The following is a 70,990-nucleotide window of genomic DNA, read 5'->3' as shown; positions in this document are numbered from 1 at the left end:
TTTTGAGACAGAGCATGAGTAGGGGAGGGCAGAGAGAGAGGGAGACACAGAATTGGAAGCAGGCTCCAGGCTCTGAGCTGTCAGCACAGAGCCCGATGTGGGGCTCGAACTCACAAACCATGAGATCATGACCTGAGCCGAAGTTGGAAGCTGAACCGACTGGGCACCCCCGGAAAGGATGAAATCTTACAGATGTCAAAACGGTGCCACGAACAACTTCATGGCAATAAACTTGATTCAATATACACGTTTCTTGAGAAACAACTTTATGAAACCAGTGCAAGAAGAAACAGATATGAACAGTCCCGGGGTGCCTGGGTGGGCGCCATCAAGGTGGCTCTTAATTTGGGCTCAGGTTACGGATCTCGTTGGGATTGAGCCTTATCTAGAGCTCTGTGCTGACAGTGTGGAGCCTGCTTGGGGGTGTCTCTCCCTTTCCCTCTCCCTCCCTCTCTCCCCCTCCCTCCCCCCCTTCATGCGCTTTTTCTCAAATAAACATTTAAAATAAAATCTTAACAGTCCTACATCTACTAAGGAAATTGACTTCAGTCAAAAACCTTCCCACCCAGAAAACCCCCGGCCCTGCGGATTCATTAGTGAATCTAACAGAGTCTTTAGGACGCGGCCCTGGAACCCACTTCCTGACTCAGGAGGACCAGTGAGACCCTGTGCTGAAATCTGACAAAAATTACAGATCAGTTCCCTTCGTGAACATGGATGCAAACTTCCTGAACAAAATATTAGCGACCCGGATCCAGCAGCATTCTAAACCTACCACATTCTAAACCTAATGCTACCACAGCGTAACCGAGTGGGCCTGTTCCAGGGATGCAGGGTTAAGCCAAGGTTTGAAAATCGTCTATAATTTCCTATTAGCAGAACGAAGGAGAAAATTCACAACAGTCCTCTCAACAGATGCTGGAAAAAACAGACACAGTAAGATCATCGTTCATGATAAATATCCTGGCGAACTGACAAGGGAACTTCCTCGGGCTGAGAGCACCTCAGAAACCCAGCGCAGACGTCACAGCTGATGGTGGCCAGCTGGCCGCTCCCCTCCCCTCTAAGAGGGGGAACAGGGCAAGGACACGCACTCTCGAACCCCCGTTCAACCCGGCACTGCATGTCCCGGCCAACTGCGTGAAGGCAGAAATCAATAATTAGAAGATTGGACCAGAAGGACAAAACTGCCAGGGCCCCCAGGGGGTGAGCGGCTGCTTCTGTTTCCTGCTCAGGTCATGATCTCACAGTCACGGGGTGGAGCCCTGAGTTGGGCTTTGAGATGGGCCTGGAGCCTGCTTGGAATTCTTTCTCTTAACGGGCACCTTCCTGCACTGTTGGTGGGAATGCAAACTGGTACAGCCACTCTGGAAAATAGTGTGGAGGTTCCTCAAAAAAATTTAGAGAGGGAAAAAAAAAAGAGCTCCCCTACGACCCAGCAATAGCACTGCTAGGAATTTATCCAAAGGACAAAGGAGTGCTGATGCAGAGGGGCACATGCACCCCAATGTTCACAGCAGCACTATCAACAATAGCCAGAGTATGGAAAGAGCCCACATGCCCATTGACAGATGAATGGATAAAGAAGATGTGGTTTATATATTTAATGGAATAGTACTTGGCAATGAGAAAGAATGAAATCCTGCCATTTGCAGCAACGTGGATGGAACTGGAACACTGAGTGAAATAAGTCAGGCAGAGAAGGACAGATATCATATGTTTTCACTCACATGTGGAACTTGAGTGAAACTTAACAGAACACCATGGGGGAGGGGAAGGGGAAAAATCCTTAGAAACAGAGAGGGAGGGAGGCAAACCACAGGGGACTCTTTAAATACAGAGAACAAACTGAGGGTTGATGGGGGTGGGGGGGGAGGAGGAAATGGGTGATGTGCATTGAGGGCACTTGTTGGGATGAGCACTGGCTGGTTTATGGAAGTGATGAGTCATGGGAATCTACCCCAAAAACTAAGAGCACATGTTACACACTGTATGTTAGCCGATTTGACGATAAATTATATTTAAAAAAAAAAAGAATTCTCTCCCTCTGCCCCCTCCCCCACATGCATGCACACTGTGTCTCTGAGAGAATTTTTTTAAAAAGGGCAAAACTTCATTCATAGCCAGCATCAGTGGCACATTAATCGTAAAGAATCTATTTTTTAAGAAAGTACTAGAGCAAGCAAATTTAGCCAGATCATGGATACAAGTTCAATATAATCATTGCATTTCTGTATTTTAAGAGAAATGCAAAAAATTGGAAAGTGCAAAAAATATGACTTACAATACATTAAAAACACATCAAATTGGAATAAGTTTAATGAATAAGATGTGCTAGACCCGTACACCAAGAGCTCAAAAAACACTGCTGAGAGAAAAAATAGACTATATTTATGGATGAGATTAAATACTGTAAAGATGTTAGTTCTCTCCAAGAAAACCAGTAGATCCCATTTAATTCCAGTCCAGATCCCAACACAATTTTAAAAATTACATATTGACAACTTGGCATGCATACATACACACACAGACCCGCACATGCATGTACATGCACACACGGAAATGCAAAGTTGAATAGTCAAGATGACCTTGAAAAAATTCAAAGCTAAAGAAGTCACATATGTGATTTAAAGCTTCCCCAAAAAGGGGAGCCTGGGTGGCTTAGTCGGTTAAGCATCCGACTTTGACTCAGGTCATGATCTCACAGTTCACAAGTTCAAGCCCCGCATCGGGCTCTGTGCTGACAGCTCAGAGCCTGGAGCTGCTTCAGATTCTGGGTCTCCCTCCCTCTCTGCCCCTCCCCCCACTCGCTCTCTGTCTCTGTCTCAAAATAAAGAGATTTAAAAAACTAAAAAATAAATAAACTCACAGGAACTTTATTTAAAAAAATTAAAAAAGGAAAAAAGAAAAACCTGACTGAAATTATTTACAATGCTATATCTGACAAAGACTTAGATCCATAACATATAAAGAGCTTTTACAAATCAATAAAAAGCCAAAGTGCTCAATTTAAAAACGGGCAAAGGACCCTTTACCAACGAGGATATGTGGATGGCCAGTCTGAAAAGATGCTTAAAATCATGAGTCATTAGGGACAGATGTATTAATCCACAGTGAAATACCACCTGACATCCATTAGAATGGCTAATATTAAAGAGCCACAGTCATGACTATGGGTTAGGATGAAGCAAATGAATTTACTGTGTATGACAGCACTCACCCACTGTGGACAGAAATCACATAACCGCTCTGGGAGGACTGCCTGCCAGTTTCTTAGGGGCACATACACCCCCACACACACATACAGTTCACCTTCCCCGCTACCAAGAGGGATGAAAACCTGGGTCTACAAGGACACACTCAGGACTGCGTTCCCGGCACCTTCAGCCGTTCTAGCCCTAACCTGGAAACCCCGCACCCGCTGGACGGCAGTGAAGGGGCAGCGCGTGCACCTCCCGGGGCTGCGCTGAGTCGGAGCGGCCGGAAGAGAGGCCACCGACTGCGCGTTTCCACCCGTCCGAAGTCCAGGACTGAGGCGCAGTGACTGGATCCAGGGCAGCGGTGGCCTGACGCCCGATCTCCTCAGTCTGGATGCCAGGTGGGCTGAACTCGAAGGCATCGGGAGAACTTTCTGGAGTGGAAGGGATGCTCTCTGCAGACTTCGTGTTAATTCCTCGGGGGTGTGCATATGTGAAAACGCGCACACTCACACGCCTCTGTGCCCGGCGCTGTGTGCAAGTTCACCTCAGTTAAAAACCACCACCACCACAACAAACCGGATCCTACAGCTATTCGAAAAGATAAGAAGGGGATATTTCAAATCGGATGCGAGTAACTTCGACAGCTGAGCTGGAACGGCGCAAACCACCAGAGCTCATTCCGGAGGAAACAGAACCTGAGGAGCCGTTTGTGTAGCCAGGAGACTTAACCCATATTTACACCTTCACACGAAGAAAACTTCACAGAGAACTCACTGACGGACTCTTCCAAACATACAGGAAGTAAATATAAATTCTACGCTAATCTTTTTCATACAAAGGAGAGTGAGCCCCCGGCCGGCTCACCGGAGACCAGTACGACCGCTACAAACGGAACGACCGGAGCCGCCTCCTGTCATGAACGTTAAACCTCTAAGAGCATCTAGAAAATTCACACCCGGCAACACAGAACGAGGACCCCTAGGTCCCCGCGGGTGGCGTCCCGGGAACGCAGGCCTGGGTGACACCTGGGCGCGCCTGGTGGAATTCACCGTATTAACAAACTCGGAAAGAGAAACCACAGGTTCCTCTCAACAGACTCAGGAAGCGCGTGACAGGACGCCGCGTCCACGCGGACAGGGGCGGCTATGACAGCCCCACGGCCGGCGACCCCACCTCTCCCTCAGGGACACGGTGCCCTTCTTCCCCTCGGAGACGCGGAGAATATACTCACAAAAGATGTCAGGACAGTCCGGCGGGACGCCCCCTCCGGAAGAGGCGTGAACGGGAGGGGAGGGGGCGTCGCAGGCAAGGGCGCGCTCACTTCACTGCAGCCGGAGCCCCTGGGAAGGGGCGGCGCGTCCCCCTCAGAGCCCGCCCTGCGCGTCCCCCTCAGAGCGCGCCCTGCGCGTCCCCCTCAGAGCGCGCCCTGCGCGGCCCCGCCTCAGAGCGCGCCCTGCGCGGCCCCGCCTCAGAGCGCGCCCTGCGCGTCCCCCTCAGAGCCCGCCCTGCGCGGCCCCGCCTCAGAGCCCGCCCTGCGCGTCCCCCTCAGAGCACGCCCTGCGCGTCCCCCTCAGAGCGCGCCCTGCGCGGCCCCGCCTCAGAGCGCGCCCTGCGCGTCCCCCTCAGAGCCCGCCCTGCGCGGCCCCGCCTCAGAGCGCGCCCTGCGCGGCCCCGCCTCAGAGCCCGCCCTGCGCGTCCCCCTCAGAGCCCGCCCTGCGCGGCCCCGCCTCAGAGCCCGCCCTGCGCGGCCCCCTCAGAGCCCGCCCTGCGCGGCCCCCTCAGAGCCCGCCCTGCGCGGCCCCGCCTCAGAGCCCGCCCGCAGGAAGAGCAGCCCAGGAAGGAGGGCACGCGCACAAGCGCGCAGCTGCGCAAGGCGATCGGTCGTCGTCACTAGAACGTAGCACTGGCGTCGTGAGCGGCCGCGCGGAGAAGCACGTGCTCGTTCACGGGCCCCGTCACGGTAACGACGCCCGAAACGCCGTGGCCTCGAAGCTCCTCCCCCGGACGACAGAAACTGCGCAGGAGCCCTGCCCGCTGGGTGACCCGCGTCCACGGACCCGAGGCCGCACGGAGGCGGCGCAGCGCAGACCCGAGGTTGTGACGCACGAGGCACGCCCACGAAAGGGCAGGGGCCGCCGCCGCGAACGTGCGTGTGGAGGGTTTTGTGTGAACCCGAGTTTGCGCTCCCTCTGGGGCGCACCCCGCGGCGTGTGCGGAGCTAGCGGCTGCGCGTGCGTGCAAGGTTCCGCGTCACCAGCGAGCAGGGGACGTACCCAGTTGTGTGTTTAAAACGGGTCAGTGCTGGGCTCCTGGGCGGCTCAGTGGCTTGAGCGCCCGACTCCTGACCTCGGCTCAGGTCACGACCCACAGTTTGTGAGTCGGAGCCCCACACGGGACCACACGCTGACCACGCAGAGCCTGCTTGGGACAGTCTCTCCCTCTCTTCCTGTCCTCTCCCGCTTGTGCGTGTGCACTCTCTGCGCGTGTGCACTTTCTAGACTTAAAAAAAATTTTTTTTAATTCTTAAAAAGATGTTTAAAAAATTAACTTGGCCAATCTTATCCCATGTAAATTATACCTCAACAAAGCTCATTTCTTAAAGCAAACCAAAGGAAAAAAAAAAGGAAATCAAGCAAAGAAATAAATCATGACGGATTTTGAATGATACGTTACTGATGATGCATATCTCTACTCACTTTGTGCAGTGTAGACCCACAGGTCGAGAGTCTCCTGTGCCTGGAAGCCACCGTCTTCCTCCGGGGAGATGGGCGTGGGGTCTGTCGCTCGCCTGCCAGACCCTTCTTCCCGGCCGTCCCTGTGGGCGCTTCGGGCGGCGTTTCCTCCGACCTGCCAGGCCCTGCCCTTGTCCGAGTGTGCGTGGATACGCTCCCTTCGTCCCTCAGAGCCTGGGACCCGACGCTGGGTCCGTCTTCTGGAACCTCCCAGAGTGGTCTCTTGATCTAAACATCGTAATAGAGTCCCCTCCCCTCCTCCTGTTGGGAGAACCACGTAACACAGTGGTGTAAGAGAGCCGTGTAAATGGAAGCCAGTAAAAGGCTGATGGTTACAGCTGACGTGCTCCCCGGACTGAGTTCACAGCCGGCCGGGAGATGTCATGAATAACTTAGCTGTCTTCAAAGATCCGCTGTACCTGTCTACATGCACCCTACTTGAGGTGCCCCTCTCCGCCCAGGAAAATCCTCAACTGCACCACCCAGAAAAACTACGTTACTGCTGTGTCTTTAGGAAGATAGATGTGGGGGCGCCTGGGGGGCTCAGTCGGTTAAGCGTCCGACTTCGGCTCAGGTCATGATCTCACGGCTCGTGGTTTCGAGCCCCGCGTCAGGCTCTGTGCTGACATCCAGCTCAGAGCCTGGAGCCTGTTTCGGATTCTGTGACTCCCTCTCTCTCTGACCCTCCCCTGCTCACGCTGTCTCTCTCACTCTCAGAAAAAAAAAATTTTTTTTTAAAAGATGTGATATACACAGGTAAGCAGGTTAGGGAAAACTTCACTTTCTAACAAAGACTCCCCCCTCCCTACAAGCAAAGCCCCTCTGTTTATCCTGTTAGAAGGATGCAGTGGGGCCCGGGCTCCTGAGTGGCTCAGTCGGTCAAGCATCTGACTCCTGATTTTGGCTCAGGCCACGATCCCAGCTTTGTGCGACAGAGCCCCGCGTCACCACGCTGAGCGTCGAGCCTGCTTGGGATTCTCTCCCCGGCTGCCCCTCCCCTGCTCGCTGTCTCTCTAAAACGAAAGTAAAAATAAAGTAGTAGACCTACACGTGCTAACAAGATGATTAAACATCCTGCCAAACAGCACACACACACTGCGAGCCCTGCAGTGTGGCTGCGTTTTTGTACGAACAGCCGACACTGCGGTAGCGCGTCCGGAGAGCCACGGCCTGCGGGCGGCAGGGGGCGCTGTGGCTGCGGGCGTGCAGGAGCCCCGCGGGCAGCCGGCACCTTGCTGCCTCTGCTGCCGCCTTGCGGACACAGGCTGTTCTGGCTTCACCGCCACCTCCCCATCCCCGCCCACCTTTCCCCAGCCCCCCCAGTCCCGCCCCTCTGCCCCCAGCCCCTCTCCCAAACCCCGCCCTCCTCCCGCCAGTCCCGCCCCTCTCCCCCCAGCCCTGCCCGGAGCCTCCTCCCCCGCGCCCCACCCCTGCCGTGGAGCCTTTGAACAAACCAACTTGTGGTCCAGGGCTCAGAGACCTTGGGCCTTGGGCAAACCCCAACCCCCTCCATTTCCTCTGGGGCAGCGCAGGGCTGTCAGCAGCTTCTGCAAACCAGGGCCCCACCCAGCCTGGGGTGCAGGCACCCCAGCCTAGCGGCCTGGCTGCTTACCTGTGCGGCTGGAGGTGCCTGCCAGACCTGTGGCCACACTGGCCTGGGGCCCCAGCCCTGGGTGGCCCCTGACAGGGCGAGTGACGGGTCACAAGCACATCCAGCATGCTGGGTGGATGTCCTCCCCGGCCGCCTCGGCCATAGCCCTCACCGGGGCCGGGAGGCAGGCAGAGCCCAGACCTCCTCACCTCTGGCAGAGGGAGTGGGACTGGACTTGCTGGGGCTGAGCGAGGCCCCTGCAGGGGAGGGGGTGGGGTCCAACATGCGCCCCCGGGTTTGCAAACGGGGCGGGGTCTCTGGAGACTTCATGGGCCCGTACTTAGTGCACACTCACCAGCACGCTCGGAGCTCTCTGCCCGCCCCCCCCATCAGACCACCCAGGCTGGGGGGTGAGCAGGGGCAGCCCTGGGTCCCCAGCACAGACACAGGAAGGCACAGGGAGGGGCCCTGGGGAAGTGACACAGACACACCCACACAGTCACCTGATTGGGAAAGGTTTATTAAGATTTAACCACAGAGTGACAGCAAAACAGACATGGGGGCCAGGAGGAGGCGAGGAACCGTGTGCACGACAGAAGTGAAGCGACCGTGCAGGCCGAGTAAATACCTGAGAACAAGCCCGGAGCCAGAGGCTGCGCACTGACACACGGCCACCGGGCCAGTGGGACCGCCTGACGGGAAGTTACGGTGTGACACTCTTCTTTATAATCCCCTTTCCTCATAAAACATGTGTTTAACACACACTTCTATCGCCAACTCAGTAAGTTGATAAAGAAAAGGTGTCCTGTGGCCAGTTCACAATGGAACTAAATAGTTTGGCTCCGAGACGCCTGGGGAGTCCCTCGGGTAACAAGTGGCATTTCCGACAAGCAGATACTTCTGCCACCAAGAGACAGTCTCGGTCCGCAGCACGTGGAGGGCAAGGGGACTCGGCAGGTGGGGGGTCCTCTGGGAGGTCCCTGTCGCCAGGCTGGGGTGGGGGTGGGGGGCCGGGAAGGTGGCAGCTGGCTTCCTGTGAGGCGGTAATGTGACGTGTATCCAGGGCTGTGCTCAGTCGACACCACTCCCTGTGGGTGCTGGGCCGAGTCCCCTGCGGGCTGGAGTGCCCAGGGAGGGGGCTGTCAGGGCAGCTCCCCGACCCCCCCCCAGGCCCGGAAGCAGGCAGGACGGTGGATGGCCTGTCTCTACAGCAGCACCTGCAGAAACGCCACGGGCCTGACGGCAGCGACGCCGCCCCGAGAGGGCTGGCTGCACGGCGCCTGCTCCCGGAAGGTGGACAGGAGCTGGGGAGGCGCCCTGCGGCCCGGGGGAAGGAGCGTCCCAAGGTTGGTGTCTAGTGGGAACAGCTGTGGTCTGTGACAGGTGTCACCGTCCTGGCTGCGGCATGAACCGTTAGACACAGAAGGAGCAGTCGGTACCCTGTGAAGTATTTTCCAAACGTGCCACCTAAACATCACAGGCTACCAGGCGGGACCGTGTGGCCCGGGGAGGCTGGAGAGAGAGTGCCCTCCCTACGGCATGAACTTCCACTTTGGGGATTTGGGGGCCAGAGAGCTGCGTCCCCCACATGCTGGACCTTTCAGAGAGGGACCTGAGCGCTGTGGAGCCTGAGCCTCTAACGAGGGTCTGGCCGTCCTGACCGCCCGCCTCCAGGGGACATGGTTTCCCCACTTCCTGGCGTGGCCCTCGGAGGCTCCAGGACCTTCAAGGGCAGGTGTCTGAGAGGAGCGGACAGCGGCTGGCATGCTGGGCCCTTCAGCCACCCAGAAGGTCACAAAAGCCCTGTGCCAACAGAGCAGGGATGGAGGGTGCAGGGGCGGTTCACACCCCAGCTGCGGGTGCTGGGGTCACTTCCCGGCGAGACCCTTTGCTGAGCTGACTTCCACAGGCAACACGCCCGTCTGCACCACACAGCAGGCACTGAACCGGACCCCTTTGACTGTACCCCGAGCCCAGTGTCCTGTGCCCGCCACGAGGCCGGCACCGGTCCCCGGCATCCACACCCGCGGCCCACCCAGCGGGCGCTCGCCAGCCTGTCCGACCACCAGACACAGAACCCGCCACATCACCAGGCAGATGCACTGCCCGGGGGCAGCCCTCCTGGGTCCCCACTGTGTCCGGCTGAGGGACATCCGGCATTACAAGACACAGGCCCCGGGCGGCAAGCCAGCCACACGGTACACACGGCCACATGGTGCCACACGGCCACACGGCCCGCCCGTCTTCTCAGCTTGTGTGGAGGCACAGGTGAAGATACTCAGGACTCCGAGTCCCTGTGATCCTGAAATCAGCTCTCAAGGGAGGGCGGGAGCACACCCCTGCTCACACCCAGAGCGAGGGCCCAGCAAGGGCTGCTGATCCAAATCACAAGGCACGCCCCTCTGTGCCCTGACCAGACCCAGGGAGTAAGACACGCTGGTGACAAATACCCGCAGGGCTTCAAAACCTTTAAAACTCTGCCGAAGCACAACCACTTCCTTCCGCATGCAGGGGCGCCCCGTGCTTTCGCCGTGAAGGGTGCTCTGCTGCGCTTCCAACAGGGACTTCAACTAAGTGTTCCTTCGGGTCTTCTCTCTCGGATCGTGCGGAAGCGCGAGGCCGACCTCTCCAGGGTTAACCCGCTTTCTCGACCGCGGTCCCACCCTCAGGCCCCCGTGCCTAAAAACCAAGTCCCCGCCAGGCCCGTCGCGTCCAGCTGTCGGTGAGCACCGGCCACGGGCGAAGGCGGGCTGCTCGGGGGGGCGCGGCATGTGTTTGGCTCACCCCAGATCTCGGTTCGGGGTCACCCCCCCCCCGTATCCTCCACTCCCCCGCCGCCCACTTTTCTGGCTGTCAGCAGACCCCTGAGGAGAAAGGAGGCTGAGTCCTGGAGGACACGGCCACGGACCCCGAGTCCAAAGCTGGAGGACCCACAGTCACAGAGCCGTCAGGGGACGGGTGGGGCTGCGAACAGGGCCCTGCCAAGGGTGCCCGGCCGGGCTCACGCGAGTGGCGGGTGCTTGGCGTCGACGCCAGCACCTTCCAGCAGCAGGACGGACTTTCCCCGTCTGAGCTCAACGCTCACAAGGCCAAAGAGTCTGAACACAGAGAAAACGCTCGCATCGTGGTGTCGGTTCTCTGAGGTCCCGGGCTCCTGTGTGGAAGGGGACCCACGCGGACAGGCACCACGGCTCCACAGACACAAAACGCGGCCCGCACGCGCCACCAGCGGCCGGGAGACTCAGTGCGACCAAGGGCCTGCCAAGTACACTAAACAGCCGCTCCTCTGAATACACAGAAAATTCAAGTAATTTATTTAAAAACTGCTTAGTCTCATCTTGAAATATATATATAGATATATATTTGCTTTAGAATGATCATATTGCAGCATGATTTTTCATGCATCTTAAAGTTCTTTATTTAAAAAAACAACTTGAGGCAGAGAAGTATTACCGTTGTCTGAGTCCAGGTGACATCAGGAAGCGGAGACGGACCATTCCAAGTAAGAGGAGCAGAGACTGCTCAGGTATGAAGAGACTGTGGTTTGAAAAGCATTTCCGAGTAGCTGCAGCATTTGATGACCGAACTTCCCCCAAAGTCCACGTCGGGCTCACACGCGGAAAGCAGGGACGGCGCAGCGTCCTTCCGGGGGGCCAGGGCCGGGGGGGCCTTCCTTCCATCCCGGACACCTGGCAACCCTTCGGATCCCAGCGTGAAGGGGGGTGAGCAGGCGAAGAGGTCAGAGGAGGTCAGAGGAGGCCCAGCAGGACCCGCCCGCACCGGGGCCACTGTCCCACACACCCGAGGTAGGCCTGGCGGCAGGTCCCAGGCGGCGAGGCCACGCCTGGAGCTCTGCCCTCATGATTTCCCCAACAAATGGTTTAAACACGAGTCAAAGTGCAATGAAGAGAGTCCCTGGGGGGCTTCGGACAAAGACGACGGGGTCGGGGAGCCGGGGGGGGGGGGGCAAGGGCCGGGCACAGACACGTGTGCGCACCTGCCTGGGACCCGCCCCCCCAGGTCACCCCTTCCTCCCCAGCGCGGGTGGGGGGCAGCCGCCGTCCCCCGCTGCCCAGAGGCAGGGCTGCTCCCCGCGCCGTCTGTCAGAATCTCTGAGGAAAACAGGAAATGCTGTCTCTCCTAAGAAAACCAGTTTTGAAAGAAAAACGTTTCTTCTAAAAGAATCATAAAGAAAAATACTCTCCAATAGCTGCAGCACCGACAAAACGGGAGACCTGACGGAGAACCCGACAGAAAGCCCAAGTACCCGCGGCGCCGGAGAGGACGCGGGCGACGCTCAGGCACGGACCCCAGCACTGTCGTCTGACGTACGCAAGACAACAAGCAGCAGAGGACAGCAGAGATTTCCGTTTTCCGTTATAACCTCAGAAATGAAAAGTCTTATTTTTCTCCAAATTGTTTGTCTCTATCGTAAATCTGGTTTGTAATTTAAAAACATGCAGAATAATATACCTGCAGAATAAAAGAGTTGAAATTACAAGATCTTTTTCAATTTTAAAAAAAAAAGATTTCAAATGATTTTTTTTAATTGCGGACAAAGTAATTGGTGTGTTGTTTCTGCGGCGCGGCTCACCCCTCCCCCTACAACTACCGCGTCTCCGCCCGCGGCCACAGAGGCAACAGCGACCGACCCGCCGGCCGCCCCCCTGGAATGTGTGCACGCAGGGGTGAGGCTCAGACCATCGACTCTGTCTCTAGCTTCCTCGGCTGGCCCTCCTTCCGGGTCAGCCTCAGGACGGTGGGCTTCTCGCCGCCGCCCCCGCTTTCGCCCGAAGGCTGGGAAGACAGGCCCTTCTGCTCTTCCTTGGCCTCTTCCGACACATCTGGGTAGATCACCAGGAACGTGGCTGTCAGGAAGCCCAAGAAAGAGCCCACGGAGGCCACCATGGGGATGACGCGCACGGTGCCGACAGCGTCGACCACACCCCCGAGGGCAGACGCCACCAGGATCTGGGAGATGTACACCTGGCAGGAGAGGATGGCACAGTCGATCCCGAAGCCGCGCCTGGAGCTCCCGGGACTGTGGCGGACATACTGCAAGAGAGGAGAGCGAGAGTGAGGGCCGCGGGGCGCCAGAGCGAGTGGGGGCCGCGGGTGCCAGAGCGGCGGCCGACATTCCCGTGGATTGAATAGTAGCTCAGAAGTCTGGAAACACAACTTGCCTTTCTCTCAGCAACCACTCAGCCTGTCTCCCGACCCCGTCCCACTTCTATTCAACTTTGCATTGGAGGTTCTGGCCATTGCAGTAAGGCAAGGAAAATAAATAAAACGTATTAAGGACTGGAACGAAAAAAATAAATCTCATTATACACGGATGACGTGACTGGGTACGAAGACCAAAAGGATCTATCGATTTGCCCTAAGAATTACCAGAAGAATATACCATATCTGTGGACAGAAAGGCTCAACACTGCCATGTTTTCAACTCTCCCCAAATTATCTATACAATCAATGTGGTTCCAATTACAAAGCCCAGAAGCTGATTCTACCATTTACATGGAAAGTGCAGGGTCCAGAGTGCCCAGAACCTTCAGGAAGAACGAAGCCGGAGGACCCACTGGCCTGGGTCCTTCCACAGAACTACTTACAAGAGCATAAGCCTCGTGTGAGGACAGACCGACTGATGGAAGATGGGAGAGAAACGGGGACCAGAAACGCCATCCCCGCAGATGGGGACCCAACTAAGCACAAGGATGGCACCAGCGCGGGCGGGGACCACGTGACCCTCAACGTGAAGCGGCCCCGTGTCCCACAGCTACCCGTCCGCAGGAGAACAAAGTCACACTCCTCCCTCAAACCACACGCGCGTGCACTGTCCCCCAGGCGGACCGCGGGCGCACACAGGACAGGCGCCACCCCGTGCCACCGCCGGCACAATGGAGCAATGGCCCACGGCCACACGGTGCCGCCCTCTGCGAGCACAGGAGGGAAGCACAGGCGTGAAGCAACAGCAGACGGACAGACGTTCCACGCACAATAAGTGCAAACACCGGCGAGGGGGCTGCCTGGTGCTGGCGGCCAGAACGAGGGCCAGCTTTCCATGGCTTCCGCGTCAGCACTGCTTTCTCAGACTTGTTTTCCAACCCTCCACTGAGCCGTTCGCTTAGTGTGTACTCTTCTGCAGTCATGGTACACTCGGACTAAAAAGCTTATTTAACAAAGAACGCTGTGATTTAGATTTTCATTAGTTTGGTATTTGGCAGGCACCTAACCGCAGTGGATTAATTTTGTTTTTACAATTGTCCAAGGAAGATTAAACACAGTTTAGGTTTACAGAGAAACCGGAACTGTTTGGTGTTTCTTCCTTCACTTTCAGAGGCAGGGTCTACACCTGCACGAGGCCTCTGCACATTCGGGCCGGGCTGGAGCAAGAGGTGCCGTGCGCACCCGGCAACAATGCTGTTTGCAGGGACCGCCTGAGGCACACACGCGGTGCTACCTACCCACGTTCCTCTCAAAGTGCAGGCAACCCAGGCGGCTCGCGCTCTATTGGCCGGATGTGCTGGCCCAGCTCCCTTCCACAGGGTCCGTGAGGGATATCGGGGGCAGGCAGCCAGGCCACTGAAGGAGCAGATCCTTCCTTTGTAGCCACGAAGCCTGTGCCTTGGACCGACCCGTACCGGCGGCGGCTCTGCTGGTCCCTTCAGAACCAAAGACCTAGGGGGGATCATCTGCACCCCAAATGTCTCCCAAGGGGAAAGTGCGAGCTCTGCCTGGAGAGGAGTCGAGAGCGAACGTGGGCTTTGGAGCCGAACGGGTCTGATGATCTGACCAGACGTGCACTTCAGGCTGGTGACCTGGTGCCCCAGCGCCTCCTCCGCCACACCCCACCCCCGCCGCCACGACGCACCTCCTTGATGTCGTGGTACTGCCCGAGCAGGGCGTAGGGGCAGTAGGAGATGCTCATGGAGACGATGCCCATGGTGCTGATCATGACCATGGAGACGTAAACATTGGCGAACATGGCCATCACGGCTGTGCCGATGGAGAAGCCCAGCGTCCCCAGCACGTAGATGACCCTGACACTCAGCTCGTAGTTGTCCAGGCACTTCTGCAACAGGGCTGTGGGGACAGTGGGGCCGCAGGACAGTGAGCAGCGAGGCCTGCAGCGGGGTGCCCCCCCGACTCCCCCCACCTCCCGGGCCATCCTCCACGCCAAGGCCCCTCCCACCACACTCAGCCCACCTGGCCCCCAACATGCTCGTGGCTCACCCAGAGCGCCGTCCTCAATTCTCGGGGCTCTGGCACATCAGCACAAAGTCCACCCCCCTGGTCCCAGAGCCCGTAGCCGCTTCCTGCCCCGGACCCCTCCCACCACCCCAGACCCACGGGCTGGCCTTCGCCAGCCTCACGCCTAGCCTTGATTAGGAGTCTCAAGTTGTGGCTGGCCTCTCGCGGGAAAGGTCTGGGTCCAGAGGGACAGGCTTCTGCTCACTCCTCCTGACCCAGCGGCTTAACGGCACCTCCCCCAGGAAGCACCTCTTGTTCCTTCCCGAGAACTCCTGTCTGAGCTCGGACGGTGCTGCGTGTTGGTCAGGCTGGCTTCTGGCTGCCTCATGGCCTTGACCTTGGAAATCCTCAAGTCTAGGCCAGGCTGAGAGGAAGCTGGGGGCCTCCTCCACGGTTTGTGCAGAGAATGGGCGGGACCCAGACCAGACATGGTTAAGGAGACCCCCGACCCTGACTGTGCCCATTTCCAGGAGTGCCTGGGCACGCTGCTCCCGGGAGTGAAGCCTGTCACCTCCCTCCCCCAGGATAGAACTGCACCTCCAGGGAAAGGCCTCTGCTTCACAGCAGACTGCTCCCACGGCCACAGGCCCCAAACACACCTCACTCCCCCTCCCCCGGGCTCATGGGCACGGCTCCTGCAGCCCCGCCATCGCCCGGAGCCTGGCCCTGGCGGCAGCCCCGCTCTGAGGATCCCCTGGGCAGGACCCAGCACACGGAGGACACCCACGTGGGGTGTCAGGACACCCAATGCGAGACACACAGGTTTCCACGCTTCCATCCCCACTGTGACCTCGGCCGCACAACGACACCGCTGCCCCCGCCCAGGGATCGCTTACCTGAGCAGATGGCACCGGTGGCCGCTTAAATAACCAGGCCCCAGCATCCCATCTTCACGCCGGCGTTGTAGGCCTGCCAGGCCGTCGAGTTGGAGGGGGCCTATTCCAGAAAAGAGACTGGGCTTCAGGGCGGCCAGGAACCGCGGGCCACACTCTTTACAGAAAGGACGTTACTTTCTAGCTCAACCACAGGCAAGCCGTTGATTTTAAAAATCAGTGATAAACACGATAGCAAGGGGCCGTACGCAGGGCAGGACCCGCAGGCCCTCCCGGCTGCATGCCTGCCCTGCACGGGAGCCAGAGGGTGAGGGACCACGTAGAGGGGAGGCTGAGCCTGCGCTGAGCCCATCCGGCCCGATTCCAGGCGAGGCAGGTGGGAGCCATGCCGCAGGGAACAGAACGGGTCCTGGCCACGCACGAAACGGCGGGTCCCTATTCCGAGCCACCACGCTCCGGGCAGGTCTGTGCACAGCACTGGGCGTTGAAGCGGAGCCTCGCTTCAGGCTTCACGAGTGGCTCCGACCCTGAAGCCGTCGTGGGCCCCAAGCCCGGTCCCAGGAGCACCCGCTGGCCAGCTGCCCACCCTGCCCCCCCCCCGCCCCAAGTGGGCAGCACACGCAAGCTCAGCAGAAGCCTCCCCGCGCGGTGCACCAGGCTGTCGGCACTGCCAGGTGCCCACGTCACCGTCCCGCCCGGCCCCAAAGCGGGCACCCCCGGGCACTCACCTTGGGGTCCCCCTCGAAGATGACCTGGCCCATGAAGTCGGTGTAGAAGACGGCCTCGGCGATGACGGAGAACCAGGTGAGCAGGTGGCAGAGGCAGAGCCGCGTCAGCTCCCTGGGCATCTTGAGCATGGACAGCCAGAGCAGCCGCACCGTGGTCTCGCCCTCCCCCTCCTCGCTCTCCGTGTCGCCGCTGGACGTGGTGGCCCCGCTCTGGTTCCGGTGGCGGCACCGCTGCCGCTGCCGCTTCTGCAGGTCGTACAGGTCACTCATGCTGCGCGACGGCTTGATGAGGACCACGGCGTTGGCCCGCCGGTAGCGGTAGCAGTTGGAGCCGATCTTGCCGTAGTAGGAGAAGGTGCTGGAGGCCTGCCGGTGGAACGTGTGCCTTCGCCGCCTCATGGAGCTGGACGCGGCCACGGGTTTCATGTCCACCCTGGGGTAGACCCCAAGGCCGTCCTTCGGGGGCGAGCCACTTCCGTTGGGGACTCTGGCTTCTTCCAGGTGCTTATCGAGCAGCGTCTCGTCCTCGTTCACGCGCTCCCTGAGCACCGAGGCCAGGCGGTAGGGCCTGGCCCAGGTGAGCTCCTGGCTGGTGCTGCGCGGGGTGCTGGGGCAGGAGCCGTCGTGGAAGATGGAGGGCTCGATGTCGGGAAGGAAGGGCAGCTCGGGCTCCAGGTCCAGGGCCGCGTCCGGCGCATGCAGCACAGAGTCGCTCTTGCTTCGCACCATGTCCACGCCCAGGTAGTCCAGCGACAGCTCGTGCTCCGACTGCACCTCCGCCGGGAACGAGGCGCTGCCGCCATCCAGCATGGTGGGGCGGGGGGCGGGGGGCGGGCTGTCGGCCGCCTCCCCGGCGCGCTCCTGGGGGGGGCTGTACTGCTCCTCCTCGATGCTGAACAGGTGCAGGGCCACCGACACCACGAAGATGATGGCCGCAAAGAAGAAGAGCACCTGGTTCTGCGTCCGGAACCAGGCGCCCAGGAAGGTCTGGGTCCAGTCCAGCCCCCCCAGCACATAGCCGATGGCCCCGCCGAGGCCTACGCAGAGGGAGAGACAGAGGCAGCCCGTGAGCGCTGTAGGTGCCTTGGCGCAGACCCCCAAAAGAAGAGGAGAAGCTAGGAAAGACCTGGAAGGTCCTTCACCCTGAATCCCAGGCCAAGGACACCGCTATGCCCTTGGTCAGCACAAGTTTTTGGGATGGAAAGTACGAAAACAGTAGGAAAAACGAGACAAGAAACTACAGCTGACCCTAAGTTAGGAGTTTTCACCTCAGGGACTCCCGCCTGAGGAAGCAGAAGCAGGGATCTGCCAGGAAAGGAGGCAGATGGCTGCCTGCGACCCTGGGCGGCACTGACTGCCATCCCTTATGCCCAGGAAAGCGCTGTTCCCGACGGAGGTGAACTGTGCCCAGACGCACGGAGAGACGAGCACGGCCTGCCCACCGCCTCGCCCACCAGGGCGACGTAGAGGCACGGCAGCCGTCGAGTCCACCCCGACGTGGGGAGGGGGGCCTTGGGAACAGCGCCCCCGCCAGCCCCCAGTGCCGGTCGGCCTGGGACAAGCTGGGTGAGGTCTGGGAGGAGGTGAGGGCTGGGGTCGGGGAGGGGCGGGGGGGTGCTCTCACCGGCGGAGAAGGCGTGGATGTTGAGGGCCATGTCCTGCTCCTCGCTGTCCACCACGTCCAGCAGGTAGGCACGGATGGGGCCCTCGGTCGCATCAGCACTGAAATCCAGGATGACCACCCCCAGCACTGTGAGGACGATGCCGACGGGCTGCCGGTTGGGGACATCACCGAGGGACAGACCTGACGGAACACACAGGGGGCGGGCAGATCTCAGCTCCTCAGAGCAGTCACCTCCAAGAGGAGATGGTGACATTCTCGCTCGGCCGGAGGAGGCGTGTCTCTCAGCACAGACTTTCAGTACAGAAGGTGGGCTGTGTTTGTGCGTCTCCTCCCCGGTCACACTAGCCGTCCAGCGGACCTGGGAGAGCTTACCTACCTTCACGTTTGTGGCTGAACGGAAAACGGTCCCTCCTACCCACCTTCTCTGGCAAAGGAGGGCCACGCTGGGAGCACTAACTGAGCATCACTGTGACACACCGTCACACACCTGCGTGCGCACACTGTGTTCAGGGTCGGCGCCCGGGCCACGGCCTCATGGTGCGCATGTGCACCCACCCTCCCGCCCGGCCCAGGCCCGCGGGGGCGCTCCTTGAGCACTCCTGGAAGGCGTGGCCAGCCCCCCTGGCGTCCGCACGCGGCTCCTCAAGCATCGCTGTGGCTTCGCACACAGGAGGACGGTTGGAGCCTGTCCCCCTCACGCCACGTGGGAAGCACGGTGACCTTCCAACTTGCCGTAAGAAAATTAAGCCTTGAACGCCACTGCGGATGTTGTTTCGAAGGTCAGACTGGCCCCAGGCACCCCAGCAGACAGGCTAGCCGTCCTGCATGCCGGTGGTGGATGGCGAGGCACTCATCACCCCCTCCCTCCCCACCCCCCAGGCAGGCGCTTTCTCGGGGCAGCCCTGAGAAGCAGCGCACACAACCTCACTTCCAGCACAGCCCTTCCCTGAGCAAGCTGGAAGCCGCCAGAGGAAGCTACATTCACACCTTGCATCCCACCTGCCTTGGGGGAGTCTGCCCTGACCCCAGAGACTGGCTGGCACCCTGTGCCCGAGGATGTGGGACACAGGGCACATGCCTGGGGCCCAGGAGCCCCTGAGCTGCAGCCACAGACAAGCTGGCTGCACAGGAAAAGACGCCCGGGACAAACATGTCACGGCAAGTGACGGGGTGGGGGGCCGGATCCCGAGTCTCTGCGCCACCACATTCTAGCAAGACCGCCCCACAGACCCAGCTTCGGAGGGTGCCATCACTTTCCCTCTGGGGAGACGTGAGGAGGGACATGCGCTCTACAGGCGGAAGGGGACAGCCCGCAGCCCCAGGCCACAGCTGACGGCAGAGCAGCCCAGGCCTCCGGCTGGAGAAGGCCACCCAGCACCAGGTGGCTGGGTGCCGCTCAGGGAAGCACATGCTGTGCCTGGCGCGGTGGCCCCTCCTGTCCCCGGCCTGTCCCCACACAGCCTCGGAGAAACAGCGCAGCTCTCGCCAGCCCAGAAGGCTTCCCAGGCCTCTGTGAGCGTTCCGACGTCAAGGACTTCCTTCTGCAGACCTGCGCCAAGCTTGCGGCTGTCAGGACGCAGAGGAGGCCTCCGTCTTCAAGAGTCATTGCCAGAAAACAAGGTTTTGTTTTTAACAGTTTTGATGGGCTCCCTCAGGGCAAAAACTATTTTCCCACATAGAGCTGCTTTAATTAAAAACAAAACAACAAGAAAAAAGGCAGAACAAAACATGAGTACCCGAAATAGAAAAACAAGTAGTGAGCTGGGTCTGGACATTTTCAATACCAAGCCTGAGAAAAGGACAAAACAAGAAGAGATAATTTCTGAAATAATGCTGGAAACAGGACGCGGTGTCAGATACGCACGGAAAACAAGTGGGTCACAACAGGAAGTGCTTCCCTGTGAACAGGTTCCCACGGCTTTCCCACGTGGGGCCCGCTCCCGCCCGGGCCCGGAGGCGCCCTGCCAGCTCGCCGATGGCCACGCCGGCCACGCCGTGGGCCGCAGGAGGGCGCGCGGCAGGGCAGAGGGACACTCACCGATGGCAGAGCCATTCAGGAACAGCGCCACGCCCAAGAGCACGCCGATGCACAGGACCAGGATGAAAGGCCGCCGGCGGCCCCAGCTCAGGGTGCACCGGTCGCTGGCGGAGCCGATGACGGGTGTGAAGATGAGGCCAAGGATGGGGCTCAGGAACCAGGTGAGGCTGTAGTACTGCTCCGGAAGGCCTGCACAGACACGTGGCAGGCTGTCACAGGCGCGCACACACACACACACGCACGCACGCCCCGGCCTGGCAGAGACCCCTCGTGGAACTGCCCATGTCTGAGGCAGGCAGACCTGAACTAAGCTGAATCCCAACTGGAAACGTCAGGTAGGCAGAGGCCTGCACCCGAGCAGACGCCCCGGGAGCCGGGACCCGTGCAGGTGCACACGGCAGCCCAGCATGGAGTGCGGCAAGCAGAACTGGGACCGGCCGTGCACACATTGGGGGCGGGGGCGGGGGGGGGGGGGGCAGGCACCCATGAGCCCGCTCATGCCGCCAGTGCTGCTCGATGCCGCCTCACAGGCCCTGCACACCAGGCCCCCATCACCCCAGAACGAAGACACAGGGAACATGGCTCCAGGGCAGCAAGGACCCACCTCTGCCTCTCTGGGCCTCGCCAGCCAAAACCTATCACCAGAGTCCCCACTGCCGCACTACACGACCCCAGCGGTGGGCTCCTGTGAGGCCACTAAGGGGCCAATGAGAGGGGAAGCGTCAGCTCAGGTTGAGCTGGAGCAAAGCTGTTCTACTTGGCACTTGCTCTCCCCTCTCATGGAACCCTCCTACCTGCCCAGGAAGGTGGGGACTGTTGTGCCCATTTCCCAGGTGGGGAGCCTAAAGCCCAGAGTGGTTAGGTAATGCGCCCTGGGTCACACAGTGAGAAAACAGGAACCTCCCCCACTTTGCACAGACCGGAGGCTATCGCCAGTGGACGGCACGCTGGTACAGTGGAGCCCCGCACGGGAGCGGGGGGGCAGGGGGGGCAGGGAAGCACGAGCCCCGCACATGCCAGCCGCAGGGTCCACAGTGGCTAAAGGAAGTCTCTACTGGCATAGGCCAGGGTGGCGGTCGCCCTCGGGAAGGGCAGGGGCTTCGGGGGTTGTCTGTTCTGTTCCAGATCTGGGTAGGGGTCACCCCGCTGAGACTTCCGTCACGCACCTCTCCGGGTCCTGCTTCAGTGGGAAGCTGACTTAGAGAAAGGAAGGGGCTTGGGCATGCTGGCGATCCCCGCCCCAGGCGCCGGGAGGTGGGGCGCCGGGGTGCACAACTGGGAGCCAGGCCCCTCTGGCGGACGGAGCGGCGTCCCCATCACCCACGTGCCCGCACGCAGCCTGCGCTCCACCCATCTGCTCCACCTTCACCCCCTAGAGCCATAGGAAGCGTGAGTCGTGTTCCTGGTCCAAGTGAGCAGAGCGGGCGCCTGCTGCTTCGGAAACGGGAAGCAGGCCGGCGCATTCGGGTGGCACCGCGGTTTCTCGGCAGGCTGGGGCCTCGCCTCTCCGCGCCAGCGGGGACAGCAAGAGCCACCCGGGCTGCCCCAGTGCCCACGTGCAGGAGCGTGTTGTGCACAGAAAGGACGGCCGCCACCACCACTCAGCGTGTATGACACAGCTGGCGTTTCACGAGGCGGGAAGCATCCTCACGGATGTCAAGCCTCGCGGACTGTCAAGCCGGCTACCCCGAACAGACCCCGACTGCCTGCACACGCGGCTCCTCGCAAGTCCCCGCACGCACACGCCGACTGACCTGCCACGCCTGGCCTCCTGCCCGCAGCCCAGCCATGCTGCTGCCTCAGACACTCACAGCGCTCGGTTTCTGCACACCGCCTGCAGTCTCACCCCCTAGAGGCCTGGGCACACCCTTGCCAAGCTCCACACCTGCTGAGCCACCTGTATGCTCTCCCAAAAGACCGTACATCCTGAGAGCGTTTGCGGGACCCCCCGGGAGCACGTGCCTGTGGAACTGCACCAAATGCACGTGTGGGGCCAACTGGTCGAGCCCACCCACCGACCCTCTGCTAACCCATCCCTGGGCCAGCCCGTTACCCCACGGAGGGCCCTCGCCTGCCAGGCCTGCACCTGCCCTGTGATTCCAGACCCTTCCAAGCCCTCGCTCTCCAGGGGGATGAAGAGTGCCTCGCCCATGGACTCGGGCAGCACGGCCCTGGCCACAGGCACTCCATCCCACTCCTGACGTCCAGTCCACCTGCTGTCACCACGCTCACCCCCCCGACCAGGCTTCTGCTTGTGCCACGGACCTCGATCCATCCATTCTCAGCCCACCCGGGGCCTATGCTAAGAGTGCTGCTCCTGGGGTGCCTGGGGGCTCAGTGGTTAAGGGACCAACTTCAGCTCAGGTCACAATCTCGCGGTTGTGAGTTTGAGGCCTGCATGGGGCTCGCTGTTCTCAGCCAGAGCCTTCTTCAGATGCTCTGCCCGCCTCTCTCTGCCCCTCCCCTGCTCTTGCTTGCTCTCAAAAGCAATACTGCGCTGCTCTAAGACAGCACGTCGGCACCTCTCCCCCTGCTCTGCTGGTCCCTTCTCACTGCAGCGTTATGTCCACTTAACACGTAGTGAGAGTCCTTACACGGCTGCTGCCACGGCGGCCACACTACTACTTGCTTTCTGCCGGTCCCCCTTCTGCCTACTTCCGGTGAAGTGAACTGAATGCTGTACATGCCGGCCCCGCAGCACAGTGTGCACAGTCCCTGCCACCGCTCTCCCGGTCTGGGGATGTCTGCGCAGCACAACCGTAGCAGCACTGCACGCGCCTCTGTGCCGGCCCCACGCCCCTTCACACCACGGGCGGTACACGCGCCACGTCCGCAGACACTGCAAACCCCGGTCTGGGCTGCGGCTGTGCTTCAGCAGTCATGCAGATTTTAAGAGAATTAAAACGAAAATTCCTCTTTTATGTTTACCTCCCGTTTAATCATTTCTAGTCTTTTTCCTTCCTTCCCAAAGACCTGAGTATTCACACGGTGCCACTCCCTTCTGTCTGATGGACGGTTTTTGGGTTATTCACATTTTACAGAAATCTGCTAATGACAAATCCTTTTATTTTAACTAAAATCTCATTGTTTCACTTTCATTCTTTAAGGATGTTTTGGGTGGATAAAGAGTTCTGGGTTAAGTCCCCGCCCCCAAACTTGGAAGAGGTCACCCCAGTTTCTGCAGAGGCTGGGTCACCTCATGTGCTGTGCACACAGAATGCCCTTCCTCGGGTGCCTTCAACATGTTCTTTTTGTTGGTTCTTAGCACTTGGATCCGATAAGCCTAGAGCAAGGTTTTCTTTACACTTCTTGCTCGCAGTGCGCGGAGCTCCGTGAACCTGGACCTTGAACTTTCGCCACTCTGGGAAATCTTCAGTTGTTTTCTCTGCCTGTCGTGCCCCCCACCCCCCCACCCCGCTCCTCTCTTCGGGGACCCCAACCACGTGTCTCAGACCCGGCGCTTCCCAAGGCTGCTGGCTTCTATTCCGGGTCTTCCTCCTCTCTGTTCTCCGTCGTGAGTCACGGATGTCGACGGAGCCTGTCGTGCGCAGCGCCTTCCTTCTGTCCTCCCCAACCCCCTCTGAATTTTCCCAGATGCTGCATTTTTCAGTTCTAGAATTTCCAGTTGGTTCTTCTTTTCCCTCTTCTTCTTTAACAGTTTCTGCTGCTCTGCGGAGCTTTCCTACTTCCTGCTAGGGACACGTTTTCCTTATGTCCTCGCTCACACTTCCTGCACCGGCCAAGGGGCCCATCACGAGTGCCCGATGCTGGGGCCGGTCTCCACTGCGGCCTCTTCTCTGGACTGCGGGTCACGTCTTCACGTCCCGAGAGCCCTGGATGCAGACGTTATGGACACGAGGCTGCAGACACTCTACATTCTGCTATGTCCCCTTTCTGGGCAGTGATGCCTTTATTTCAACCCACAGTTAGCTTGGCTGCAGTCAGGCTCGAAACCCTCCCCTGAAACAGGAGGCAGCAGATCTCCGTTACGTTCCGTCAGCCTTAGCTGCGCTGCTTGACACTCGGCCCGCGGCTGCATGCTTTAAGCATGAGCAGAGACCTGAGAAGAGACGACACAGAATTTGGGAGGCCCCTGGCTCAAGCTCTGGCCTGGATGCTGTCCCTGGGTTCTCCCAGTGAAAGTGCAGGTATCAAGCGTTTTTAGCTGCCCTGTATGGCATCAAACACGGCCCACCTTCAGGCTAAAGGCTGTGAAATGCTGGGGCCTCGCCTAACACTGTTCCCTTCTAGTTTCTGGCACTCTCCAGTGGCGTCAGCGAGCCGCTTTTACGTCCTGGCCAGCTTTCTATAACGGCAGCAACAGGAGCTATGAGGCCCTGTCTTCTGCTTGGTTTTCTCAAAACAGAAAATTATGTTCAATTTTAAATACTATTTCATATACTGAATAGATTTAACAGTATGTAACTTAAATAAATATTGTTTCAGTTGATGCTCTCTCAGCTCCGGGAGGCCGACAGTGCTGCCCTTACCATGACTCCGCCCCACGTCTCCCGGGCTGCCTTCCCACACGGCGAGCTCGGCAAACACAGGGACCAGGAGAGCGCTGTGCCCTGCTGGCGAGGGGACCTACGGCTCACATGGCGGGCAGGGTGAGCTGCTGCCACCGGCACAGTCCAGACCGTCCAGGTGGGTGACTCGCAGCTAACTGGTGGAGGGGACGGCTCCCAATGTCCTGAGGCCACCAGGCCACCCCATTTTCCAGGTCCTCAATGTCCCACTGATGAAGACAACCCTCTGATAGGATTCACAAGGCGCAGTCTCATCCCATTTGTCCTCACAGGCGGCCGAGAGGTTGGCGCACGGTACCGGCTGCACCTGCGGGGCGGGGTCCCTCGGAGCAGGAAGCCAGGGTTCAGATGACGAGGCCAGAATGAAGGTGCAGACGGAGGGCAAGAGCAGAGCTCTGGTCCACAGGCGCTAACAACACACGGCACCCTCTGGGACCCAAGATGTGGCCACCCAGTGACTAAGTGGGCGTGCACCCCCACCAACGGGACTTTAATGCCAGCCTCACTGCACGGGCACCGGCTCCAGTGCCCACTTCCACCATGCTGCCGGGCAGAGAGGAAGCTCCATAGAAAACAGCTCCTTAAAGACTCGCCCTCGGCTGCAGAGACAGAAGCAGGGGCCCAGCACTTCCTTCGGGCCGCGGGCAGTCGTTCGTACAGCTGTGCGTGGGCGCGGAAAGGCCACAGACACCTGTTTGCGCGTAATCCCCCCTTAACTTCCACAAACACCCATAAGCATCTCGGAGGCGCAGGCTCCGCATCAGATAGGAGCCCACCCCCACCCCACCTTCCCACCCCCACTGCGGCAGGAGCCTGGGGAGATGGCCCCAGCCCACCGTCAGTGACTCCGCCGCCCCCTGCCCCTGGCTGACGGGAGGCCAGCACCAGGTCCCTTGGAAGTCCTCGCGGCTGGCTGGTGTGAGACACAGTGGCGTCGTGCTGGCGCAAAGCCCGCGCTCTGGCCCGGCACAGGCTACATGACATGGACGCAGGTGGAGAAGCAAGCTGGCTGTCCAGGTGACAGGAAGTCACTCCACCGATGGCACCCTCTGGAAAACAAGGCTTCTTGCCCTTACGCGGAGGGGCTGCCGGCACGGACAGGAGCCCCGCACCGCCGCACGCAGGGACGCCCAGAAGACCCGTGGTGGCAGCAGCGGGGGGGGGGGGTGCGGCAAAGGTGCTCACACGACCGCCGGGGCTCCGGGCAGTACTGGCCCTCTCAGCAGTCAGTCCGCTCCGGGCTGCGGGCGGACGAGCTGGGACGACGCTGCCCCCCCCGAATGCCTGCTGCCCCGGTGGCTTCCTGCTGGCGCGCGGTTCCCTGCGCTGGGTGCAGCCTGCTGAGCAGGAGTACCCGGTGCCCCTGGGGGCCTGTGGGGGCCCAGCTTGGGGCGCGCCCCGTAGATGCCCAGATGGCCCCTAGCCTGCAACACCAGAGTACGGCTGCGCGGGGCGGACACCAGGGACGGGCACTGGAAGGTCGTCCTGAGAGCGGGTGCATGACTGAAACCGAACGGTTCTGCACTAAACCCACATCTAGAAACACCCGAGGACACGGGTCGAGCGGGACGCTGGTCGGCAGCCTCCCCAAACCTGCGTCCTCATCACACAGAGTGCCGGCTGGCCTTGAGGGAGGAGGGCTCAGGGCTGAAAGCTCAGGGCTGAGCCACTCGGCCCCCCAGGGCATACTGGGACCTGCGAGCAGCCAGCCCCTCTCTCACCCCCGCCTCCGCGAGGCACACCGTATGCCAGGCTGGGTGGGGTGTCCTCTCACTGCGGTGCCGATCCCCAAACTTCTCTTCACCCCTCCCCGCGTTCACCCCTCCACCTGCACAGTCTGGCCCCACCCCCACAGCCCTCCCAGACCTGCCCTCCAGGAGGGCCCCCAGGGTCACCTAGACGCCAACTGAGCCGGTCATCATCAGCTCGACTCAGCTAAAGGCCCAGGAGGGTAGTGGGCTGGCATCATGCCTGGTATACAGCAGGCACCAAAACCTTGTGCTGGATGGAGCCCACCCCATACCCCCAAGCACTACCCAGCCTGGTGCCCCTCACTCCAGCTGGGCCTTCTTCCCAAGGGGGCACCCCCCGCCCTGTAAAACCCGTTTGCCTGGAGGCTCCCACCCCCTGAAGCACAGCTCTGCCCCAGCTTCTGTGCTGCCAACCCCCAGCCCTCGGTCAGGCCTCCCACGTCCTCTGTGCCCCTCCCCAGACTCCTCTCACTCCCCGCCCAGCGTCAGGACCATGTCCTCCAAACGCGGCCCGGCTGCAGCTCTCTGCTCAGAAGCCTCTGCACGTTTCTCGTGATCCGAACCCACTGGGCTGGATCCTGCCCTGTCACACATCCTCGGAGGGGACCTGCCTGGCTCGGCGGCTCCCAGTCCTCCTCCCCACGTGTCCCCTCCCACTGGGCACCCCGAAGTGTCCACCCATCCCTGACACTGCCCCCAGAGGGGCCGCCGGAGGAGAGGCCAGGAAGGCGGGGGAGCCGGGAGGAGCAGACAGGCCCGGCAGTGGCGCCCTCCCCAGGCCTCCCGAAAGTGAACTCCAGGCCGCAGGGCACCCGAGCTGAGCGGCCGCGGTCAAGGGAGCGGCTGGGGCCTTGGAGCTGGGCACCCGCTTTCTTCGTCCAGCACGTGGGCAAGAATAAACAGCCCCCACCACGCCCCCCCGGGGCGGCCCCGCGAGTGAACGAGCCAGGTCTCCGCGGGGCCGCGGCGGTCGCTGGGACGCCTCCAGCGGCGCATTTCCCAGCGCGGCTCTCAACAAACAGCGCGCCGCCCATAGTAAATAATTTTTGTTTTCTCCCGGGCCAGAGCTGAACAACAATGGTGGGACCAGGAAGGCTCCCCGTTCACAGGAAACGCTCGGTGTGTCAGCATTGGCGAGGGCCGTGTGAGGTCACGGGCAACGGCGGCCGCGCTGATCACGCGCGGTGGCTCCCATTCAGTGCAACGTCTTTTTTGATAAACTGGTACTGGCGGGGGGGAGGGCGGCCAGGGGAACGGGAAAGTTGCCTATAAATGTTTAACAAAGGATCTGAACCGGGAATGGGAAGGTACATTCTTTCTTTCAATAGACAAAGCCTCCCACATCAAGATATGTTTGTGTTCTCAGACAAGAATTTCACGATAACGTTCAGCTCTCAAGAAGGAGCGCTCTGTGGGAAATGCCCCAAGTGACCTCGGGTAAATGCAGGTCGGCAAGCCCTGCAGGGAACCCCGCCGAGGGCCACGGGCACCCCCAGGCATAGGCAGAGGCCACCGAGGGAGGAAAGGGTCCCCTGCACAGGGACAGTCTACACACTGTGCAGAGGGGAGCGGACACTCCTCCAACTGAACAGAATGTTCTAGAATCCCAGAGCCACGTTGGGAAAGTAGCAAGTGGGATGAAGGAGACAGAGGAGGAACCTCATGCTTCTCCGAGGGCCCTACCTGGAACAGCAGCTGGCGGGTTTAGGTGAGGAGGAACAGCCTGTGCACGCACAGCCCCTCCCGGAAGGCCAGGAGCTCGCCTCCAGCCGGGCCTGCTCCCAGAGACGCCCCAGCACCCAGGCTGTGCCCCCCACCTGTGTAATCCTTCCTCCCAGTGTTAAGGAGCAGGCTCAGATACCCAAAGCGCAGTCCCCAAGCCAGGCGGGCTGTGGAGGGCAGTCTCGTCCCTCAGGATCAGGGACGGGGGGAAGCAGCAGTTGGCTCATCGGGGTGCCCTGTGGGTGCATTCTGCATAAGAAGGTTAGAGGGCCGCGCAGGAGGCTGTCTGGGGCTCGCCGTGCCACGCCAGGACAAGTTACGCGGATGGAGGCAGGACTTTAGAGACGGTGCCCTTCAAACTTACCGAGGGCTCCACTAAATCCCAGCGGACTCTGGATGGTCTTTCTCCTGGTAAAACAAGTCTTCTCCAGCCCCTGTGCTGGCCCTGAAGCCAGGCTGTTTCCTGGGAATCGATGTGCCCAGCCCGCCCCCCCGAGCCCCGTCCCAGGGGCTCCCAGAACCCCTGTGGGGGGGGGGAGGGGGGCACTAGTCCTGTTTCAAAGAGGAGGCTCAACAGCCTGGCTGGATGCACCTGGTGGCTCACTGAATGTCTGGAAAGTCAGGGGCGCAACCCTCCCACTGCCCGGAGCCCCTCAGGAGCACAGCCCACTGCCGGCTGGAGCACCGACTGCTCTGGCCCCTCCCACCGACTGCTCTGGCCCCTCCCACCGACAGCCACCTCGAGGCTCTGAAGCACATACTGCGGGAAGCCGCCTCGTGGTGCCACGGCAAGGTGACCTTGGTTGTACAAGAAATCACAAGGTGTTCAGCCTAAGATTCCAGAAGCTTCCTGCAGTACACAAAACACATGGCTTACCCCACAGTCCTGCCAGAGCTCCTGGGTCAGCCATGGAAGGAGGGTAAAGCCTGTTCAAGGCCAACACGTGCAGAACCTATGTCCTGTTCCGCTGCTTGGGGGTCCCCCAACTCAGAGAAAAGGCCACCATCTGCCCAGTGATGCTGGTGAAACCCAGGAGTCCCCTCCTGGCTCACAGGGCAGCAGAAACCCTGAGGTCACGAGACCAGCCCCCAGCACGGACAAACACAATTATCCCAGGCCTGCATGTCCAGCTCGTACTTGTGGGGCCCGGCCTCCGTGAGCCCTGCGGCCGTCCCCAGCGGTCCAGGCCCGGCCCCCGCGGCCGTCCTGCAGCCCCAGGCCAGCCAGGCCCGGCACGAGCAGAAGACAGCCTGCTGAAGGAAAGGACCAAAGGGAAACACGGAGCCGCGTCGCACCCCACACCTCACGGCCTCGTCCGGGACCTTCCGGGGACTGACGGGCAGCAGGTGAGGCGAGGGCCAGTGTGGGAGGCAGGCTCCGGGGTGAGGCCCTCCCCGCCGTGCCATCTGCCTTCAGCTTCCCAGGGGGCCTGGCCTCCCCACCGACCCCTGCAGTTCACCATGAAATGCCTCCAGAAGCCGTCGGAAAGCACGCCAGCTTTGACCCCGAGTCCCGAACAGACAGGTGGCCTCTAGAAAACTCCCCTCCGCGCGGCCATGGCTAGGGCCCGAGAAGGCCGCCCCGACGGAGTGGCCCCCTGACGCTCCTCGTCCAGAGCCCCACACGGGGCTCGGTTCTGGCGCTTCCTCCCAGCAGCTGGGTTCCGGGGAACTCCGGTGGGGGTGCCGGGGAACTAGCTGCTGAAGAGTGGGTCCGGTCCTCTGAACGCTGGCCTGCCCTCCGGTGAAGACGAAAGGCTCAGGCCCAGAGACGCGGGCGACCCGCACACCGAGGCTCCAGACCCGCCTGCCCAGCACCAGTCAGCATGAGGCCAGCAGCAGGGCCCCGCTGTGCTCAGATGGCACGTCCCTCCTCCAAGGAGACGCTCCTGAGTCCCTTCAACCCCTCCGTGTCGGGACACAGCAGCACAGAGAAGGCACCTCACACCCACGGTGCTGCTGTGTCTACACAGCCTGCACGCTGGGCGTGGCCGGGTCAAACCCTGCCGTGCTGTCAGCACCTAGCACGGGTGCCCAGAATATGGGGAAGCAAAGGCCTGTAACTGATCAACGCGCTAGGCGCCCCCGGCCCCGGTCTGGTGTGGCAGAACGGGGAAGTGTGCAGGGCCCGGGCCTCCCCGGGGCTCGTGGGACAGGAAGCGTGGGGGCACGGCACACAGCGCACAGCGGCTGCTAGGTCACAACCGCCACCACGACAGGCAGCAACTGTCCTCAGCCATGGTTTAAAATGACAGCAAAATGTACGCAGCGGTAAGTCTCAGGGAGATTTAAAGTAGAACGTAACTTGGTTATAAGTGAGAAACGCTCTACCTCCCCATCCCCCGCCCTGGCCACCCCCCCGCCCTGGCCACCCCCCCCACCCCCCCACCCCCCCTCCCCGCCCTGGCCTGCAGCAGGGCCTGCAGCTCCCGTTGGGAAATTCAGGCCCAGGGGCCGGGCCGTTCAACCGACCACGGAGAGTCGCCCCCGGGCTCCGCCCTCGTCTGACCCAATCACCTCAAGCTGAAATTCGGATCTCCACCCCATTTTCCATTTTATGACCCACCTTCCTCCCTTCAGACTCGCAGATGCAGTACTTCTAACAGAGTTACTTCCGATTCTCCACGTCATACTCAAGTTTCCTGTTGTTTCTGCGATGTCCCCCAAATAGTTCACAAGCTAGAAGATACATCCATATCCCTTCTTCACCTAAATGCGGGGCGAACTGGGGCACTGGGGGGCTCAGTCTCGTAAGCATCTGACCTTGGCTCCGGTCATGATCTCACAGTTTGTAGTTCAGGCCCCGGGTCGGGCTCTGTGCTGACAGCTCAGAGCCTGGAGCTACTTTGGATTCTGTGTCTCCCTCTCTCTCTGACCCTCCCCTGCTCACGCGGTCTCTCTCTCAGAAATTTAAAAAAAAAAAATTTTTTTTTAAATTTTAAAAAAATTATTTTTGAGAGACAGTGCACAGAGGGGGGGAGGGGCAGAGAGAGACGGAGACACAGAATCCGAAGCAGCTCCAGGCTCTGAGCTGCCAGCACAGTCCCATACAGGGCTCAGACTTGTAAACAGTGGGATCATGACCTGAGCCAAAGTCAGACCCTTAACTGACTGAACCGCCCAGCGCCCCTGTGTAACTTTTTAAAAAAATGTTTATTTTTGAGAGAGGGGGAAGGAGCAGAGAGAAGGGAGGACAGAGGATTCGAAACAGGCTCTGTGCTGACAGCAGAGACCAGTGTGGGGCTCAGACTCACGAACCTTGAGATCACGACCTGAGCCAAGTCGGACACTGAGCCCACTGAGCCCCCCGGGGGCCCTGTTTTGTAGATAATTTTTGAAACGAGAGACTGAGGGTTAGCACACTGGGGAGATGTGCAAGTCACACAAGCATGTGAAATGCAGCCGTGCTTGTGCGAGCATCTCGACCCACGCGACCGTGGCACGGAAAGGGGCTCCCGACAGCTTCCCGACTTTGTTTCCCCAGCTGCCTCACTCTCTACTTGAGGCCAGTCTGTCCTGTCCGCATCTGTGACACGTGCAACGCGCTCCTGGTAACCGGACACAGAGTCCCCAGTGCAAGGAGACTTCCGAGTAGAGCCTGTGTCGTGCCGGAAGGGGTGCAGGCCAGACCCGAGCCCGGACACAGTGTGGACGCCGGTTAACTGCTACTCCTCTTTACTCCCAAGAAAGGGTCTCTAAAAACTGGTAGTTGTAATTTTACCAACAAATAGTCCCGTAACTTAGAAAGGGAAGCCAGCTTCCTAATTTCAGAACTGATCATTTGAAAAAGCCCTTTGTTTTGAGGCCTCTACCTGAAAACTGGTATAATTTTAGTAATACGTCTTTCTTTCGTGGCCCAAAGGCACCTTAGGTAGCCTGCCCTGAACTTCACCTTTCAGAGGTGGGAGCACCATCTTGAGATAATTAGCCAAGTTTCATTCTGCGAAACAGTAGAGTTCTCGGTGAGAGGACGGTGTTTTCACCTGACTGGGTGCTCACTGCTTTCCTGACCGGCTACCCGGCCTGCCGCGAACAGCAGAGATGGCCTCATAGCACGGCCTTCTGATTTGATTGTAGCTAGTGTCTTAAGTCATTTTGTTATTTAAAAAGTCTTCAAAACGCACATAACTAAGAATCACCATGAAAAAGTTAAATTTAGGGGCGCCCGGGTGGCTCAATCGGTTGAGCGGCCGACTTCAGCTCAGGTCATGATCTCGCGGTTCGTGGGTTCGAGCCCCACGTCGGGCTCTGTGCTGACAGATTCTGTCTCTTTCCCTTTCTCTCTGCCCCTGCTCTCACTCTCAAAATAAATAAATAAACTTAAAAAAACTTTTTTTAACCTCTCTGGGATTTTAATTTTATTCCTGAGATATGTTTAAGGAAAACAGTGCACATTCCCAGGGCTTTCCCGGGGAGCTCGGCCTTGAATGCCGCTCTGGAGACAGCGAGGAAGCCCCTGGGCTGTGCTCACCACAGAAGGGGCACACGGGGCCACAGGTCACCCCCAGCCCACACTCGGGTGCCTCATGTTTTCAACACGTTTGCAATGTTCTGTTAAAATTTATTTAACTTCTTTTCGGCTTTTCCTTGTAAAGTTCAACGATCACTTTCTGCAGGAATGACTGCCTTCACTTCTGTCGCCTCTAACCACATACGCAGATGCTGTGTGTGCTCACAGTGTTGAGAACTAGTCTGGTAAGTCTGGAAACGGCTACAGTATGTTGCCTACTATAAGACCGCCATGGGGCGCCTGGGTGGCTCCGTTGGTAAGCGTCTGACTCTTGATTTCGGCTCAGGTCATGATCTCATGGTTCGTGAGTTCAAGCCCCGTGTCCGGCTCCACACTGAGTCTGCCTGGGATTCTCTCCTTCTCTCTGCCCCTCCCTGATCATGCACAAGTGTGCAGGCACGTACACACTCATTGCTCTCAAAAATAAACTAAAAAAAAAGGCCTCTAAAACCTTCTTGCCTTACCAATGCTCATATATGCAGTACTGAAGAAAGGCAGAACTGCCCAGGTTTCTCTGTAAATGACCTCCTTGGATTGGCATTTAAGGTCTCCTGTGATCTGATCGCTGAGGTCAGATCTCTGCTCACGTCACTCTGCAGTGAGCTCCCGCCCTTGTGCTACTGGACCCGTCACACTCTCCTCTACACTTCCCCTCACAAGTCACAGCCTAGAATGCGCTGACTCACCCTTGCTTCACTCGCTGACCTCTACTTACTCTTTGCAATGAGGACGCCCAGTGTCTCTACTCGGCCTGCTGACTAACTGACCCCTGTGCCCAGGTGGGTGGCCTTCTCCCTGCTGTTCCCATGCTCGCCTCCAGCCAGTCCCGGGCACAGCGCCGAGCACAGACACCTCCCTGCAGGCCTTCCCTGATCTGGAAACATCTGATCCCCGGACCGCAAGCTCCAGTGTTCCACACTTACTCCCAAACCCCCACCTCAGCCACCGTGCCGGCCACGCGTCCTCAGCTCCGTATGAACCGGAAGCCAGCCGCCGCGGCCGTGTCCGCGCCGGCACTGGGCCCAGCACCTAGCAGGTAGGCACTTGGTGCATGCCGAGCAGAGAGGAACAGGCTTAATAATTCCTTGGGAAAAATGACTACAGCTGACATTTCATTGTTTCTAAAATAACAATGATCTGAAACAAGGAAATCCAGACTTCCCGATCCAAACAAAACAGTCTTACGCAAAGTTTTTCAATTATTTTGGTCAAAATTCAGGAGATTCTCACCCACTCCTGCCTACATACACGCCTTTCCTTCTGACGTGTGGCTGGTTTCCATAGTCCGTTTTGACGGTGTTGGGAGGCGCGGTGAGGGTCCCCCGATGCCGGGGCTTTCCCGCGGGCCCCCCGGGCCGGGACACCTCGCCTGCGGGCGCTAGCACTCTCTCACGCTGCAGAGAACAGGCAGTCGCCGTCTCCAAGCCTGGGCCCTGGGCCACCAGGCTTCCTTAGTCTCACGTCAGCAGGAAACCCAGTGTTTAGTTGGACGTTTCTGGGGGCCTGTCCTATGTTTTCCATATTTTGAAAACCATGGTAAAAGGTACATAATAGTGACCACTTTACCCACTTCTCAGCGTGTGGTTCGGGGACATTAGACACGTTCGCGCTGGTACACAGCCATCGCCACTGTCCCCCCAGCACACCTTCATCTAGTGAAACTGAAACTGTCTCCATTAATCGCTATCGCCCAGCGCCCCCCTCCCCCGCCCTGTCCCCCACCCTCCATTCTGTGTCTCTATGAACTCGACTCCTCAGGGTCCCTCAAAGAAGGGCGATCTCACATCTGGACTGTTTCACTCAGACTAACGTCTTCCGGGGCCATACAACTTCAGCCATTTTCCATCCCCCTCCTCAGAGCCTCCGGCGCAGCGGCACCCCCCGCGGGCAATGCTGCACGCACTGCCCTTCACTCCATGGAGCTCCTGGGGGGGGGGGGCACTGAGCCCAGCATTCCCCACCCAGGGAAGGACCAGTCGCTAGACAGCTGTGGCCCACATCTCGCCCAGGAGCAGCCTGAGCTCGCCTCCCCCCAAACCAGGTGTGACGCTAGATGCTGGGTGTGCCCACTGGGGACAATACCGGCGGCGGGGGGAGGGGAAGGGGGGCTGTGGGGAGTGGGGCACGCCTGCCCCGGGCCTTGGGGCTGTGAGGACAGGCAACCACGGGTACGCCAAGGGCTGAGCCCAGTACCCAGGAAGGACGCCCCCCAGGCTCGCACCGCATCAGTTTCCACTGATGGGAGAGGAGCTGTCCGAGAAGGAGCCTCGACCACCTGAAGGGGGGCGGCCACGCCCGGCCTGACACTCACTCAGATGCCAGAGAGAAACCAGAGAGTGGAAGGCGGAATTAAATCTACAAACCCCAACCTGCGCTCTGCCAAGACAACAGACCCGCTCTGCAGGGGAGGGTCCCCACCCCGGCCAAGGCTTCCCTCCCACGGGGACAATAGCAGGAGGGTCCTCGTGCCCGGGTGCTGGAGGGTCCGCGCGTCGCCCAGCTGGGCTGATGGGTGTGCACTCACTTAGAAGCTGGGCAAGCGGTCTCGGCCTGGGTTCTGGGCCCCACAGGTGCCACCTGCCCACCGTCCAGGTGTCCCAGGACAAGCCCTCCGGCCTCCCTGAGCTGTCACTTCCTCAGGCTGACACGGCCCCCTGATTCTTTGAAACATCCCTGAAATGACACCACCCCCTGCGAGCCCAGCCTCTGTGTGCATTCTGCCAGCGAGCATGTCCACACCTCAGCAGAAGCAAGGGTCCAGGCCAGCCCCAGGGCATCTGATGCGACTTTCGTGTCCCCGGGGACGGCTGTCTGGGTCCCCAGGTGAGCGGGGCCCTGTGGGTTTCTGCAGGGCCCACCTGCGCGGTCCAGACGCTGCCGTGGGGCTGCGGGCACTGGGCCAACTAGGCTGCAGGAAGGCTTCCTGCACAGAGGAACGGGGGGCAGCTGGCTGCTGGGTCTGCTCTTCCAAAACAGGAAAACCAAGCAAGAGTGCGATCTGCACAAGGCCCTGGGTCACCGTACCTTCAGATAAAACAAAAAGGTTTCACTGGACCCTTTTGAACACGTCATTATGCACACAGGGGACTCCTAGAAAGGTGACAAGTGCATCTGAGTTGCAGAAAGCACACTGTTAAAGCAAGCCGCCACCTCCGAGGCAAGGGGAGTTACCGTAACACCACACGACAGTCGCCACCCAGATTTAGGCACACCTGTCCCGAGTTCCGAGTTAGACGCATCTTGCAGGAAAACAGTAACACGGCCTCACAACAGGTCACCCGCTCAACACCACCCAAGCTCACTCAAGGAGGATGCAGGAGACACACATGGAGTCCATCCACACGCGCACACACACATGCACGCAAAGTAAACAGATGCATTTTCACTCCGGATGCAGCATGAACCTGTTTCCCAGAGACCCGTGCTCCTGGGAACTGCGCCCTGCCCGCCGCCATCCCCACACTGAGTCAGCTGCACCGGCTGGCAGCGGGGGCAGGACAGGGCACGGAGCTCCCGCAAGGGCAGGGCAGGGACCCACCGGGGTCATGTTCCCACTGCCACTCCCGCCAGCAGCACCGCCTCCAACGTCCCCCTCCCTGAACAATCCGGGGTGTGGAAGAAAATGGCTCGCACTTAAAGCACTCAGACTTCAAATGTTTTCTTTAAGGCAGGCTGTTAAAGGGTAGTCTTTTCCCACAGGAAGAAAAGGTGAGCTTCGAATAACAACAAATCATAGCCTAGGAATCCTGGCTCACATTAAGCTACAGTACAAAGGGGAAACGTCTGGGGTTTTTTTCTTTTAGTAGACATGCAAAAAATGCACTTAAGCTTTACCCTGCATCCTGGATCGAGTAGAGAAGATGAAATCTAACTTTCCCCATGAATTAGGATCTTGTAATAATAACCCAGTTCTGAGTCATTAGTCAAACTGAGAGACCGCAACTTTTATGACTTTCCTTTTCCCTGGAGGCGACACCCTAAAGCAAGAGGCAAACAATGGCGGGGGTGGGGGGGGTGGGGAGGAGGAAGCAGACATCGCCTTCCCAGGGGAAGGGTGCTGGATGGAAACAGGCCCAGGAGGGGCCCCTGCTGCAAGGCTCAGGGACAAGGTTAGGGCGACCCCACGTTTCTACCTGATTCTGACCACCCTGCAGGTGCCCAGACCCGCGCATGCGCACACACCCAGCACAGACAGTTCACCTACGGGGCTGGGCACACGGAGGAGCAGCTCTGAAGCGGCTTCCGGGGCAGCCCCTCCTTCTGAGAAGGGCTGAGGCTGCCTCACTAACAAAACAAACACCGGAACACGGACTTGGAGGTGCCACTCTGATGTTCTGTATTTGAATCTTTAAGCCTGGAGCCTAAAACAGGAGCTTTAAAAGTCCCCTCTGGGGGCTTAGTCAGTTAAGCGTCCGACTTCGGCTCAGGTCACAATCTCGTGGTTTGTGGGTTTGAGTCCCGCGTCGGGCTCTGTGCTAACAGCTCAGCGCCTGGAGCCTGCTTCGGATTCTGTGTCTCCCTCTCTCTTCCCCTCCCCCACTCGCGGTCTTTCTTTGTCTGTTTCTCAATAATAAACAAACATTTAAAAAAAAAAAAAAGGCGCCTCCAAAAGCTGAACTATTCAGTAAGTGGGGTGGGTGTCCAGTGCCTAAGAAGCCCGGCTCTGGGACAGGTGAGGAGGGTGGCTGGGACTCTGAAGGCACTGGGGACAAGCCGCGAGATGGGATGGGAAAACCCCAGAAAGAAGGGAGCTGGGCCACCCAGCAGGCACCAGGGCCGCCGGCACAGACGGGCTTTCTGCTTTGACCTGCAGTTGGGATCCTTATCTGCTTTGGATGTGCCCCAAGAGCCGCTGCTGGAGACAGCTGAGACAGCGGAGATAGCGACAAGTCACAAAGCCACTTGCCTCACGTCTTGCCTGTGGGAAGTCTCTGGAAGGAGGTGCAAGAAACTGGCTGCCTCTGGGGGATGAAACTGGAGGTTGGGGGCAGGAGGGTGGAAATCTCAGTCTGAACAATTGGGACTTTGGAAATCTGAGCTGGTGGAAATGCTACTGATTCAAGACAAATCAAATTTAAATTTAAAGACACTCTCTCCCCAACCCCCCCAAAAAAGGGGGAGCCTGAGTGGCTCTGTAGGTTAAACGTCCAACTCTTGATTTCGGCCCAGGTGATGATCCCACAGTTATGGGAGGTAGCCCCAGATGGGCTCCGTGCTCAGCATGGAGCCTACTTAGGATTCTCGCTCTCCCTCTGACCCTACTACCCCCTGTTCATACTTGCTCTAAAAAGCCCATGTGGCTGAGTCGGTTGAGTGCCCAAATTTGGCTCAGGTCATGATCTCATGGTCTGTGAGTTCTAGCCCAATGGGGCTCTCTGCTGTCAGCAGAGTCTGCTTCAGATCTGTGGCCTCTCTCAAAAATAAACATTAAAAAAAAGGCAGCCTCCCCTGTGAGTGAGGGTTCAGAACCACGATGAGTGCAGACTGTGGGCTGAGCTGGGTGGCTCTGTGGACAGCACTCGGGGGCTGCTGGCGGGCACCTTCGACGAAGAACAGGTGCCCCTTTCCTGCCCATACTCTGCCCTTCTACAGCTAGCTGGAGGCCTGGGGCGCAGGGCCCAGAAGGAAGGATCGTCCCCCACACCGGCCCACTGCTCTCCCCCCACCGCCTCTCCAGCCCCTCCTGAGCCCAGCAATTCGGCGGCGCACGCTCCAGCACCCGGGAACGGCACTCACTTCTAGTTTTGAGCCTCCTTTTAGAGAAAGTGGCAGCTGTTTGAGACCTGACTTTTTACCCCCGGCCAGATAAGAGTCAGGGGCAGCCTCCCCGCGGCAGAACTTCTGCATGTGCCCCTTCCGTCTGCCCGGGTGTCCGGGAGTGCACTCGGCACTGGACACACACACGTCACTGGACAGACACACACACATGGGTGTCCAGGAGCACACGGCACTGGACACACACACACAGGTGTCCAGGAACACACGGCACTAGACACACACACACGTCACTGGACAGACACACACACACACACACACACACACACACACACACACACACGGGTGTCCGGGAGCACATGTCACTGGACAGACACACACACACACACACACACACACACACACACACACAGATGTCCGGGAGCACTCAGCACTGGACACACACACAGCACTGGACACACACATGGTACTGGAAAGACAGACAGACATATACCCAGGTGTCCAGAAGCACACGTCACTGGAAACACACACGGCACTGGACAGACAGACATACACGTGTCCGGGAGCACACAGCACTGGACACACACACACACACACACGGCACTGGACAGACACACATACACACGGTTTAACGTATGGATTTAAACTGGCACGTCCCAAGCTCTTTCACCTCTCATGGGAACAGTCTAGCGACGTAACTCCCGAGCGGGCGCCCCAGAGCAGGTGTGCAGGCCGCCAGCGAAGTGCGGCTCCAGGCAGAGAGGAGAGAGGAGGCGCCGCGAGCAGGACAGACGGGCTCCGTCACCCCCAGAGCGTGGCAAGCTAGCGGTCCTGCCACGTGCACGGGCCATCACGTGTGCACGTAGCCGAGGCCACAGCAGACAACACGCAGCCGGAACGAAGACCCGCGAGACCCCAGTTTACTGTGAGAGGCGAACAGAGCTGCGCAGCTGAGGAGGATGCGCGGGGCGACGACAGAAAGACCCAGGTCCTTCTAGAGAATCCAGCTCCCGTGGCAAACAGAACTGAAGGAATAAAACAAATGCTGGAGTTATTATTCTTCTAATTTCTCCTACCCAGGACTGCAACAGCCCAGCCCAGCTGGCTTCCATACTGCACCAGAGCGTGCCAGACATTGGTTAGGACACTTCGATACTGTTTTCCCACACAGGGCATTCAGCACAGGAAGAAAAAGCTGCAACGGAAGTTGGGGATCCGGCATCAAGAACAGACGGTTGCGCTCCACCATACCAGGAACCGGGGACAGACGAGGGGTCCATAAAAGAACATGAAGTTCTCGCAAGAATGAAAGTTACTTGGTTTGTCACCTGCTGGAGCTCCAGAGTGTGGTGGCAAGTTCCCCGGGTGACAGGTCAGTCACCCGGATGACAGGTCAGTCGGCCCAATTTGGGGCCACCCATCTGCTGGTCTGTGCAGCCACACCCACTCAGTTGCCCCAGGAATCTGGGGGCAGCACCCCCGGGGCCAAGCTTACACGGACACATGCCCCAGGATGGACACTTTCACCTTAAATATGGGTCCCAACAGTCATCGCTTACTGTACCTTAAACCTGGCCGCAGAGGTGCACTGAGGACAGCAGCCACTTGGGTTCCAGACCGGAACGGTGCCTCTCCAGAGAGAGGACATAAGTCCTTGTCAGAGGGCTCCCTACGCACCTAACACCTGCCAAGCCCAGCTGGCTGGCTTTCAGAGGACCTGATTTGATTCTGCCAACACACTCTATCACGAGAAGTATTATTTCAGGCAAACAGAAAGTACATTTGTCAAAAAGCCACTGCTCTTCAGTATGCAACAGAATCACGTCAGTCCTAAAAGACAGCAGGAGGGCTGGGTGTGGGCCACAGGGGCGCCGCATCCCTGTGGCCAAGACGGGAGAATCTGGAGCGGGCACGTGGACACCTCGCAAGAGGAGGAAACGGAGCCACTAGGCCAATGGGGGCAGCCACTGGCTGGTGAGGTGGGTTCTGGTGCCCCCTGATGGGGCACAGCCCCCCGCAGACAGGAAGAAATCAATGACTCTCTGTGTCCATCTCTGCTGTCCCACAACAGAGCACGTGGCAGAGCACTCCTCACTCCTGGAGAGAGGCCCGCACATCCTCAGTGGCCCTGGCACGGGCTCCTGTGCGGTGGACAGCCGGCATGGAGGGGACAGCCCTCCCACCTTCGTGCCGGCCTGGGATCACAGGCATCGGCATGGTCGCCACCACTGCCCCGGGGACGCCGCACCCGGGGTGCATCCTCTGAGCACCAGAGCTCAGCCACTTTTGCCACATCCGTCCTCCCAGCTGGGAGGAGTAGGCGGAGGGCACCGGGTCTTCTTTTTTAAGTTAACTTTGAGAAAGAACGTGCATGTGCAGGAGCTGGGGAGGGGCAGAGACAGGCAGAGAGACAGAGAGAATCCCAAGCAGGCTCCGTGCTGTCAGCACAGAGCCCAATATGGGGCTTAATCCCAGGAACCATGAGATCGTCACCTGAGCCGAAATGAAGAGTCAGACACTCAACCGTCTGAGCCGCCCAGGTGCCCCACCATGGCCTCCTTCTGGGCTGGGGACGCAGCCCTGTGATTCACTACGTCCCCCAGCACCGCTGAGCCACAGTGCCGAGTGGAGGGAGGGAGGCCAGGACCAGCTGGAAGGCCCAGGCGGGGGGCGATCGCAGCTGAAACCACCCGACAGCCGACCCTGATCAGCCCTGCGTGGCATACAGCCCAGCCGCCACAGCAAACAGAGAGGAAAGGCCCTATTCTAAGGGGTGACTTGAAGACCACAAACTGGGCTGGGCTGTGGCAAAGCCCGTGGCTCCCACCGTCAGGCCTGGGGGCCGCCAGAGGAGCGCTCCACCAAGTACGTGGGAGTATCTGCCAGGCGCTCCCTGACACTGAGAAACGCCTTTTCCCTCCCCCCCGCAGGTCAGCGCGGCTCCCTGAGACTTCTGTTCTCTACCCCGCCCTGGTGGGCTCCCAGCTGAAGCAGGTGCGCCCGGGGCACCCCAGGGCCACCGGGAGGCCCCATTTGGGGGAAGGCAGGGTGCTGACTCTACACCCCATTCTGAAAGGCCTCTTTTCTGGAGAGCCCTGTGGTTTCACCCACGTGCCATACACACGAGTGGCCGGGCAGGTGTGTAATGCGTGTCAGCTGCCTCATCGGCAAGCCACTCCTTCAGCGGCTCCGAGGGTCTCGGCTCCACACTGGGCGTGGGGGAGTGTGACCCCGCCCCAAGGGGGATCATGATGGTGGGGTGGCCTGTGGGGACACGTGAGGAAGCATCTCAGATGCGGAGGACACACGGCCAGGCTGCCCACGGCGAGTCTCAGGACAGCTGGTCATCCCCGGCAGATGTGGATTCTAAGCGGCTAGACTCTAAGAGGCTAGAGAAGTGAGCCTGGCTGGGAGGGGTGTCTCATCACCTCTTGCCCAGCCACCCGGAGGTGAGCAGGGCACAGGTGGGACAGCCTGGCGCGACGGCATCATGTGGAGGCAGAGGGCGACGGGCGGAGCTGGGCACAGAAGGCGCTCAGGATGGGGCATGGAGGGGACAAGGGTGGGGCGAGGTTAAGGGCCTCTGACGCACAGACTCCGATGCGAGCACCTCATCCACAGAGCTCCACAAGCCACTTCCGAGAAGGAGGTGCAGGTGCCCACAGAGATGCTGGAGGCCACGAAGATGCAGACCGGAGTGTAGGCTTCTCCGACAGCCAGCACTTGGCTGGAAGGCTCCCCTCACCCTCCCCCCCCACAAAGAAGGTGAGGAAATCTGTGCCCCGTAGGCAAACCACGCAAATGAAAAGCCAGAAACAGATGTGGAGCCATCACCCCCAGGAAGCACAGAGCAGCTAGTCACCCCCACAGCCTAGGGCCACAGCTAGCTTCCCTGAGCCCCTTACCTCCCACCTTCCTGGGGGGCTGGCACAGGGGGTGGCCTCTGAATTCCATCCGGCCTCTCCACAGCCAAGTCCAGCATCTACAGGCACCAAAGTTACCCCAGACAGACAGCTCAGAGCACGCTGGGTCCCAAGGCCCAGATTCGCAACTAATCCAAGCTGGTATTCTATGGAGGAAGAGCACAGCCCCAGGGCGGCCAGCTGGGGGGAGGGGCAGAGGAAACAGAGGGCTCCCGGAACCAGCCTTAGGCCAGGGGGACCAACCTCAATGTTGAGGAGGAGCGGAAGGCCCTTCCTGGGCAAAGAGCTCGGTCTGCGGGCTGGGTCAAGAGCCACTGAGCCACAGGACGGCCTGCAAGCGGGGACTCCTCTGCTGGGGCTACTGCTGCACTGTGTCACTCGCTGGGTTCCGTGTTCGGTTGGGCCATCACTTCTTGCATAAGATAACACACCCATGAGTGGAACACTCAACATAGGATGGCACCAGCATAATCGTTTCAGAAAGCTGCCAAAGATGAGCGATCATGTCCTCAATTCGCTCGGTACTCCTGGATGAAAAAACACCTTCTTCCTAATTTTTATGATGGCAGACTCTGAACTTACTCACTTCTCAGTTTCCAGTTTACTGATCTTCCAGGGGAAGGTTTTCTTTGGGGAAATCAACCTTACGGAAGATTTGCCGTCATTTGATATTTTAAAACACAAAATATAACGTAAGCTTTTACGCCAAGATATTTATCATTAACAAGCATATTTCTTCTAAAGCACTTACACACCGTCCGACATGAAGAGTATCTGAGAGGTAATGGGGAAAATACTATATGTTATAGTATGTGGAGTGTGAGACTCGATCTCGAGGTTGTGAGTTTGAGCCCTACATTGGGTGTAACGATTACTTAAAAATAAAATCTTTAAAAAATATATACTAAGTGTTCTAAACTTAAAAGGGTGAAACAGTGTAGTCAAAAACCTTAACAGAGCACATATACTGGTTAGCTACTGCCACGTAACAAATCACATGCTATATAATGGCTGAGAACATTTGTTCTCTCACTGTTGCTGTGGGTCGGGAACTTGCGTACGGCTTGGCTGGGTGATCTGGCCCAGGGTCTCTCCCCCCGGCCGCTGTCTCAGGGCTTGGATAAGTGGGAGGGGGGACTGGCTGCCATGCTCAGCTGCCTGATTTATGCAAGGATTCAGTGTCCTGCAGGCTGAGACTTACAGCCTTTGGTCCTCGCTGGCTGCTGGCTAGAGACTCCCTCGGTTCCTGGCCACATACATCTCCGAGAACGCTGCTTGACTCAGCCACGTATATAAGCCACGAGGGCAAGAGAAACAGTCTTCTGACCAGACAGAAGTCACACTCTTTTGTAATCCAGTTACAGAGGTGATATCCACTAATTGTTGCCATATTCTATTGGTTAAAAGAAAAATCAAGAGGAGAAGATTACACCAGGCCAAGGAAACCAGGTAGTGGGGGAGGGGAAGGGTGTCACTGGGGGCCATCTCCTCTGGGCTGCTGACTATAGCAGGTACTCTGGGCTTTGGGATCCCATTTACACTCCTCCTGAGCCCTCTCTGCAAATTTATTATAAATATGATCATTTCTAATAAGTGACTTGTCAGAAATAATTTCATTGGGAAGGAGAATTTTTAAATTTTTAAAAAATTCTTTATTTTTGAGAGAGAGACAGAGCATGAGCAGGCGAGGAACGGAGAGAGAGAGACACAGAATCTGAAGCAGGCTCCAAGGTCTGAACTGTCAGCACAGGGCCGAACACAGGGCTCGAACTCAGGGACCCTGGAGATCATGACCTGAACCAAAGTTGGACACTTAACCAAATGAGCCACCTAGGTGCCCCGAGAAGGAGAAATTTAAAAAGCAATGTTTTAAGCTTGACCTTAAGAAACCAGAAAAAGAGTAAATTAAAACCAAAGTAGACAGAAGAAAAAAAAGAACATAAATTAATAAAATAGGAAATAGACAAAAAACAGAGAAATCAATGAAATAAAACACTTAGTTTTTGAAAATATAAAACTGATCCATCTTTAACAAAAGTGACCAAATAAAAAGATGATACAAACTACCATCACCAAGCAAAAAGGAACATCACTACAGACCTTACAGACATTAAAAGCTACTCCAACTAATAAGTGAGTTTTTTAAGGATATAAACTCAATATAAAAATGTTTTGGGGGTGGGGCGCCTGGGTGGCTCAGTTGGTTAAGCGTCCGACTTCAGCTCAGGTCATGATCTCACGGTTCATGAGTTTGAGCCCCGTGTCGGGCTCTGTGCTGACAGCTATCTCAGAGCCTAGAGCCTGTTTCAGATTCTGTGTCTCCCTCTCTCTCTGACCCTCCCCTGCTCACGCTGTCTATGTCTCTGTCTCTCTCTCTCTCAGAAATAAATAAAACATTAAAACTTTTTTTTTAATGTTTTGGGGGGGCAGCTAGGTGGCTCAGTTGGTACAGCACCCAACTCTTGATCTCAGGGATGTGAGTTGAAGCCCCACATTGGGCACGGAACATACTTTAAACATTTTTACATCTCTATATGTAGTGATTTACAATTACAAACTGAAATTAAGGGGTGCCTAGGTGGCTCAAATGGTTGAGCACGGGCTCTTGATTTCAGCTCAGGTCAGGATCCCAAGGTCATGGGATTGAGCCCCGCATTGGGCTCTGCGCTGAATGTGGAGCCTGGTTAAGAGTCTCTCTCTCTCTCTCTCTCTCTCTCTCTCTCTCTCTCTCTCACCTGGGTGGCTCAGTCAGTTAAGTCCGACTTCAGCTCAGATCATGATCTCATGGTTTGTGAGTCTCAGCCCTGCATCGCAGGGCTGTCAGCACAGAGCCCACTTGGGATCCTCTGTCTCCCTTGCTCTCTCCCTCTCCCCAACTTGCACTCTCCCTTTTTCTCAAATATAATAAACATTTTAAATAAATAAATATAAATAAAAGGTAAAATACAGTCAGAAAACCTAGATCACCTAATTTCAAGATAAAGTCACAGTAGTTAAGGCACTGTGGTATTGAGGACAAACTGATCATTGGAACAGGATACAGAGTCTAGAAATAGACTCATATAGATGTCGTCAGTCAGTTGTCAACAAAGGTGCCATGGAATTCAATGGGAAAGGACAGTCTTTTTCACAGATGGAACTGGATTTCCATTTGCCAAAGTCGGGGGGGGGGGGCCTCAACTCTTACCATACATGAAAATTAATTCAAACTGGATCACTGACCTAAATGTGAGAGCTGGAAACTACAAAACATCCAGAAGAAAACATAAGAGAAAATCATTATGACCTTGGGTCAGGCACAGATTTCTTAGTTAAAACAAAAAAGTAAAATAAAAATAACTGATATACCAAACTACATCTAAATTAAAATCTTTTGCTTTTAAGATACCATCACAATGACGAAAGGGAAACCACAGACTGGGGTGAGACACTGACAAACACCTGCCTGAAAAAGATTTTTACCAATAATGTATAAAGAACTCTTACAGCACAATGAGACCAAAAACCCAACTAAAATATCAGCCAAGAGTTTGAACACACAATTCACCCACGAGAATAAATGAATACCCAATGGGGCGCCTGGGGACTCAGTCAGCTGGGCATCGGACTTCGGCCCAGGCCATGATCTCCTGGTTTGTAGGTTCAAGCACCCGCACGGGCTCTGTGCTGACAGCTCAGAGCCTGGAGCCTGCTTCCCATTCTGTGCCTCCCTCTCTCTGCTCCTCCCCTGCTTATGTCCTGTCTCTCAAAAAATAATTTAAAAACATTAAAAAAATTTTTTTAATACCCAGCAAGACACTAAACACCAGTATTCATTTGGGAAATGCGAATGCAGTCAGGGAGGTAAGGACACACGTGGGGAAGGGTCTTCTCCTACAAAAGCACAGCTGCCCCGCCACATGGCCCCAGGGTCCCACGCCAGGCCTGCTCGGCAGACACCAGACGCAGGCCTGTACACAGACCTGCAGACCGTGTGAGCAGCCTTGGTTGTGATGGCCTCCGAAGGCAAGCAACCCAAACGCGCGTCAGTGGGTGAGCGGACAGACAGACGTCCCGGGAAGGAGGGAAGGAGGGTGCACTCCCGCAGGAAGCTGTGCGGGTGGCACGAGAGCCATTCAGTGACTGACAGGCACCAGCCTGCGTGCTCTGATCCCGCGTGTACGGAGCTCCAGCAGGGCGGGGCCCGGCCAGCGGCAGGCTGGGGTGGCTGGGGTGGCTGGGGTGGCTGGGGTGGGGGGCACCAGGGGCCCTTCGGGTGCTGAACACACACCCAGCCTTCACTGTGGTAGTTCCACAATTGCAAACGTGGATCATGTGGGCTGAGCGATCCGCTGAGCGTGGAAGAACGCGGTGGTTTCGGCACCAGCTCCAGAAACTGTTAACGCCTACGGTCCAGGAATACACGCCGTACCTCGGGGCTGGCAGGCAGCTTCCTAAGAAACTCGGCCTCGGATGAGAGAAAACTCTGATCGCTGTGTTGCCCCTCAGTGGAAACACCTCACGAAGAACCATTCCTTCCACCTGTCAGGAACCCTGCATCCCCTCGCCCCCCTTGCCTCCTGAACGGGGCCCGGGGAGTGCCGGGGATCAGCACAGGCCCCTCCCACCCTCCCCTACCCTGGACAGTCATCATTTCCAGAGGTTTGTATGCAGCAGACACACCTACAACTTTCAAAAGCTGCTGTCAGGGGCGCCTGGGTGGCTTAGTCGGTTAAGCGTCCGACTTTCGCTTAGGTCATGATCTCGCGGTTCGTGGGTTCGAGCCCCGCGTCGGGCTCTGTGCTGACTGCCAGCTCAGAACCTGGAGCCTGTTTCAGTCTGTGACACCCTCTCTCTCTGACCCTCCCCTGCTCACGCTGTCTCTCTCTCTCTCTCTCTCTCTCTCTCTCTCTCCTAGAAATAAATAAAAACAAAAAAAAAAAAAAAAAAAAAAAAAATAAAAAAAGCTGCTGTCAGTGCACAGAATCTGTGTGATGTAAACAGCAAAATGCATGTTTATTACCCCAGATTATCCAAAACTGATACAGGCCTCACATAGCGCATTAAGTACTCAAACCCAAGCGATGAAATGTGCTAAGTTGTACAGAGATGGAGAGGCACAGGCTGTCAAGTGGAACGTTCCAGAGTCACTGGTGCTGGGGCTCTAAGCCACAACACACAAAATCTACCACCAAGAAACTGGGAACAACAGCCCCCAAATCTGTACTCTCGGAACTACTTAGCTCTCAGTATCCAGAGCTCCCGGTGGTCTAGAAACGGAGTGATGACACTCGATTTCTGCTCGCAACCACCCCACTGTGATGAACTCAACGGTGGGCCAAACCCAAGTCCTCACATACTGAAGGCACAAAATAAATGTCTGATCAACTGCCACTGGACTCCCCGAGATCTGGCCACAAAGCCGGTCTTCGGTTTCATAAACCCGCCAGGCCCCCCTCTGCCCAAGTGCCCTCTGCTTCTGTCCACACTGTCACCCGGAGGCCCCGTGCCGACAGGCCTTCCGTGCCAGCGCCCAGCGCGGGGCGGCCCCGGGAGGCTCTGCAGCCACCCCGCTCCAGCACTGTCAAGTATCTGGCCACGACCCCACCTCCACCAGAGGCAGGCCACACGAGCACAGACACGGTGTCCTGTCGGCCCTCAGCACCCCAGCACGCAGGGACCCCAGGAACGCACAGGACACAAACGCAGAGATGTCGGATCAAGAGTGACGTACACAGCTCATGCTCTCCTGTCCCCACTCTCGAGATGCTCTTTGCCTTGTCTGAGGTGTGGGGAGACCTCAGGACGTTCTTAGAGATGGAAGATAAAGCACGGATTAGAGAGAGGAAAACGTGCTGAAGGACAGTAACCTTTACCGAGAGAATAAGCTGATGTGCTAAGTGCCAGGGCGCAGGGGCATGTGCAGGAACCACACGGTGTCGCAGGGCTGCTGGAGCCCGGGCGCCGCTGTGCTGGGAGAGGAGGTCCGGTCCGCTCTCCCACGATGGCACCATCGGAACTAGAGGAGGCGCTTTGGACTCATGCACTTGACTGAGTGACCGGCAGAGTCGGGACTAGCCAGCGCTCACCGAACGGGAAACGTTATGTTTGGAGAGAGATACGTTTCTAAAACAACCAAAATGAGCAGGTACGATGCATACGTGGAATTCTGAAAGGAAACCGAGGATTTTAACAGCTTGCCCCCTCCCCCCCGCCCCGAACTCTTCCCTAGACATTGGGGAAAACCAAACGCGGACACAATTCCAAGGGCCTAAGGCTCCCCAGCGGTAACCCACAAGGGACACCAGGGTGGTTTCCTCGTACTAGCTTCGCAGTGGAGTGGAAGTGTGCGGACCCCAGGATTTCCGGAAATGCCCGGCTTCAGCCACCTGAAGTCCCCACGAATCTCAGTTAAGTCATCAACAAGGCGGTAACTGAACACCGTGTTATCCGGGGTTCTCCGGGCCTGTTCCAAGGCTCGTTCCAGGCGCTTGTCTTCTTGGCCCGCCATCACCTCCCCTCTCTCGGGAAGGAAGCCGCGTGAGAGGCAGAGACGTCCCCCGGCTTGCCCAGGACGACACACACGGCCGCCAGCGTGTCTAGGAGGCAGGAGGTACCACCACAGCGAGATGGGCTCGCTCAGATTAGAACGAATCAAAGCTGACGGCACACACTCAAGCGCTCAACGACCTCTTTGCCAAAACGGGCACCTCCACGTCCAGCATCCAAGGACCACCCCTCCCGGGCCCCGGTGTGAAACAGGAGGAAACCCAGAGTGGGCTGAGGGGAGCCAAGAGCACGATGCTGCCTCCCAGGGCTCCGGACACTTCCCAGCCCCTGCGACGAGCTCCGGGCGCCGACATCGGCTCCTGCGTTCCAACCGCCACCACCGATGCCAGGCGCGAAGGGCACTTACCAATCTGCAGCAGGATGGGCGTGACCAGCGCCGTCTCCATGGCATAACAGAACTCCCTGCCGAACATCACGGCCCCGTGCATCACCCACAGGCGCACGGGGATCCGGTCGATGGACCCCTCGCTGATGGTCTCATAGTGGGCGTCCGTGCTTCCGGGCTTCTGCAGGTCCGGCAGGGGCACAGCCAAGTCTTGAACTTGCATAGATTCCGAGTCGGCATTTTGCGGAGCCATTTTCATTACCACCAAAAAAATATATATATATATATTTCCTCTATCTATATAAATAATGCTATCATATATCGTTAAGGATAAATTAGGACGCCTTCTCTTTCTGCTCCAGTCGTGCTCCTCCGGCAAGTAATGCTTATATCCCTCTTTGCGCAGACAGAGATCTCTCCACTTCTAACAATCGGGTGAGACACGCAGCAGAACAGAATGACTTTGGGTTGGATTTGAAACATATGGCTTTGCTGGCTTACTGTGAATTAGAGTTAAAAATCCATAATTGCCATTCAGTTAATACCAGTTTCATCATTATTATCGAAGAGGTGCTGAAGTGACTTTTCTTGCTACAGAGAAGAGGGAAGGTGACACAAAAAGGTGGTCCGCCGTTGCTCCCCATCGAGTGACTGGTTGATCTGCAAAAGAGGAAAACAGCCCCAGCAGAGAGTCAGTTGGGGGTGGCCGCCACGTGGCCCCCACCCCCAGCCGGCCAGGTGCTCCACGGCCGGTCCTCGCCACCCGAGAGACCCCGACCGGAGGCTGCCGCAGGTCTCTGGGGCTTGCCCCGGGTCCGCTGCAGAGAAAACAGACCCGGCTCCCGGAGAGACACGCACGGACCTAATCCGGGGGCAGGACGAAGAGAGGACAACAGAGGGAGGCCAGGGCAGAGGAGACAGCTCAGCTTCCGCTCTCGGGCCAGCAAGAGCCATCAGCAGACAGCTCGGGAGTGGGGGGCGGAGGGAGGCCGGAAAACGAGCCAAGATGCGGTCCGGGAAGTGGAAAGTGGGAGGGTGGGCACGGCAACAATGGGGGATCTTGCCACCTGAAGCGGGGACACTCAAAGTCCACCCGAAGGCAGCCGAGTTCTTGCTGTGTGGGCCGTCCACAGCGGTGCTCTTTAACCTTTTCAGGTTATAAAGCCCTTTGATAATCAAATGAAAGCTGCAGCCCCTCTCCAGGAAAACTCGTACATGCATCCGCGCGTCTGAACATCACACTGAGGGTCTCACAGGCTCCTGACCCACACAATTCCTAGGGGTGAGGAAGTCATGCCCCACCCTGCACGGCCCTCGTCCCTACAACCCAGCTTCGGGATGCGTTCTCTCCCCCAGACGGACACACACAATAAAGCATCGACTGCCTCGCATTTAACTAGAAACTTCCCCTTAGAAAGGTTTTAGGAAAATGCGAGGCAAGACTAGGGCTGCCCATGACTCTGCTGGAGTCCAGCCTCCAGGCACTGGGTCCTGTTCAATCTGAAGTGCATTAAAAAGGGGACCCTGTGGGGGCCCCTGGGTGGCTCAGTCAGTTGAGCAGCTGACTTGATTTCAGCTCAGGTCATGATCCTGGGGTTGTGGGATCAAGCCCCATGTTGGACTCTACGCTGGGCATGTTGCCTGCTTGAGAGACAGTCTCTCTGTCCCTCTCTTTCTCTCTCTCTCTCTCTCTCTCTCTCTCAACCCCCTGCTCCTCCCCTGCTTGCATACACATGTATGCTCACTCTCTAAAAAAAAGTTTTAAAAAAGAGAGGACCCCAAAATCACACAAATGGTGTTCACATCTTATATTAAGGTATGTCTGTGAGTTGATATCTTACCAGAGATTTTCAACAAGTTTAAATAAAAATGTTTCTAGCTAACATTCACAGAGCCAAAGATGATCTTAATTAGTGCCTTTTCCCTTTCCCCCCAGAAGGGATGAGAAACTACGGGCGGCTTTCACTTAGTGCCCCGTCAGGGAGCCCCAGAGGCGACAGCAGGTGCCGAGCCTTGAGCAAGGCCGGGCTGCCCTCCCTTGAGGTCAAGTCCTTCCCGGCCACTTCATCATCATGTCACATGTCCTGACTGCACGTGTGCCCCTCGCCGCCCCTGAACGCCACTGCACTTCACACTGAGAATCCCCAAGCTTGAGACTTCTTGCAAATTTTCTAAGGGTCCCTACCATACATCTCCATTAAAACCAGTTTCTAACCTCTACCTTTTTAGAAAACGTATTATGAAACTACTTCCTTTATTTTTTTTAAACATTTATTTATTTGAGGTGGGGGGAGAGGGAGCCAGTGGGAGAGGGGCAAACAGAGACAGAAGATCCAAAGCAGGCTGTGCGCTGTGAGCACAGAGACCGACATAGGGCTCGAACCCACAAACAGTGAGATCCTGACCTGAGCCGACATCAGGAGTTGGCTGCTTAACCGACTGAGCCCCCCAGGCGCCCCTATGAAACTACTTCTAACACAAAAAGTAAACAAAAGGATATTGGAAACAACAAAAAAAATCACCCAAGAGTAACAAGCACCCACACCCGCTGCCCCCCGTCCCTACCTGGCGGCAGCTCCCAGCCTAAGAAAATGAAGGAAAGAAACCTTTTTTGTCAACCTGTGAGTCTTAGATCCAAATAGGGTCAATGACTTTAAATGCCTTATTCCACCAAACAAGACAGATGATTTTTATGTGAACAACGGATACCCAGGCGGGTTTGTAAAAGCCTAAAGTGCCTGGGCTTTTTGGACAGAAATGACAGTCATCGGTTTTCTATGAATCCTGTTGACTTCGTTGTAAACACGAGACCCTTTAGCTCCGTCCCTTCGCCCCCCACCCCCCCACAGCCATCCCAACAGCCACACAGGAGACAAGGCAGTTTCCGCAGAGGCCGTCCCACCACCGGCCAGAAGGCACGCTCCGTAGGAAGCACGCAGGCTGTTCTGAGGCAGCGTTCTCAGCCGAGGACACCAGGCAGCGTCTGGACACACTGCTGGTGGTCACAACTTGTGTAGGGCCCAGAGACCCCGCTCAGCAGGGCCCCACAGCAAATGACCCGGCCCCAAATGCCAACTCTGTCAAAGCTGAGCAGCGCTGAGATTATGATTAACTAGGAACAAGTCCTCTCCAGAAATGCTGAAACGTGACACTCATGTTATTACATTTTGAATCCATCAGCGGCCCAGATGTGGCAAGGTCCACAACCTGCCTCCTTAGGGACCCGAGTCAGTGGCTGCTCAGAGCGGACAGGAAGGCGCGGGACGGCTGCGGCCACGCTCCCACGCAGGAGGTGGCCCCTGGGACCCCGGGAGCAGGGCTCCAGCTGCTTGCCCGCCAGAGTACGCGATCCCCGGGCAGTTCTCAAGGGAGCCCCCTGCTTGCCTCGGCGCCCCCCTGCACCGTGTCAGACGGCAGCTCTGGTGACCCATCTCCAGCTCAGCGACCCCAGAAGATGGGCCCCACCCCCTCGTGTGAGGGGCTCCCGTAGCCCTGGCCCAGGGGAAAGAAAGGAACACCATGGAAGACGCCACCACCCGTGTTTCGTCCGTGCCCACACCTCCCGCAGTGCCTGGCCACACGGCAGGAGCCGGTGAGATTACAGAAAGAATGAATGAATGAATGAATGCATGCATGAATGAATGAATGAATGACAGCTAACCAGCCAAGCAGCACATGCTAGGGGCTGCGTAGACTGGAAGGCCACCCGGCCTGCACCAGCTCTCGGGGAGCCCCACGCCCGGCTAGCAGGGTCAGGCCTGAGGGAAGCCCGCGTGAAATGGCATGAGCGTGGTGTGGGGTTTACCTGTCATTCAAGGAGTCTAGGCATTAACACAGCTGGCCTCCCTTCCGCAAGCCGTGCAAGCGCAGTGGCAAGAATAAATTTTACACGGGCAACTTCACTGTCATCTATATTGATGGAAATGACAAATTATCGTTAGCATCTTCCGTCAGGTCGACGTTAAGCAGCAGTCAGTAAGTACCGAATTCCAACCGTGTGGCACGGCTCTGTGGCCACTCCACGTTCTCGTCCTCAAGCCAAGGCGGGAACGCCCACGCAAGTTTGCACAAACTCCCAGGGTCCAAGCTGCTTCCCAACAAGTGGCTTGAAAGGAGGCAGAACTGACAAACGCCACTCCTGCCAGTGGACACTCGGGTTCCTCAAAGATTTGACTAACCCGGTTTACAGCCCGACATCCCAAAGACAATGCCCAGCTGCTAATCGGCAAGACAGCCCTGGGCCGAGTCCGTTTCCAAACTCTTTCTGTGAGCCCCAGGGCTTTAGATGCATTTTAGGGGGTGACACAAAATAATTCAGAAATAAGATTTAAGGGGCACCTGGGTGGCTCAGTTGGTTAAGCATCTGACTTCGGCTCAGGTCATGATCTCGCGGTCTATGAGTTTGAGCCCCGTGTCGGGCTCTATGCTGACAGCTCAGAGCCTGGAGCTGCTTCAGATTCTGTGTCTCCTCTCTCTGCCCCTCCCCCTCTCACATTCTGTCTCTCTCAAAATAAAATAAAGACCTAAGAAAAAAATTTTTTAAGAAAATAAAATAAAATTTAAGCATCATGCACGTAGAAATAAAAGCATTTAGCTACCTGAGGATCTAAATCCAACAGAGGCCACGGCAGCCGAGCCTGTGAGGGGAGAGCCAGTTAAAGACAGAAGAGCCGGTGCAAGTATTTCTGTTCAAGAGCCACAGGTGAAGAGTCCACAGTGTACGGGAGACGTAGTGGCCGAATCTGCAGCACATCCCATAGACTCCGAGTAAGGCTACGCACATGGGCTGAAGTACACGCTCAGCTTAGTTCCCAGTGAAAACCAGTGGGTACATTTTAGGTCTCGGATTCATGTTCCTGCGAATGGTGGGAGGTAAGGCTCCACTGTTATCTCTTCCCAATGACCATCTAATCATCACAAGGGGATTTATTTGTAAGTCCCCCTAACAGTCTGAGATTCCTCTTTGTCATATATCAAATTTCCATCAGTACTTGCAACTGTGTCTGTTTTCTCTTCTGTTCGACTAGCGTGCCTGTCTGCCCATGCCCAGTACCCCACTGCCGTTTCACAGCGTTTTCCTAGTTACTCTTGCACGTCTGTTTTAAGTAAGTATGTGAACTTTAAAAGCTTGACTAGCTCAGGAAAAACAATTATTTTTTGTTGGCACTCTTATGTGATTCCACTGATTTCAGAGGTCAGCTTCGGGAGAAGGGCCCTTGTAGGCTGCCGCACCACCGTCGACCACCTCGGCGCCTCTCGCGAGAACTTTGAAATACTCACTCCACAGGTTTTCCACATTTCTAGGTAAGTTTCTTCCTAACGATTTTATCTTTTTTATAGCCAATGTAAACGGGATTTTCTCCTCCCTTCTCTTTCCCAGCTGGCTAGCTGGCCTACAGGAAGGCTAGTAAATGATGCTGTTCATTTACACGCGGGGAAGATGTACCATGTTCAATCCATTCTGACTAATTTATCTCTAGACACAGGAGGTCTCCAATGCTCTGCAAAGACTCCATGTACCCCTTCTTGTTTAATTAAGGCTGGTGATTTTTACAGTTTGATAATCTAATTCTTTAAATGTCCAAGAATGGACAGAAAGTCTATCACCAGGTTAACAAACGTACTAATCGTTACCAAACTAGGCGCCTTTCCCAACTTGGGGTAACAGAGGGTGATGTCCCAAAGCTCACGTGCGCATTGCATGAGCCCAATCATCGGCTCCTCAGCCAGGAACTTGGGGTCCCTGTCGGTGTGAACGAGACTAAATCACAGCCTCGTTGGGGAGCGAGGCACAAGGACATGCGTGGTACGTGGCTCTGCATGGAATCGTCTCCCACGTGGCTGCCCTGCCCCTGGCCTGGGGCCTGGGTGCCAGGGGTGTCATGGTCCCAAGGGGAGCAATCGGGAACCAGAAAGCCAGGTTTACGCCCACAGAGTGAGGTATGGGAAGTCACTGTTTAGCGTGCAAACTCTTTTCCTTAAGGAAGCTACTTTATATAAATGCCAGGGCATTAACCAAAATAAAACCCTTAAAATGTTTCCTTCTGAAGGACCTAATTTCAAGCGCCCAAGCAAAAACCTGACCTGTACTGGAGCAGCTTAGGAACAGACCCCAAAGCACATCCTAAGAGCCTCCCGCGGAGCTGAAAACATGGAGAGGTGTTAAGCTGTGACCTCTGACTCCAGAGTCTTCTCTTCAGAAGAGCAGACACACCTCTCGGACACACTTCCCAGAGCAGAGGACACACGTGTCCCTCCGGAGTGTGCTCCGGGAGCCATCGGCATGCTCAGGGGACACAGTTTGGTTCTGGTTTACAGATGCACTTACACAGTGAAACTACAATTGTCCCAATCAACAACTTCCTCTATTGTCCTGTTTCTAATTTAAGGGTAACTGATGCCAGAACACGTGACTTCCTACAACCGGCGATGTGGAACGTCGGCTGTTAGCGGGATGCCATCACTAAGTTAACTGCACAGTGATATCTGACAGGCGCCAGGGGCTCCAGCTCAGCTTTGAGTTTCCACGCATAATCGCAAGCAGCGTGATTACAAAATCGGGGGGAAATGGCCACAGGACTTAATGCACGCTTGCAATGCACCCCAAGCACATCCTGCCCCTTCCATGTCGTCCCCATGCACAGGGGCACACATGCGCGCCAGCGGCGCTCCGGGCCCTGCAGGCGAGCAGCAGATGTATGACGGCGGCTGGTCTGTGGCCACAGCTGTCTGCTTTGCACACCCACCGTTGAAAAGCAGGCATCCCCACCCTCAGAAAATCCACTGAACTACTAACATTTTTCTAAAACGTCAACTATTAGCCTCCAGTGACCCTGTCAAATATTTACTGGCACGGTCCTCTCCATCACCATCAGCCTGCCTCCCTCCCTCACCAGATGACCACAGCAGAGAACACTAACCTACAGACAACACCAAAGCCAGGGAAACCAAGCAAACAGCAGTAGAGAGTAAGATCAGCTTTGGGGCACCTGGGTGGCTCGGCCATGAAAGCGTCAGACTCTTGATTTTGGATCAGGTCATGATCACACAGTCACAGGATTAAGCCTTGCATAGAGCCTGCTTACGATTCTCTCCCCCTCTCTCCCCTCCCCTGCTCAAGTGTGTGTGCAGGCTTGGGCTCTCTCGCACTCTCTCTCTACCTCTCTCTGTCTCTGTCAAAGGACGAGGAGGAGGAGGAAATGATCAGCTTTTAGACCAAGAACATAAAAAGATATAAAACTGAATTAAGCAAGTTTAAAATACCCTTGATAAGAAAGAATCATTCGGGCAAATATGTTTATAAGGTACTTCCTGAAAAGCATCTGAGAAATCCCATTGATTTCCAACATAAAATCAATGTCGTTATCAGGAAAAGACAAGCCACAGATGGAGAGAAAATACTTGCAAAAGACACATCTGCTACAGGACCGCTCTCCAAAATATACCACTAACTCAACAATAAGAAAACGAGCAATTTAAGAAAGGGCAAAACACCCCAAGAGGCAACTCACTAAAGATGCAGGACGTCGCCCCACGGAAAGAAGCTCCGTGTTATGCAGAAAACCATGAAGTATAGCGAGATCCCTATACGCGCCTCTGGGCGTGGCCAGAGCCTGCGTGGACAGTGCCGGGTACTGGAGGGACCCAGGACAGGAACGCACATGCCCGGCTCCTGGGGACGTAGAAGGGCGCAGCCACTCTGAGAGACAGCTCGGTGGTGTCTCGCGAATCCAATGAGCCCCTCCCGCGTGATCCAGCAGTCACACTCCTTGGTATTTACCCAACGGAGCTGAAAACCTCTGTCCACACATGAACCTGCACGTGAATGCTCACAGTTTTGGTCACAATTGCCAAAGCCCGGACGCAGCCCTGGTGTCTCAGCAGGTGGCTGATGATAATCTGTGGTCCAGACAGAAAGATGCCATTAAGCCATGAAAAGACAGGGAAGAAACTTATACGCACATCGGTAAGGAAAAGAAACCAGCCCCAAAAGACTAAGGCGCAGCAGGATTCCTACATCGTGGAAGAGGCAAAATTGTGGAGCCGGCAAAGAGATCGGGGGTGGGCCGGAGTGGGGTGGCGTGGGAGGGTGGACACAGCAGTCTCATGGCAGTGCGACTGCTCCGCGTGAAGCCACAGAGGCGGAGGCACATTGCACAGCTGTTCAAGCCCAGGGTGCCCGGCAGCAAGGGTGAAGCCGGGGCACGCTGGGGGACTTCGGGTGATGACGACGGGTCGGGACCGGCCATCAGCTGTAACAGAACCCCTGGGTGGGGGACATGCTGGGGACAGAGGCAGCCATATGTGTATGATGATGACACACGGGAACCTGTTACTTTGTGCTGGTTTTGCTATGAACCTAAAAGTATCCTAGAAATGATTTACTAATTAAAAAAAAAAAAATGTATCCTTACAAAAAAAAGAAACATATCCAAAATCATCTGACAAAAAAGGAATCGAGAGGGGGCCACAGTGAACATTCCATGCGTGGGAAAACCTCCTCCCGCCAAGGATTCCCTGCATCCAGGTGTTCGAAGTGTCACCTGCAGAAACCCTGCCTTTCCTGTCTTGGAAAGGTGGGCTCAAGACGTACAAAGTTAACATGAATTTCAATTAGGTGACTGTGGTATCCTCACATGTGTGTGCTGCTCTGAGTGCTTGACCACCGGGCCCCCTCCCCCCAAACTCCCCTGAGAGGAGCTCAGGCCGTGAGGATGGAGCCCTCACGAATGGGATTAGCGCCCTTATGAAAGCCACTTCACAGCTTTCTGGCTCCTTCCACCCTGTGGGGACACAGCAAGAGAGCAGCCATGCCCAGGAAGTAAGCCCCTAAGTCAGAACGCTGGTGTGCCAGCACCCCGGTCAGACTTCCAGCCCGCAGAGGGGAGACAAACAAATGTCTGGTGTTTCAGGACCCCCCACCCCGCCAGTGTGGTGTTGCTATGGGAGCCCACACCGTGGACGGAAACAGCGTGGCTCAGTCTGGACCGTGACAGCCAAGGGAGTTGGCTCACAAACGCAGACCCGGGCCTCCACCTGGGCCATGGGACCAGATCTCTGGCGGACCCAGGCACCGGCGCAGCAGCACGCACCCACGCCACAGCCAGCTGGGACACACTCACAACGGCACGGTGACACAGCCCAGCACGGTTACCAACTGCACCCTTTCCACTCAAGTGTCCTTCGGACGGCACATTAAATGATCACAATGCCTCACTAGGGCTTCCAACTTTCCACAACCCAGGCTCTGAGTGTGCGTGTCACAAGCCACGGTCAAGGACACTTCAGAAACCAGACACAACACACGTCAGAACTCACATCCGTTTTTACTTGGCTCCTTGTGATCAGCTTGCTGTGAACTGGGTTGGTGGTGAAGGGACAGGGGTGAGGGGAGCCGTGTGTGTGTGCGCGTGTGCACATGCACGATCTGAGTACTAACAGACTGAAGCAAAGGAAAGGTGGAAAGAGACCCCCCTGGGAGAAAGGGGATGAAAATATTGCTACACTTTTAACAAGTCAGTCTAATCACACTATTTCTCAACAGACGCCCCCCAGCAGCCACCAGTTGCTGCCCCCACCCCCGCTCCTCCTGGGCCCCCATCTCATGTTGACTGTCATTTCTGGCCCTCCCGTGCCCTCCTGTACAACACGTCACCAGGCACACCCCCACCCCCTCCACACACACCTCCCTCCCACAGGGATCCAGGGCGCGGGACTGCTCCACATCAGGACCCCACCCCCATAAGCCCCGCGAGGTGGGGACAGGTCTACAGAACGGGAAGGACCAGCTCCTGCCCACACTCCTCCCCCCTCCACCCGAGTAACTCGGAGCCCTGCTTCTGAGACCCTGGCAGCACAGCGTCCTCGGAGCCGGCCTGCGCCCCCCACGACTCCTTCAGCGTCCCCCTCCTCCCAGCTGGGGCAGCCGATACATGCTGCCTGCCTTTCCCCCGCCCTGGCACCCAGGTAAAGGGGGAAGCACTTCCCACCAGAGGCAGGCGGCCTGAGCAGACGGGGGGCGCCCATCATTACCGCTGGTCCAGTGCCTGACATTGCGGGCGCTCAGACGGCTGGAAAGGAACGGATTCGTGGGCACAGAGGTAGAGGGTCAGACCAACCCTTAAGGACTCCATTAAAAAGAGAAAACGGATCTTTAGAAATCTCTCCCTGTCAGAGAGAAGAGCAACATAAGCACAGAGCTCAGAGAAAATCCCGTTCTCTTCTGAATAGGGTGCAGACACCAGTGCGTCAACGCTAATGAATGATCGAGATGGTGTTTTTCAACGCCTTAAAACTGGCACATTGCAATTCAAGTACACTTCCGAAATGCACACACTACTTAAGGCTGTTTTTTTTTCTTTTTAAGGCACCACACCCTGCAAATAATTTCTCAGGAACGACTATGCTTTCACAAACCAGCAGGAGTCCTGTGGCTCCCGAGGTGTGACCTGGGCTCCTGGAGCAGAAAACACCGCAGGGCCACGTTCCACACGTGGCACCACCACCCGGCCACCTGCTGGGCTCTCGGCCGAGTCTAGCGGACCTGCCGCAGCCCGGCTGGAGGCCTCTGCTGGGCCTGCACTCCTAGCAGGACACGGCAGACTCCAGGTCTTCCTCAGCACAGGGGCGCCCGGGCGCTCCGGTGACAGCAGGGGGGACACCGATGGCTCCCACTGCCCAACCCAGCTCACCACAGCTCTAAGCAGCCCCCTGCGCCCCAGCTCCGGGCCCAAGGGCAGGATGGGACACAGCAGGAGGGCAGCTGAAGGCATCTCGGGCACTGCGTGAAGCCAGAGGCAAGAGCCCCGCAGAGGCCCCGGTCGCGGCGCTCCCCGCAGAGGGTCCCGGGCCGCAGGGCTCCCCGCAGAGGCCAGGGCTGCGGGATGACCCGCCAGGCTCATGCCCGTGCCCACCCAGCACGCCGGCGTTAACCACACACATCCTGGCAGGGAGGCGCAGCAGGGGCAGAGTCCTTCTGGAAAGGCGCTGACCTCCCAGGTGCAGGGCGAGATGCTGGTGGAAAGGCTGCTGTGCACAGACTAACACTCAACTCACAGCCCAGACTGTCCTTGCTTAGCACACCCACAGCCACTTGTCCATCTGCAAAGGGAAGTGTCCAGGCCCCCGAAGGAGCTGCAGGGCCACCAGGGGCTCCTAGGGCCACCAGGGGCTCCTAGGGCCATGGGGCCGGGGCGGCTGCAGGCTCCTCACCGCCACACACCCCCAGACGTCCAGGAGCGGCGTGGGGCTCCTAGATAACACGGTGGGACAGTGGGACAGCGGGGTGACTCAAAGGGGAGTGGACAGCAAGTGCCCGGCCAACTTCCTCCTGACCCCATTCCAGAAGGAGCCAGCGGCGGGAGGGGCACTGGGGAGAGCCCCGGCCTGCGTGAACCCAGCTACGTGGACGCAGCGGGGAAGGCACTGTGTTCTAACAGGACGCTGAGCGCCCCACCCCCTTCCCTCCAGACAGCTGCCACTCTGCACCGCCCACCAGCAGGGGGCCAGGGTTAAATACTCAGGAGCAGGGCGCCTGGGGGCTCGGAGTCAGACTTCCAGCTCAGGTCATGATCTCATGGTTCGTGGGTTCGAGCCCCGAGTCGGGCTCTGTGCTGACAGCTCGGAGCCTGGAGCTGCTTCAGATTCTGTGTCTCCCTCTCTCTCTGACCCTCTCCCACACGTGCTCGGTCTCTGTCTCAAAAATAAATTAAAAAAAAAAAGTAAATGCTGAATCACACCAAAGTACTTATTTCTGCCTAAATTTTAGGGGGCAAGGCACTAGGATGGACCATCAAGCGTCTCTCTAAGCAGGATCCCTCTGCGTCTTATGCTAAAGCTGTTCACTGATATGAAGGAGAACATGGCCAGCAGCCAACACCCGGGAAGCGGGCACAAGCAGGTTTGGGAGGAAATTACGTGGAAAGAAGGACAAACTGCCCCCAAGAGGTAACACTCCCTGCAACGTTTGCTTTCTGCTAAAATACAGACTTTCTCCTGACTTTTTACCTCTGACCTTTAGATAGTTTCTCCAAATTTGCATAATCAACTCAGTGCCATGGATTTTGCTTTTTAATTAAAAAGCAGTTGAGTGGTAGCACCCCCTCCCCTTCTAAATGTTCTCACTTAAGCCACTGGAGTCAGACGAAGCTTTGGCTGCCATGGAAACTGGCGCGTGCCTGTCCACCGCGCAGCTCCTGGGGCCCCGGCAAGCGCAGGGGACCCGCGCATCGGGGCCGCCCGCGATGCCAAGCAGGCAACCACCACGAACGTTCGTAGGACAGACCAGGACTTCTCTGAACCCGCAGCTCCATCCCTCAGGGCAGGTACGCACGACCTCCTCTGCCAGGAAATGGGAGACAGAGGCAGCCTGCGGGCTGGCTGAGGACACTCCACTCAGAACCACCAAATGGGATTAAAAAATAAGAACAAAAATTCCTCACATTACACACATATAATCAGGAACTGACCTCAAAGACAAGGGCGTCATTAAGGAAGACCACTAAAGACTGCCGAGACACAACTAATCCTTGGACGGTATTTATATGTAAAATCCAACCAGAGCAGTTTCCAGGTTCTGCATTCATCCTACAGCAAAGTTAGTTACAAACTGGAGCTCTGGTCTCGCACTATGAACCCCTTCAATCATGTCCATGTGTCGGGGCAACACAAGAGGCCAGCTTCTAAAGGGACGTATGAAATATACTTGAGAAACAGTAAAATCAAAGCTAGTTTTTTTTAAGAACTTCTTCATGGCTTTATATAGGGCCCAGAGTTCAATTCATTCTAACTTTCTAACAAGTAAAACAGCAACAAAACCGCCACCCTCCACTGCCCTCCATGCCCTGAAGGCAAAGCCGCGGATCAGCGATCTACAGATGCGATGGGTCCTGTCCACGCCATTTACAAGATGACACACGTCGCTGAGCCACTGAAAACGTGGTCGGAAGGCCACGCTTCAGGATCTTCCGATGTCTATGCCCTTTATAAACCCTCCATCTCACAAACCCCTTATGGCACCTATATCATCGAAGAAATGGGGTCCCAGGAGGGTCTCGTTGGGGGCACCCCTGTGCTCCCCCTCAGGGCCCAAGCCCAGGGAAGGCAGGGTGAGGAGGAGAGGGGCAGGGCAGCCGTGCAGGGAAGTGGCTGGGGAGCAGTGACAAACTCCTATAGAAGGGGGAAGTGGTGATGGGAGCCTGTTCCCAGTTACCTTAACAGTGTAGATCAGATGCTACCTCTACAGAGAGGACTGATCCCTTTACCTGGTGTCCCGCGATTTTCTGTGATGAGGAAACCCAGTTTGGTACCTCAGTGACTAACCTTTCCGCCATCTGGCGAAGTCGCCATTCACAAGGAGGGCTTCCTGGGGATGCCCTTAAGCTCAGGTGTCCCATGTGGACTTGGCCACGGCAGCCCGGCACCACTAAGCCGCGGTCACTATTTATCCAGGGCTCTAACCTGTGAGACCTCGACTCTGAGTCCCTCTCTGGGACTGTCAGGAGGAAGCGGAGGCAGGGGGTGACGTCAGCCACTGAGGAACCTGAGGGTAAAGGGTAAAGGGCGGCTCAGGCGTCCGCCAAATTACATGGTGTGATTCCCTGTTGACGTGGAAATACACCCAATATGAAATGCAAACAAGTTACAAACCAAGGACATATTTTGATCATATTGGTGTTTTTTTTTTTTTTTAAAGGAACGGATGCAGAGAGAAAGGTCTTTCTGGGTGATTTGTAGTTCTATTCTTTATGCTTCGGTAGGACCTAAATTTATTTTTAACTTAAACAGGAACAATAAGTTGCCTTTAGAAACAGATTATCCGGGGGCGCCTGGGTGGCTTAGTCGGTTAAGCGTCCGACTTTCGCTTAGGTCACGATCTCGCGGTTCGTGGGTTCGGGCCCCGCGTCGGGCTCTGTGCTGACTGCCAGCTCAGAGCCTGGAGCCTGTTTCAGTCTGTGACTCCCTCTCTCTCTGACCCTCCCCTGCTCACGCTGTCTCTCTCTCTCTCTCCTAGAAATAAATAAAACATTTAAAAAAAATTTAAAAAAAAAAAAAAAGAAACAGATTATCCGGTTGTCCTCTGCAAACACAGAGTAAGCTCGTGCTGTACGCGACAGGACATTCAGGAGCGTTTTCCGATCACAAAGTCGAGTCTCAGGCGGCACCAGAGGCAGGTCTGAGAAGCCGCCGGGATCCACAAGCTACTGGCAGGTCCGCTTAAGAGGTACAGACTCAGAGCTGATTACCAAGAACCATCTCAGAAGCTTCTCCAGGTCCACCCTGGGCATCAAAGAGACCACGCCCTCACCCCAGGCGGGCAGGCAGCGGACCCCTCCCGCGGGTTCGGGTGGGTGCGGGACTCTACCCCTGGCTGGCTCTTCTAGCCATCTAGCCCCCGTTCCCAGACACAACCACACAGCTTTCCTGTCTGCGGCACCTACTTCCACCCCTGCCTGTAACTCAGACTCACTCTGCTGGACTTGGTCCTCTCCCCCCGGGCGGAAGTCAGGCCCCTGCCCTAACGAAGCCACGTGCCCTGTTCACAGATTCTCCCACAGTGCACTGCAGCTACCAGGACTCCAGGCGCAGCCTCAACTCGGAGAAAGGAGTCAGCTGCTCTCTCCTCTTTTCCGCGGGATAAGGACAAGACAAAGCAGCCCTGTGCAAGGTCTGAAAGAGGCCCCCACGGGACTAAGAACAGCTCTAACCGTGTCCAGGTGATGGATGTACAGCATCCTTCCCTGCCTGAAACCCAAGACGGCGCTGGGCTCCCCAGGCCGGAGGCCTCATTTGAGTTTCTCGGCCGAACACCAACAGGCACCTTTCCCACTCATTAATCTATGGGTGCTGTCCTCCCCCGGGCCTCTCCGCCCTGCCCTCCAGGACTGGATTCCCATCTGTGAGCCAGCAGAAGGCTGCCTCCAGCCAGTGCGGAGAACACAGCCAAAAACACAACCCTGGGAACGAGCCCGGGCCTCTCTGAGCGAGGGGGCAGCCCAGATTCCCCAGACGCCTGCGGTCCAGGTGGGCGCCCGTGGAGCCAGGCGGGCCGAGTGCGAGGCCTAGAAGTCCATAGGCTACCCTCCCCACCCAGACAGGGCGACCCTGCAGCCGTCCCATGCACCGTCCGGGAAACAAGCGAGCCCCGCCTAACGCGGACACAGGTCAGACAATCACTGGGATCAAGTAGCAGGAGGCCCCAGGTGAGAGGACAGACACAGAGCCACCACTGCCCTTCCCCCGCTGAAGCTGCTCAAAGGTTCGTGAAACTAGGGGCGCCCAGCTGGCTCAGACGGTGGAGCGCATCACTCTTGATCTCAGGGTCGAGAATTTGAGCCCCACATTGGGTGTAAAGATCACCTGAATACAAATGTATATCCCATGGGAATCTTAAAAAAGGAGAAGTTAACGCCACTGAAGCACCAGTCTGTAAAAGCAGGAGTGTGATCACAATAAGCCACCCTGAGCACCGTGGGTTCTGGGACCCACGTGTGATGTTTCCTGCACGTAAACGTGGCCGACAGCATGACCTGAATGCGTCATCACACACGTGTGCTAAGCAGGTTAGATCTGACATCTACCGGGGACAAAGGGCAACTCGCCTCCCCTCCGAGACCTGCTACCCTGCACGCACCCAAACCTGCCTCAAGGCCCACCCGAGCGCTCCCTTCTGAGTACCGGATGGCAACAGGTGCCCAACGCACGACTGCGCGGCACTAACCGCAGGCCCTCACTGGTCAGCGTTAATTTTCACACGTAAGGACAGAGTTCCCCTCGGGAAAATGAAGCTCTGGGGCTGGGCGGCGGTGACAGTGTGCTACTCTGTGAATGTGAACCAGCTACTCTTGCTGGTACATTGTATTAGGCAAGTTTTACCAAAATAAAAGCAAATAACAAACATGGGGCGTCTGGGTGGCTCAGTAAGTTAAGGGTCCGACTCTAGATTTTGGCTCAGGTCATGATCTCACATCTGTGGGCTCGAGCCCCCCAGGGTTCCGTGCTGACAGAGCTGGGAGCCTGCTTGGGACACTCTCCGTCTCTCTCGAGATAAACATTATTAAAAAAAAAAAAAAAAAAAGGAAGTAATGTATTACGAGGAACTCAGCTAGAAAGTCCTATTAGCAAGGAAGTGGGGTTCCTGCCCCTGGAGGAACTCCGTGCACCCCCAAAGATCCGACCAATCCCATCTTTTCAACACGGACTCTGACACCTATAGGACACGGGGGCGTGGGCAGGGATGCAGACCTGGCAGCCGTGTGGGGACACAGGGCCCCCCGACACCACTGCGGCCACCAGCAGCTCAGAGCACTGGCCACACATCCAGCCCAGCTCACAGTCAGGAGGGAGGGAGGCAGCCAGAGAGACGTGCAAACACACAGAGACAGAGAGAGGTGGAGACAGAGAAGAAAAAGCAAGTCTGCAAGACAGAGTGAGTCAGCTGACCAAGGAGGAAGTGCTGGGTCCCTGATGCTCCCCTCCCCCACAAGGGGCACAAACACGACATCACGCGCCAGGCCCTGGACCTTGCTGGGAGCCTGTGTCCAGGCACCCACCGCGGGGCCCCAGCCCCAGGGAAAGAGCCCCGTCTCCGGTTCTGGCCAGCCCCCACCTGCCCCGCCTGAATCACTGTGACATTCCACGGCCCCCACACGCCTGGCGCCACGTCCCAGCCCCTCCGTCCCTACCCCACCAGGAGGCCTTTCAGTCACTCACTTGAGAATCAAGGAGGGCTGCCAGGCAGAGGAGAATGGTTCTGGGGAAGATCCAGGAAGTGGCTCCTTTTAATGAAAAGTAACCCCCTCAGGAAAGATTGTACTTTATTTCTTAAGGAATCCGCTCGCTACCATTGTTCTTCAGATCTAACCACCACCACCTGCCCCGCGTCCCCGCCTCACGGCCTTCGTTTGTTTTCAAGGTGAGGCGGGTTTTCCCGCTTGAAGGCGGCACCTCCAGTTTTAATGAGACAATTCATTAAGAGGTAGAGCTTCAGGTACAAACGTCCGCGTTCCTGAAAAGCCTGCCAATCATAACACGGGCATCAGAGACACGCTCGGGCGGCCCGCAATCCGCTCCCCCTGCACTTGCGAACGGGCGCCAGTAACAAAACAAAAACCACATGGATGAAGGCCCTCTTTACAGGAACGGCCAAAACAATTCCATCTGTTAACAAAAACTAACTGTTGAATTAAAGGTTGCAAGTTCAAACACAATCTGGCTATTGTAAACAGCGCCTCAGTTTATCAATGTAACAATAACTCTCTTTCAAGGATTGATAAAGTTCAACACAAATACTGGCCCTCCAGCATTTTTAAGATACTTCGTGGGATAAATATTAGCTTGAGACTTGCCTACAGGAGAAGTGAAAGCTGGCAAAGCAGCAGCCCTAAACAGGGAAAAAAAAGGAGCGGCTTCAGCTAGAGGGTAGCAGGCGGCCGGGCCCCTGCCCTGTGCTGTGAGCCCAAGGCCAGGCTGGGGGCTCCCTGGTCCCCCCAGAGGCCCGGGGCTGCCCAGCACAGGATGGCAGGCTCCCCCGTCTCCCGATCAGGGGCACAGTGCCAGGCACGCCACAAATAAACCGCCTGGCATACAGAAAGACCTGGAAAATTGAGTTAATTAAAAGGAGAGGTTTTAAGACAATCGTCGGGATGGAAAAGAACAGGGAGCATCATAGGTGAAATCCGATTTAAGCTGAGCTTCCTGAAAGACAGTTAGGGAGTCCGGGCCAGCAAGTGCAGGGGGGCAGGGGAGCGGCGACCCCAGGGCCAGGCTGGGTGGGCATGCAGCCTGCTTATGCTGCCCAGCTCCCCCACCGGCTCCAGAGGCCATGCGCCCTTCACTCCACCTGTGGGGGCTCTTTATGTGTAACACAGTAGCTTGCAACTCAGTAGGAAGTCAAAGCAAACTCCGAACAGAGTCAGCCCTGGGGCAGGTGACACACAAGTGTCCCCCAGCAAAGGGACCAGCTTGGGGAGAAGGCCTGGAGCCGGGCTGGGCTGAGCCGGGCGGCCTGGGGCCCTGAGGGCCTGCAGACTGCAGCCGCACCCAGCACACCCAGCACAGGCCCCAAAGACTCAGTTCAGGGACCTTGACTCCCACTCCCTTAACCTTCCAAGGTCATGCTCTGATCTCACGCTCCTTCTGGAAACAAAGCAGTGTGCTCAAAGAGTTACCTTGGAAGGCACTCGACAAGTTAGGCTTCCTATCAGGATGGGCGGCCGCAAGGCCTGAACCAGCAGTGTGGCCTTGCATGACGGCAGAGACTCAGACGCTCAGCCCTCCTCTCCTGCTCTGCAAACTGCACAGACCGTGTGGAGGACCGGGTACCGCCGAGGAGCACCAGGGAGCCCAAAGCCTGTAGCCTCTCGGTAAAGGGAGCCGCGGTGACCGCCCCAAACCCTCAGAGCCCAGCAGCACGACTCTCCCGGCGTGTGGGGAAGACAGCGCCGAAACTCCAGGGCGAGCGGAGCCCCTGCTCAGCTCCGTCACACGGCACTCAGACGCGGGGCCCTCGGAGATACAACAAAATGAACAGAGAACAAGCTAACAAAATGAAAGTTACTGAATATGGTCTAATCCTTCTTCCTGAAAGGAAGACTAAAAGAGTAATCCAAAAATGACAAACACCATGAGTTTCACGGGGACTTTTACCTAGAGTTGTCCCTAAAAGGGAAAAGTTCTTTGTTGGAAAAACAAAACTTCAGCTTAGTAAGTGGCTCAGCCAGTAAGCATACATAGCCTGCGATTTTGCTGCAAAGGAAGGTACACCCGTGTTACCCCAGAATATCACGGGCCCCTGCAAGGGACCCGGCCACTGAGGAGGGGCTGGCGGAGCCTGCAGGACACCTGTGGAGTGGGCAGGCACCAGGGGCTCTGGTCCGGGACAGGGTCTCTCCCTGGAAGGCACCTGAAGACGGGGGTGGGGCAAGGTGGGGAGAAGATGTCACCTTAAGCCCCAGCCGGTGAAGACTTCCTTCCCCACAGCCCCACTCACCCAGGACTCCAGAGCAGAGGCCCAGGTGACAGCGGAAGGCAGCAGGCAAGCCCAGACCTGCCCAGGGGCGGCTGCACAGGACGGGCAGAGGTGTCACACTGGATTTTCAGCAGGAGCAGGAGAGCTGGCCCGGTCCACTGTGCACACCACTGTGCGTGTACTGGCCATTTTCTGACGGCAGGACCCGCCGGTGCAGGGGTCCGCCCGCGGAGACACCCCCACAGGGCCAGTACATCCCAGGGCTGGGTGAGTCCAGGTCTGCGCCAGGCGCAGGGCAGCAGGGCCAGGCGCCCGGGGAGGGGCCGCCAGCACTTGACCTGGGTCAGCAGTGGGGGGGCTTCAAGGAGCAAATGAGAGCGCTGAAGTGAAACTTCTCTGGAAACGTGGCAAGCACCCCAAAATGCAGCGGGCTGCAGATCAGAGGGCAGCAGGGCTGGTAAGACCCCCGGAGACAAATGGGGGCTGGGGGGATCCGGGCATCGATGACCATGACACCAGGTAGAGCTGATGCCAACAGAGGCTTTCTCCTGCCTCCTCCCAGGTGCCCACTTGCTAGGGTCTCCTCGAAGTTCCGGAAAACCAGCCGCGCGTCCTGAGCTGGTGTGAAGGACGCGTCTGGTGCTCACCCACCACTAGCCAGCGGAACCTGCGAGCCTGGTGGCCAAGAGCCTGCCGGCAGGTGACAGCACCCCCTTCACCTGCGGGCCCCGCTGCCCAGGCTGCCCCTGCCCCAGCCGGAGTCCAGACCCCCGGAGGCACCGTCCGGAACTACTTTCCACCCCTCCTGTGTCCCCAGCACGAGAGACGGCCAGACATCCCGTGGCCGGCTCGGCCCCTCCTGTGGCCCTGCTGTGCTCGCCGTCCGCGGCCCTGGCTACAAACCACCTCCCTCCACCCAGGTTCGCTCCCCCAGAAGGCGGCAAAGCCTCTGAAGCCTGGGACAAATTGTGCTGCGCTCCCCCGATGCCTGAATAAGCAGCCACAGACCTGGGGGCCTGACCCTGCCTCCTTTCCTCCTGGGCGTGTGGAAGGGGACAAGCGGGCTGTGAAGGAACTACGGGTGGCAGGGCAGGGTCTGCTGTCCAGCCAGGCGGAGCCCAGCACGGGCAGCACCCGCGGACCTGCCAGCCCGCCGCGGCCTCACACCCAACGCCAGGTGGCCGGTGGGAGTGCCTGGCCCAGGGCACAGGGTAGGGAAGCCCTGGTCGGTGAACCAGCCCAAACACCCCGGGACGTCTATTCACCAAAACTCGTCAGAAGCCACTGCTACTCCTAAGCCACAACCTCGTCACCAAGACACCCCACACCCCCTGGCCTGTGCAGAGCCTGTCAGGGAGGGGTCAAGCTCAGACACCCCCAGGACACCAAAGGGCGAAGGTGCTGGGAGCGGCTGGGGGCACTTAGCTCTTCTCACCCTGGGGAAGCCAGCAGCAGATTCCTCCTGCCTGAGAGTCCAGGCCCGTCTACACCTTCCCGCCCAGTGCCCTGGGACAGGCCGGCGAGGAAGGCAGGGCGGAGGGAAACTGAGGAAGCTCGTGACGCCACAGCCCTGGACATCGCAACTCCTGCGGGCACTCCTGGCGTCCGTGTCCGCTGCAGCTCGGCCTGCACCGTCCGGGCCGTGCGGGGGGCCCACCGCACCCAAGGGGCTGCACACAGTGCTTCCAGCTACGCGTGCAGGGCTCCGGGGCTTCCTGCGGCAACTGCCTCCGCAGCTGGGAGGCACCGACGGGAGGCGGCAGCGGAGCCACGGGCCAAGTCCCGCGTGCTCACCAGGCCGGAAGACCGGCCGCACCGCGTGTGCAGACCTGACTCCCTGCTCTCGGAGGACGGGCGGGCGCTGGAAAGAGCAAGCCCCAAATATGGGTACCTCACACAGCGGCTCAGCCAGCCCGAGCCCTGCACACGCGCCTCCAGGTGCGGGGTTTCAGCCGCCCGCCACAAACCCGCTCCTCTCCAGCGTGTGTCCCACAACACGAAGGAAAAAGTCACACAGGATGCTTTTGTGCTCATTTTAACAGCATGGCCTTGCTCTAACGATGGCTGAAGTCACATTTTCTTCACTGGCTTTTAACGATGCCTATAAGCACTTTACCCTGAAGTTCAATTATGAAAGTGACCTTCAATTATGACCGTGACCTGCCGCAACTCACTGTGAACATGCAGAGCTCCGTGATCTGTGAAGGAAGAGTCTCAGGAGGGAGCCCGCAGCCACAGGGGAACCTGCGCAGGCAGGGTCCGGGGCCCTGGGACCGGGCGGCCGGTGGCACTTCTGCCGCAGGGGGAGGGGCCGAGGCTCCGCGGGCAACAGCCCAGCCCGCTCGTGCCTGCCGGCTGCGGGGAGAGGGGCCGGCTCCCGGCACGCCCCCGCCATCGGGATGGAAAGTTGGCCCGAGCTGGAGAGGCGTCTGGTGTCTATAAAAATGTTCCTCCCAGGGGAGCCTCTGGAAGCAGAGACTCCAAGAGACATTCATTCTTTTCCTTATTTGCCGCTCCGAAAAATAAGCTGTTCTTCCTATTCTGAAATGCAATATGGGTCAAAACCTTCTACAGTGAATAGTGACCCAAAGAAAAAGATCACCAGATCCAAAATATTTCTCATTTGGCCGGTGGCCCAAAGACACTCTATTCTGTTTACTCGGTTACCCTCCTGGGGGATAAAAACCTAATCCAATACCCCAAGTGGGCCCATGCTTGTCTAAATTCTGCGAAGAAGGCAGGACACTGGCAGCTTCTCCCCCCTCTGGCGGGTCCTCCTGGGTGCTAGCCCCTCCCCACCCCAGGGACTCGACTCTGTCCCCACCGTGGCCTCAGGGGGGAGAAAATAACCACCCATTTAGTGTCTGTCCCGCGTGCCCAGCCCCGAGACAACACACGACCGGCAAAGAACCAGTTCTGCGCAGAACCAGAACTGGGGCTGACGGTGGGGCTCGGGGGCTGCCAGCTCCAAAGTGGGCTTCTCCGCCCATCGCAGGACGGCC

At 57.4% G+C, this 70,990-nt stretch overlaps 1 protein-coding gene across 1 annotated transcript; it reads right to left on the bottom strand.

The window, feature by feature from the left end:
• Nucleotides 1–12,218: 12,218 nt before the first annotated feature.
• SLC45A4 (solute carrier family 45 member 4) lies at nucleotides 12,219–52,915 on the bottom strand. The gene is given in 8 exon segments (XM_039232955.1): nucleotides 12,219–12,578; nucleotides 14,395–14,606; nucleotides 15,611–15,710; nucleotides 16,336–17,372; nucleotides 17,960–18,139; nucleotides 19,998–20,186; nucleotides 49,043–49,681; nucleotides 52,827–52,915. Coding segments are annotated over 7 exon segments (2,316 nt in total). The 5' UTR covers nucleotides 49,281–49,681; nucleotides 52,827–52,915.
• Between the last annotated feature and the right edge of the window lie 18,075 nt (nucleotides 52,916–70,990).

This window comes from Hyaena hyaena, unplaced genomic scaffold (genome assembly GCF_003009895.1).
Source record: "Hyaena hyaena isolate Hyena2069 unplaced genomic scaffold, ASM300989v1 scaffold_69, whole genome shotgun sequence".
In the NCBI taxonomy this organism is placed as follows: domain Eukaryota; kingdom Metazoa; phylum Chordata; class Mammalia; order Carnivora; family Hyaenidae; genus Hyaena; species Hyaena hyaena.
Note: the sequence above shows the minus strand (reverse complement) of the source record. Positions and strands in the feature narration are given on the sequence as shown.